The following is a 72089-nucleotide window of genomic DNA, read 5'->3' as shown; positions in this document are numbered from 1 at the left end:
TGAAAGCAGAAAACAGAGAATGGCCGATTTAACCCAGGGAAAGATTTCCCTTGGCTGTGCAACGGATTTTGCCATTTTGTCTACTGTAGAGTGATCTCAGAGTTGGTATGTTTAGTTATGGGGGTGTGGGGGCCCACGTCAGGAGGTAAAGCCCCCCACTTGGTTTGGGTGTAAGGTTATTTTTTTCCCCATGGCCAACTGACATGTTTTCCTGTGCCGTTCAACATTTTTGAGTTTGATATTACAAGTTCGATGTTTGGGTGTTTGATCACCTAAGCATTTGATCTTGTAATATAGAAGCATTCAGTGCCACCATTAGTACCATAAATTACTGATTGTCCCTCTGCTTGACAGCTGAAATATACAGATGATTAGCACTGTTATGAATAGTTCATATTTTCCAGTTGCAAAAGTGTGGATTGAAGCACAGCCTTAACAAATTAAGTTTTCATAGCTGGACTAACCAAAACATTGCAGAAGAAATTATCTTTATAGAGAGGAATGGTGGACTATAAACAAGGATACCAAAGCAGGAAAACTGTGTAGATTGCTTCATACTTTGAAGTGAGAGAAAAAAATGGAATGCAGTGTTTTGACAACATCTTGCTAGGTTCCATAATCTACAGAACACCATTTGGTTGGCTTTGTGGTTAAATTCAAGATGTGGGACAGTGGCCATTATGCTATGTAATTGCTGACCTTGTTGAATCTGGCACAAGAAAGACAACACAAGACTGAATCTACATTTAAGGTAATGACAATTGACAGATGATTAGCATTTTAAAAAAACGGCAAACAAAGCCAGGGAGGAGGAATGAAAGAAGGGAGCAGAGAGGATGGTCCAAAAAAAGGAAGGGACAAGCCAAATAAAATACAAAAAAGACTAAATATTAAGGAATGAAGTATTATGTTAGACCTGGATTACTTTCCGATAGCACAGGTAAGGGACAGCATCATTCATTTAATGTTTTCCTATCATTCTTTTATTTTTCTTTCATTATTGCAATGTTATGCTGACACATATGAATGAGCCCAAAGAGGTCAATATATGATATTCAGATTAGTGAGGTGACTACATCATTCAAAACAACATTAAATTATTGTTCATAGCAATGGTAAGTGTACTATGTGATAAAAAGATGTGAAAGGTAATATAACAGCAATATTAGTAGCATCTTGCACAGCTGTTAAAAACACTTAGCCAAATTAACATAGATACCAGAAATTTGTTCAAAAATCAGTGATGAAAACTGCAATAAAATAATTAAGATATAGGGGAGGGCAGTAATGGATCCAGAGAGTGGACAAATTACAGAAATAATTTCAATGTTATTGGTTTAAGTTGCAAAAAATAATTAAGACACAGATCATGGGGGATATCACCAAAAGTTAGGAACAGTAATACCTGATTCCCAGCCATGTGTTGTGCTGCAACTAATTAAAGATAAAAAGAAGACAAGTGCAATGCCAATCAAGTAGCAAACAGGATACATTACAATGGACTGGACTAAGAACCAGGGCAAGCAGCAAAAAACAGATGGAAACAAACTGTCAGACAATCCACTTTATTACTAAGTGCTTTCATCCCTTACATAACTTAGACACAGGACTTCATCAGAGCAAAATCGAATAATGAGGTAAGATGGCTATTTTGAAAACACCAATCACAGAGCATATGAAATGAATATTAAGCAAGTCAACTTACAACATGTTTGAATAATTAATTGAATAATTAATGAAAGTCATTAGCATAAGAACTGTTGCTAAGACATGTTAAAAGCTCAAATAAATATTATAATAATAATAATTCCAAAAAATAATCAAAATGAAACTTTAAAAAAATGCAGCACCTAAGAAATCTGTTTCAAATATTAAAAGATCTCATTTTTAAAACACTTTTTAAAGAAAGGTTATCATTCAACCCTGGTGGCTGGCTGGCATTTAACCTAATGTGCTAGCATAACTCTTTGTATTCTAGGATATTTTTGATGTCACCACCTCTAGGGTTTAGAATTACTCTGTCTATAATGGTAAAAAGAAATGTATTAAAACTGCACAAACTAATGAGTATCTATATAAAGCATTTATGGTTTTCCATTTTTTAATGTCTCTTATGTGCTCACATATTCTGTCTTTTAATTTTCTTTTAGTCTTACCAACATAAAATTATGTACAGGAGATACTGGTGGCTAAATACACTCCCCCCTGACTGTCACAATAGACACATCCAGGACAACTAATAGTTGGGCAGTAACTGTTTACACTGACATAAGATGCATCATTAGTTTGTACTTTAGTACAATGGAATGGACCATGGGAATTTTATTTTTATTTAACATTTGTTGACCAGGAAAGTCCAACTAAGACAGAGCCTATTTCCAGCAGAGGTGCAGGGAGAAATGCTCCAGATGCATGTCTTTGGAATATGTGAAGAAACCAGATTACCTGGAGGAAACCCATGTGAATGCAAGGAGGACATGCAGACTCCCCAGCTGAGAATGAAACCGGAGAACCTCTTTCTGTGAGGTGACAATGTTAATTGCTGCACCACTGCACTGAATGAAACTGGCTGTTGGGGCATGAAATGCAAAATCAGTGCCAGGGAATAAGGGGGTTCCATATGTTCAGCAGGTAGTCAATAGACTCAGAAAAATATAACCTGCCAAACATAAAAACACATGGGGGAGTACTTTTTCCATCACCTCCAAAATACCCTAAATTATATACATCGACTTCACAGTCACACTACATTGAGAGAAGTGCAGAAACCCAGTGCAAATGCACAGCTGTCTCATACAGTATAACTAATTGCAGATAGACAGATGACAACCTCTAATCCACCATAAAAAGTCACTCATCAGAATGTCCCACAGTGAAGTGTAAGTATTACAGGGAACAAGTCAGAGACTATACAGGAGTTTGAAAAGTACTAGCTGGATTTCATTGGTGTCTCCTCTAAGAATGTGGTGTGTGGCTCATGAGCAGACATAGTGTATATCAGGAGATTGCCTAATGGATGAGTTCAGTAGTGAAAATACTGTAGTCATTGTGCCAAATTGCAGTGGTGAAATGGGAACCGAATAATATTATAAAGCTTTTCATTTGCCAATCAGTCTATTTTGTCACCTCATATTTGAATACAACTTTTAGGTTATGATTGAAATTATGAGATTGCAGATAAAGGAGTCAGAAACTAGGCTTCTTTGCAGGCTACCTGGCCATAATCTTGTCAGTAAAGAAGGGTCTCACAGTACAATGACTGCTTTTTTTAAATGGGGTCACCTGTGATGGTTTTACTGGGAGTGGGAACTGCAGCAGACACAAGACATGTTGGAGGGACTGTATCTCTTAGTTTGCCTGAGAATGCCTGGGGAACCCAAAAAGTAAGCTGGGAGATGATGCTGGAGACTGAGAAGCCTGACCTGCCAAATTTCATCGGGGGTAAACAGTGCATGGATGGGAGATACTAAAATACAGAGAGTCTGAAAATATGTGGCAAGGAGGGGGACTAGAGTCCTATATATATATATATATATATATATATATATATATATATCTATATATATATATATATATATATATATATATATATATATATATATATATATATATATATATATATATATATATATATACTGACAGCTAGGGATGAGTTCTGAGACTGACTAGCCCTACATAAATGTACATTCATTTGTATATGTTGTTGTGTCTTTCAGCTTATCCCGTTTAGGGGTCGCCACAGCTGAACTAACGTTGCAAATAGAAAATCTCTTCTCTGACAAGGGGATTGGGCCACTGGGCTCTAATATTCAGGAGTGTATTCAGCAGTTTCTATCCTGTATTTATAGCTTTATTATTAGCCCAATATACTCAATGATAAAAAGAGGGATTGAAGCAAAAATCTGACAAGTAATGGCAGCATGTCCTATGGCAACTGTTGCAGTCAAAGGAAGCCATTAATTAATTATCATTTCAGTCAATCTGGTAAGCTGATTTTGGTTATGTAGCAAGGACCTGAAACACAAGTCCAAAATATGGCTAATCAGTATGTTGTACAAAGGACAATTTGATGAATTTGGTCTCATAAACTGTGATTGATACACTCTGTATTAAAATACTGCTGTATCAGTTAAGGCAGATATAGATACTCTGGCAGCCAAAAAAAAAAAAACATTTCTGTCATCTACCCTGACCTTCAGGTTTCAAAACCACAAAATGCCCATACAGCACTTTGAGACCACTAGAAAACAATTTAAGATTTGCCACAGATATTTGATGACAGAGAAAATATAAATAAAGAAATGTTCACCTAAAATGTGTCAAAAAGGTCTGAAAGAGATTAAAATGATTTGCTGTTTTGAGGCTAGTCTGCCAACATATCTGTTCCTCCTGCCTCCAGCTATCAGTAATAAATGGATCTATGACATACTAAAGCCCCACTAGACCTTTCTCAGTCACCATCACAAGTTATTTTCCATTTACTGAACTTTTCAAATAAATAAAGGACTTGAACATAATCAGAAAAAGGAAAATACTTTGTCTAACTGGCTGCCAGCACCAGATATATCAATATTCCTCCATGGTCTTTTTAGTGCAAAAAAGAAGGCATTTGCTTTAGTTAAACAGCTGAGTTTTAAAATGATTTACCCTCTAACTTGAAGTATCCTACTAAACTCACAATAAAATTAAAATCTTCATCTCACACATTTGAAACTCCTGAAACAGCACTCATATTCTTCCAAAACAGCCTAGGTCTTATAGTGAGCAGTGAGAAGGGTGGCCTTCTGCCTCCCCAAGACATATGCCTTTACAACATTAGCCACAAAGATGAAGAGATCCACTGCATCAAGAAAGTTCATGCAGTCTTACATTCTGTTGTGTTTGCAGCTAATTCATTCCAAATGCTCTGTGGACTGTTCACCTGCTGAGGTTCAGTATCTAAGACACCCTTCCTGACAAATATTCAGTGAGAGAACTAGTCCAAATGCCCACGGAAAACAGATTTCTCTCTCTGGAAGAACCTGAAGACCAAACCATCAACGATCATAGCTTTCAAATGTCCAGATTTTTACTCAGATTTTTGGACTGTTTCTAATAAAACTTGAGGTTTTCTGGCAAATCACAGAGGACTGAAATCATTAAATAATTACATACATTGGAGTTTCAGCCTTCATATCTTTTACAAAATGCATAATAACACAAATCATGTTATTCTAGCAACATTCTAAGTTTATAATTGCAATACTTAAGATCTGTCTCTATTTGTGGACCTTTGTCGTCCCATTAGTTCAGGCTTTGTCCAGATTTCTTCCGGTAAGATTTTGAGAGGTATGGTTGATATTGGCACAGATGACCTCTCTGACAGATTACCTGTCATCCACCCAATGGGCGGGGGCATCATACATAAACTATTCTCTGCAGCAGCATATGTAGGAACATAAAATGCATTCAGATCTCACAAAAAGTACTATCAGCTACTCTTCTCTCCAACATCATTGCTTCCATTTTTGACATGGGATATCCTTTTATAAGAAAGTTAAGCTTGACAACGTGCTGTCAAAACTGCGCCATGACTGTTGGATGTGAACTATGGCTGTTGAACTCAATCTTATTGTTTTTTCAACTTTATTGAGCATTACCCATGAACCTGTGAAATTTGGAAAAAAACAATAACATTATCTCTTATCAGTGTCTTTGATTAAATCATTTGGCAAATATCTGAGTGAGTGCTGCTGAAACCCCACAGCCTTCCTGAAGACACTGGAGGGTATAAATGTATCTCCAAACACCATCATATTGGGTGACTTCAACTACCCGAATATAGACTGGGAACATTACTCAAGCCCTAACTTTCTAGCCCAACGGTTCCTGGAGTTCATAAATACAAATACCATGGAACAGCTAGTCACTGTTCCCACGAGAGGAGAAAATATACTAGATCTCATTATCACAAACATGGGGACAAAATGCTCCACACCGGAAGTATATCCCTCATTGGTGAGATCTGATCATAAACTAATCTCACTGGAAATCCACATCCCGTCCCCACCCCAAACAAAAAAGACCACAGTGAAGAACTTCTCTAAAGCAAACTTCACACTACTCAAGACTGGTGTGGTATCCTTCAAGGCCCCTGAGACAGTGGAAACCACAACCCAAGCTGCGGAAGCCCTTACAAATGCCTTCTATGAACACCTCCAGGACTGCATGGATCAGGCAATCCCAAATAAAACCAAGACTCTTTCCACAAAGGGCAAACGTCCAGTCTGGTGGACCCCAGCCATTAACAAACTTTACAATAAGAGGAGAAAGCTATTACATGATAGAACAAAATCCATAAAAGGGAAGTCACCCCTGATCATTATTAGTAAAAAAATACGAGCACTCATAAGGTCAACTAAGGCCAATTTTGAGAGAAAAATTGCCATGGATTCAAAGGACAATCATAAGGCCTTTTTCAGCTATGTTAGGAACCTGGGTGGAAACTCCCAGATATGCTCAGAATTAGTCCAAAATGATACAAAAATCACTGAACCCACAGACATTGCCAACATACTGGCAGACAGGTTCAGTGCAAACTTCACCCCCTCTCCCCCCCTAAAAGAGAGATAACTATCCCAGCGGAGTGTAGCCTCCCAGACATCTCAAATGCACAGGTGAAAGCTGCTCTCTCTAAAGCTAAAAACACAGCATCAATGGGACCGGATGGTGTCCCCAGCTGTGTGCTACACGAGCTAAATGAGGAATTAAACCCGCACATAAGGCAGCTGTTTAATCTCAGCCTTACCACAGGATACGTGCCCAAGTAGTGGCGTATGGCAACTGTGGTCCCACTCCACAAAGGTGGTGCCTCTACGGACCCTGGTAATTACCGCCCCATAAGCTTAACAAGTCTAGTCTGCAAAGCTATGGAGAGGATCATAATGGAGCTCATAAACAAATATATAGGGGACTTGCAGACATTGGACCCGACCCAGTTTGGCTTCGTCAAAGGAAGATCATGCCTTTTGAACTTGGTGGACTTCTTCGAAACAGTCACCAAGGCCATTGATGAGAGAAAGGCAGTCCATACAGCCTACCTTGACCTTGCAAAGGCTTTCGACACAATACCCCACTCGGGTATTGTAGAAAAACTTACCAGCTTAAATGTAAACCCATATGTCACAAGATGGGTTGCAAACTGGCTTAAGGACAGAACCCACAGGGTTAGAGTTGCTGGCGCTATGTCAGACTCCAAGCCGGTCACAAGTGGTGTCCCACAGGGCTCGGTCCTTGGCCCCCTATTGTTCGGCATCTACTTCTCAGAAGTACAGGCCAACATGGGAGGACTTTGGCTGACAAAGTTTGCAGACGACTGCAAACTGGGCGCCATAGTGGAAAGTGCATCGGACACGGATATCCTTCAGAAGGGACTCACGGAAACAGATAGTTGGTGCCAGAGCCATGGCCTGAAGTTAAACGCCAAAAATGTATAGTCATACCCTTCGGGAAAAACAAGGTAACCCCAAGCTACCATATAGGTGGCAATCCACTAAGCACAGAAGAGGTTATCAGGGACCTGGGGACCCAGGTTGACAGTGGCCTTTCTTTTGACACTCACGTTGCTAAAGTGGTTAGAAAGACCTTCTACATTGCCCACCTGATCATGAAGGGATTCACATCCAGATCTAGTGAGGTCATTGTTCCCCTGTACTCTTCACTTATCAGACCAATGATCGAGTACAATGCCCCATTCAGGATGTATCTCGCCCGACATCTGCAGCAATTGGAGAGACCCCAAAAGTTTCTCACCAAAAGGATAAAGGGACTCCAAAATCTGTCATATGCTGCCAGATTGAAGAAACTCCAGCTCTATTCAGTCGCATACCGTCTGCTCAGAGGTGACATGTGCCTGACATACAAGGCCATGTCCAATCCAGAATTAATGGACATGCTCCACCTCAAAAAATCCAAATCCACCAAAGCCACTAGAGCAAGTGACTTAAACCTTAGCACGGATATAAATAGGACGTGCTGGAGGGATAGATTTATCACTCAGAGACTCCCTATGCTGTGGAATAGAGTCCCGGTCCATGTGAGGCAGAGCACCTCGCTGGCTCTGTTCAAGAGAAATCTTGACCTGTGGATGGGAGATCGTAGGTTTACCCCGGGAATCATCTCTGTGTCACTGCTGGACAGAGGCACAACAAACTAATGGGTACAGTATTTTTTCATATAAGGGGTGGCGTAAGCCACAAAAATTCGGGCTAGGCTTATAAATGCCTTGGGGCAGATAGCCTAGTATAAACCTATGAACCTATGAACCTATGAACTGTAAAGTAAATACAGCAGTTAGCTTGCTGATAGTTAAAATATTCATCAGCCCTTCTAGTTCACTACTGGCTGTACAGCTTTTCATGTACTACTTTAGAACGTCTCTCCATCTTTTCCTTCTTCGCTTCCTTCCTTCCTTCCTTCCCACTTTGTACACTTGATGCTTTCTTGCATTATGCTAAGTGCTAGAAAATTGAACTCTGATACTAAAAGACATGCTACTAACAAATTACCTAAAATAGCCTAGGAAACTGGCTAAGAGGTATTCCATATGTCTGCCATGTCATTGAGATAGTTTTATATTAAAATGTTTAACTCCAAAATTTAAAGAGGAGTAAAACTCATAATTTGCAATAGCATAGTTTGGAAGCTGGTTAATCAAAAAACAAGTAATCTCCGTGGTATCCCTGAAGTCTTAAAACAACCCACTAAACAAGTGTAGTGGGTCCAAAAACAAAACAGTGTAAGAAACTTCTCTGTGTGGATGATTTTCAGTCCATATATCTCTAGTTTATCAGTGTATATTAATCAGATCAGACAATAGTAGTAGAAGTAGCAAACTTAAACTCATCTTAAGTAAAAAAAAAAAAATAATAATAAAAATATATATAATTTACAGCGTTACTAAGTATTTGAAATTAATCCAAGCAAGGCAGGCAGGCAGTCTGTTTACAGTCAAAAATCTCTTTATTAAGTACACAGACAAGCGATCCAAGGAAAACAAAAATAGAGTATCCGATGAAGCTACTCGATTCATTGTGGCGAAAACGCTTGTCTTTCGTATAAAAATAAAACTTGCGTTAAGGATTCTTTTTGTGTTGGACTTTTGGACTTAAGGTTGCCTGTGTTTTTCGTATTTTCGTTTTTTTTCTTTGGTTCCAGTTTATATATATATATATATATATATATATATATATATATATATATATATATATATATACTTTTTATCAGGCATGGGAGTGGTTTATTGTGCTGTAAAATAAAGTGTTATCGGTAATGTTAAATTCACATCCCTTCCCCCATCAGTGTGACATTCGAGCTGGTCCTGCCCTACTTAGTAGCTGCTATAATAATATTATAACCCTTATGTACTTCAAATAAAATTTATAATTATGTGGTACCTCTTATTTAACCAGATTATTAAGTAGATTATAAAGTCTGTGATTTTATCCAAGATATTATACTACATGGCTGGAAATATATCAACCTTAGTTCATTTGGTAATCAAAAAAATATATAAATATATACATATACATTTTGCATGTAAAAATCAATCCATACCCTATTGTTAACAAAGATCGCTTTCGTCCTTCTAGACTTCTTCAGGTCTGTGTACAAAAACCCTAAAAACTATCTCTAAAAGTATATATAATTGTATAATTAGTTAATATTGTTATTATACATCATTTTGAATAAAATGGAAAAAAGAACCAGAAAAAAATAAAAATAAGAAAAAATGTATGCATGATGATGGAAACAAAATATACACTTAAATTACAACTGATTTAAAATTATATTTAAAACCAACTTCTAGAATAAAATAAAATAAAATACAATTAGTCATGTAAATAATGTGGCAGTTTCCTAAGTTCCAATGCACTTTTAATTGAACAGTAGTAGTTTAGTCCAGGTTTCCTAAAAGAGTTCAGCTTTAATTGCCACAAGTTCATGTTTCTCCAGAATATTCAGGATGTCTCCTTCAAGATCACCCATATCTATGCGATCCAGGATCTGGAACTTAAAACCTGTGTGTCTTTTATGAAGAGAAAGGTGTTTGGCTAGTGCATTATTTTTACATCCAGAATGGATTTCTGATATATGACATGAAATCCTACGCTTGAGTTTATTTACAGTCTTGCCCACATAGAATGCATCACATTCATTGCACTGTGCCCTATAGATTACTATTGTAGTGTTACAGTCACCCCCTGCACTGGTTTTAATGATTTTCTTTAAATAAGGTCAATAAAAACTATCACCTTGTTGTATAAATATACAAAATGTACAATTAGTTTCACATCTTTTAGTGCTTTTCTCATATGGTCTAGGTTTAAATTCAACAAAACTTCTAATGTTCCTGGCCTTCCTATAAACAAATGATGGGGCTTCACCTAAGATGTTAATCAGAAAAGGGTTTCCTGTGACAATGTCCCAGTTTTCTTCAATAACATTTTTGATACTGTGATAATCCAAAGTGTAGGCCAGGATGCTTTTTTTTTTTTTGCATTTTTTATTCTCTGTGGAATTACTTAACATTCTTCTACTGGGGAGGTTTAGTGAAGGTGCTTCAGTCATTTTCAGTTCTATAATGGGTTCCAGGATGTTTTTTAACATCTGACTTTCATAGCCTCTCACTAGAAAATCATTCTCTAAGTTGTTCAGGTTTTGCAAAAATGGTTCCATTTCTGTGGTAATTCTAGCTAATCTATAGCCTTGGGATTTCACTACATTATACTTGGTTTTTGTAGGATGTAGACTTTTACTGTGGAGTAATAAGTTAACCCTCACTGGTTTTCTGAATAGATCAGTGGTGATTCTGTTATTGCTGGTGTCCTTGGAAATCTGCATATCTGTGAAAGTGGTTGAAGTATAGCTATGGGAAGAGGTAAACTTCAGGAAGGGGGTTGTTTGATTGAGGTAAGTGATAAAATCTCCGAGCTGCAAGGTGTCACCTTCCCACACAATAAAGACATCGTCAATAAAATGTAAATAGCATGTGATATGCTGAATGTAGTCTGTGTTGTTTAACACAAAGTCCTCCTCCCATTTGCCCAGGGCTATGTTAGCTATGCTGGGAGCCATGGCAGCCCTCATTGCTATACCAGTTTTTTGTTTGTAGAGTTTGCCTTTGAAAGTAAAGAAATTGAAGTCCAGTACAAGATTAATGAGCTTGCTTAACTTTTGTAGTTGTGCCTGTGTACCCTGATCATGTTTCTTAAAAGACTCCATAGCTGCTGTTATACAGTAATTGTGAGGGAGCACTGTGTACAAGGGTTCCACATCAATAGTTAATAAAATACTGTCAGCTTCCACTGTAATGTTTTTTATTTTCCTCAAAAAAATCCATTGAATCTCTTATGTATGAGGTATTCTTTTCTGTTAGAGGTTTCAGCAAGTAATCAGGGTAAATGGCTGTGGCTTCAGTAAGGGAACATCCACTTGCTACCACTGGTCTATAAGGTGGGTCTTCTCTGGTCTTGTGTGGCTTTGGTATTCCAAAAAAAGTAAGGTAAATGTGGGCATGGGCTCCATAATTAATTATAAAGAATTTCAATAACAAGTTTTTCTCCCCATAATGTGGTGAGATTAGTTTTCCATAAATCATTTGCTCTTTTTATGTCATCCATGGTAAATAACTCATAAAAATCTGTTATCCTCCAGCATGTTCTCTCTATCTTTTGGTTGTAGCTAGTGGTATCAGTCACAAGTATACCTCCTCCCTTGTCTGCCTTCATTACACACCTGGATTTATCATTGCCTAGCTCAAGCAATGCTTTTCTTTCTCCCTGTGTTAAATTATAAAGTTTTTTTTCTAAGGAGGTTTTTTAAGCAGTTTCCTGATATCTATCTCACATTTCACTTCGAAAGCAGCTAGTGTTTGATGTAGTGGTGGACAATAGCTGCTAGGCCTTTTTATAGTTTCATCAATAGTCTTATTTTCAATGTCATTACTTTTGCCATGAAACTGTACCCTTAAGTTGAGCTTCCTCACAAACATTTTAAGGTCTATCAGTACCTGAGCAACATCACTCCTGCAGCTTGGTACAAAAGTAAGTCCTTTGGACAACACACTTTTTTCCTCTTCAGTCAGTGCTTTAACAGAGTGGTTCCAGATAAGTGGAGCACCTGTTATTATGGCACCTGTTATTGTTGTTATTGTACCTGTTATTGTGTCTGGTTCCTCCGTCTGAGCCTGTGACCTGGGTTGTAGTCAGGGTTCCAGTTGGGATTGCCCAGGTATTGTATTTCCCTCACCCCTGTCCACTGTTTCTTTCTCCTGCTCCCTGGGAGTTCGTAGATAGAGTATGAGACCTCTGGAATTCCTCCTCTGCTTTCTGGAATCTTAGTGGGTTGTAGTAGTATTCCTCACTGTGGCTGTGGTATGGGGGAACCTGGTAAGAGGGACAAGCTCTAGAACTCTGGTGGTGGTCATCGTTCATGTTCTGGTGCTGGTGCTGGCTTTGGTATTGGTGTGGTGGTTGATGTCTATGCTGTCGATATTGGTCTTCCTGAAGAAACTGGTCTCTGTGAAGGTGCTGCTGCTCCTGGTAGCTGGATTGTCTGTGGTCCCGGTTGTCCTGGTAGTCCTGTAATTCATCCTGTAGAACTCTCTGTTGGTTCTGGTTGCCGCTGTGGCTTATGTTTCTGTCCTGATCCTTCTGTGATGTCAAAGGCTTCTGTGAAGTGTTGATAGCCAGAGGGGATTGGGATTGTGGGGAAAGAGATGTTGAGGGGACAGTCTCCTGGTGGTCCTGTATTGTGCCCCTGTCTGGTTTTGTGCGAGGATCTCCCCTGGGTAAATCCCTTTGAGGTCTGCTGGCATGGTTATACTTTCTCTTATATCCCCTGTAATAACTAAAACCTTGTCTGTTATTGGTTCTCCTGTTGTTGTTGTTATTATTATTGTACCTCCTAGTAAGTTTCCCAGGATCATCTTTGTCCAGTTGATATTGTTTCATTTTATTAATCTTTCTTTCTTTAATGGACTGCTCATATCCTTTCACTCTTTCTTTAAGCAGACCAAATTTAGCATTTAGGTCATTGTGGTTCTCATTTTCCAATGTTGTTTTTAAAGATGTGATGTCAGATTTTGTAGCTTCCTGCACACTAAGGCTGTTCCTTACTAGCAGATGAATAGGTTTGTAGCTGGCATCCTCTAAAATATCGTCCCATTCCTTAGAAAGTGAATCATCCATACTTTTCCACATTGGTCTTTTGTTCAATCTAAGTCTCCAGGGTAGTCTCTTCTTATCTATGCTTTGCTGTAAATAAATGTGTTCGCAGTAGAGACCCTGCATATGTTTCAGTTGCTTTTCTAGTTTAGAAAAAGTCTCTGAATTCATATCTGGTTAAATAAGAGGTACCACATCATTATAAAATTTATTTAAAGTACATAAGGGCTATAATATTATTATGACAGCTACTAAGTAGGGCAGGACCAGCTCGAATATCACACTGATGGGGGAAGGGATATGAATTTAACATGTGTACCAATAACACTTTGATTTGATTCGCGGTGGTGCAGCGGTAGCATTGTTGCCTCACAGCAAGAGGTTCTCCCATTCGATTCTCGTGCATGTCCTCCCCACGGTTGGGTGGGCGTTCAAAAGACATGCATAAATGGGTGTGCCTTCATTGAAGTTTGAATGTTGAGCTGGCACCTCAGCGTTTGTGAAAACTACTGCCAATCATTAGCGGACCGGAGTTCCGCTGTGGCAACCCCTAACTGGGAAAAGCCGAAAGACAGCAACAACAACCAATAACACTTTGATTTACAGCACAATAAACCACTCCCATGCCTGAGAAAAAGTATATGTATATATATATTTAGAAAGCTTGTGAGGAAATTATTACTCTGTTTTTGTTTTACTTGGATCGCTTGTCTGTGTACTTAATAAAGGATTTTCGTCTGGAAACAGACTGCCTGCTTGCCTTGCTTGGATTACTTTCGAATACTTAGTAATGCTGTACAATTATATATATTTTTATTATTTTTTTTACTTAAGACGAGTTTAAGTTTGCTACTTCTATTACTATTGTCTGATCTGATTAATATACGGTAATAAACTGCAGATATATGGACTGAAAATCTTCCACACAGAGAAGTCCCTTACACTATTTTGAAGCTGGATAATCACAGATATCTGTGAGGAAGTATGGATTTTAGCCAAGTTTCCTATACCATGCAGTCTCATAAGAGTAGACAAAATGCATGGTATCTATATGGGTTCCCCTTAACTTTTTATGCCTTTTCCAGATGCTCAGTTATGGTATTTAGCTCCAAGCTTTGATATTATAAATGGCAAACATAAATACCACCTGAGATTCTGTAGGTATCCATTTATTTCATATACTTAGAATAACCAAAATCTCATGTAGTCATCCTTCAATCAGAATAAAGACTGAGATCAGTAAAACACTGACATGTCATACCTATCAGACCACATGTGGATGTTAACTAGTTCATTCCTCTCTAGGAGTAGCAAAACTGACTTTTTAGTTTTGGTCAATCTGTTAGTAATCATTCATGGCATGAAGATCTTACTTGTGCACTCCCTGACCAATAGCATGATGGTCGTTGGGCACAAGTGGGTATATGCCCTTCAGATTTAAATGATTCATAATTTAACCTCACCTTTTTAAAATCAAAATACTTGGGACATAAGTTTTCTAAGCAAGGCTAGCATTTTGGGGCAAACTGGCCTGTTGCTCGGACCCCTGCTTTCTTCATTTCTCCCAGTTACTAAAAAAATCTCAAAGGACAAAAAGCATGCTCCTTAATGAAGTATGAATTAGATAACCAAAAGAACACAGAAAACTGAATACTCTGAATCGTTTTTTTTTACCTGACAGAGTATACATTTATTTGAAAACACAGTGTTTTTGAAATTTGAATAAGTTGATCTGCCCCTCCAGCATGTTCCGTTGATTGTGGTAATGAGGTTGAGGTCTCTGTAGCGTGTGATGCGGTGGGATTGGGATTTCTTTAGATGTAGCATTTCTAACAGAGCTGTGTCAGGCATGGCATTGTAAGTCAAGCAGAGATTGCCTCTAAGTAGGCAATATGAGAAATAGAAATAGCTGGAGTTTTTTGAGTCTGTCCATATAGGACAACTGTTTAAGGCCTAGGATCCTCTTTGTGAGGTACTTTTGTGGCCTCTCCAGTTGTTGCAAGTATCTAGTGAGGTAAATGCCAAATGGAGTATTACACTCAATTATTGGCCTAATGAGGGAAGAGTAGAGGGAGACAATGACTTCTTTCTTCCTGGATGCAAAACCCTTAGTAATGAGATATGTCATATAGAAGGACTTTCTGACCACAGTGGCAATGTGGTGGTCAAAAGAGAGGTTGCTGTCAACCTGTGTTCCCAGATCTCTTACAATGCCTTCTGTGTTCAGTGGACTACCATTGATGTGGTAATTCATGGGAACCGGGTTTTTCCCAAAGGGGATGATGACACATTTTTTGGCATTGAGCTTAAGGCCTTGGTTCTGACACCAGTGATTGGTCTCAGTGAGGCCTTTCAGAAGAATGTCAACATCACTTGGGAAGTTAATAATAGCTCCCAACTTGCAATCGCCTGTTAACTTTGTCAGCCAGAGTCCTTTTGTGTTGATCTGGACTTCAGAGAAGTAGATACCAAACAGGAGAGGACACAGAACTGAACCCTGTGGGACTCGACTCATGACTGGCTGGCAGTCTGACTTGGAGTCAGCTACTTTCACACTTTGGGTTCTATCTTTGAGCCAGTTTGCAACCCAGCAAGTGATATAGGGGTTGTTGCCTAGCTTAGTGAGATTTTCTATGATTCCTGAGTTGGGAATTGTATCAATGGTCTTGGCCAGGTCAAGGTAGGCTGTATGAGCCACCTTGCCTTCATCCACTGCTCTGGTGACTGACTCAAAAGAAGTCAACCAGGTTGAGCAGGCATGATCTACCCTTCACAAAACCAAACTGTTTGGAATCCAGAGTTTGGAGATTCCCTATATCCTTTTTTATTAGGTCCATGATGATGTGCTCCATAGTTTTGCATATCAGACTCATCAGGCTAATGGGGCACTAGTTTCCAGGGTCTGTAGTCATTCCTCCTTTGTGGAGAGGGATGACTGTAGCAGTGCACCATTTGGGAGGGACAAAGCCTGAGGTGAGGTTGTGATTGAACAGGGCATACAGGTGAGGTGCCAGTTCACTCTGTAGTTCATGTAGAACACAGCCAGAGATATTGTCAAGTCCCATAGAAGGTGTATTCTTGGCCTTGGACAGTGCTGTTTTAACCTGTGCAGCAGTAATATTGGGTACCTGGCAATCTACTGGTATTGTGATTAGTCCTTTGGGATGGAGAGAGGGGTAAAGTTGGCACTGAATCTGTCGGCCAGCATATTGGAAATATCTGCTGGGAGGTACCATTGTGCAGAAGCTCAGAGCAAATCTGGGTATTGCCATGGTGATTCTTTACATAACTATAGAAGGCTTTGTGGTTGTCGTTAATATCTGCTGCAGTTCTGTTTTCATAGCTAGCTTTAGAGGATTTGATGAGGGATATCAACGTTTTGTTGAGGCTGATAATGGAGTTTTTCCAGTCTTGGGACTTGACCTTATTCTGCATCAGTTTCCTCCTTCTGTTGTAGAGTTTGTATATGGCAGGGGACCACCAGATTGGCTTTTTTTTTTTGGAGGAGAATGTCTTGGTTCTATTGGGTATGGCGAGATCCATGCATTTGTGTGCGTGTTCATACAGTGCAATGGTATATGATTCAGCAGTCATGCAACTATTATTCATTTGCATGGGTGCCGTGAAGTTAGCGATTTCTGTTTTTAGGAGCTCAAAGTTAGCTTTGGAGAAGTTTTTCATGGAGGTTACCTTTTCCAGGGAGGGGTTGGTTTCCAAGGAGATTAGTTTGTGGTCAGATTGAACCAGGGAGGAGTTGACTATTGGTGTAGAGCACCGGTCGCCCATGTTAGTAATGATCAGGTCAAAGATGTTGCTACCTTTAGTGGAGGTAAGAACAAGCTGGTCCAGGGCATTGGAATTAATGAATTCCAGGAAACATTGGGCAAGTGTATTGGTACATGAGTAGTTTTCCCAGTTAATGGAGGGGTAGTTGAAGTCACCCAGTATGAGAGTGTTAGGTTGGACACTAATAATCTCCAGGGTGCTTAGGAATGTGGAGTGTGAGTCTTTGGACATGATTGGGGACCTATAGAAGGCTACGACCTGAATTGTTGTCTTACCCAGGGTTAGCTGCACCTGAAGTATCTCTGATTCATTATGTTGGACTACAGTCTGGAGGTATGTGCACCCTTTATGAATATGGAAACAGCACCACCTTTGGAGCTTCGGTCCAAATTCTGTTGGCGAAAGGTGTGAAATGAGTTTTATCCTGGTAGTGCAGGGTTGCTTTCTGTTGCCTTGAATCATGTCTCTGTTACAGCACAAATGTCGATGTTCTCCATTTTAAGGAGTGCTTTGAGTGAGTGCATTTTGAGATTTAGACTTCTAGCACTGAGCAGCATCACCCTCAGATTGCATTTGTTTGTAGCTGCTACAGTGGTAATTTGGTCTTCAGAACTCCACCTAAAAAAGGACTATGGGGGTGGCATGAGCCTTGGACAGTATCTGGAAGCCTAGGAGTTACAGATGCAGGCCATCTCTGGCAAAGCATCAAGGTCTGTCAATCATGTTATCCCAGTCAGACAGATACTGGATCCCCTTAGGATGACACCAGAAACTTAGCCAATTGTTGAATTCAATCATTTTCTGCTTGTACTGTGGTATCATTCTGGATGATGGTGGAATGCTGCTCAGGGTTATGGTCATAACCCCGTGGGCTACATAATCCAAGAGCTCCTCCATGTCTCTTTTCATGTAGCCCAAGGAGGTACATCTCATGTCATTCACACCCACATGTACAATGACAGAGTCATATTTGTACCTGTTGTTGAGGGACCTGAGTACTTGCATTATGTGGTGGATCCTGGCACCTGACAGGCAGCTGACTGTTACTTTCTCCTTATTCAACCTAGTAAGTGGGACATCAGTGTGCCTCACTATTGAGTCACCTATGACTAGTGTGTTGGGCTTGCTGTTTTGCCTTAGGGACTTTGGTTGAGTGGCACACTGTTTAGGAGAGTTATGTGTGTAATGATTAGTGTTGTGTTGTGGTGGTTGAGTGCATTTCTGCCTTGGCAGTCTCTGTTTTTTAGGTAGATTTTTATTGAGAGCCTCCACGAATGTGGGTGTGTGGTTTGTGTTTTTATGTGAAGGTAGTGCTGGTGTGTGTTTTGGAGGGTTATGTGTTCCATGTGGTGTGAAGCAAGTGTTGACCTTCTCCTCTTGACCAGCTATTCCAGTCTTGGCTGGAGAGTGTGGCTTCCAATTTGGATATATAACTGCATGTTGGGAGGTAAGAAGAGATTGTTGTCTGTCTACATGAGGCTGTTGCTACATTGCTACATGATGCCCAAGTTCACCAGGTTAATAGAAGAAAGCACAGAGAACTGACCTTTAGACATGCCTGGAGGGGTGGGCATTAATAATAATTACTGGGACTGTTTTCTTGTAGAACGTTTAGTGCTAGTAGCACTTTTGTGTGCTACAATAATTGCTACAAGAAGTCTGATAAAGTGCCAGAGTAATAAGCTAGTAAAACAATTACTCTTGTGGCTTATGTGTGCATGTGTATGCGCTCGCATGTGTGTGTGTGTGTGTGTGTGTGTGTGTGTGTGTGTGTGTGTGTGTGTGTGTGTGTGTGTGTGTGTGTGTGTGTGTGTGTGCATGCGCACCTGTGTTTGTTTATAGTTATATATTACCCATAATGAGAATAATAGGGGCCATACCATAGATAATTTGAGGGGACCCATGCATGGCATAAAGCATTTAGGAGCTGCCTATGTTCATTAGTAGTATGGGGGCAATCCTGGGGTAAATTTTCTGTTTGCCTTCCATAGATCCAAACTGCATTTGAATATGGACAGGAATGAACTTTGCCTTATGTGCTGGAGGATTTCTCCCCGGGCCTCCGCTGAAAACAGGATCTGTGGAACCTAGTCAGACTTTCCCGGTCAACAAATGTTAAATAAATAAAAAAAAAATGTGGATGGACAGTTTGTTCCAAAGCAGTGACATCCTTTATGAGATATATCTATACTTCAAAACTATTCTGTTGATGTTGCACAAGAGATTTAGCTCCCTAGACCAAGTGTTTCTGATGTCATTTGACCTACTGACATGCAGTAAATCCATCAGCATTGGGTCAGATGATGCCTTGTATGACAGACACAGGTCACCTCAAAATTAAGGCAAGAAATTTATCAGAGAGCATTTACATCTTCACAGCTTCTGGTGGTCCCCTTTGTGTAAGAGGATAATGACCCAGGCTTATTATGGAACCCCACTCTCTCTATACCTCTTCTTCTGCCTAGAGCCCCACCAAATCTAAAACCAGCACTGATACTGCGGTCTCTAATTCTGACTCATTTTGTTTGAATCTATACTTTACAATTGAAATTCCCAATAGGTTGTCAGCTTAAACAAACCTCCCACAATCTGACTTACGGCTTGTCAGATAACTTAATGATTCATACTCTTCTTTGACAATAACAAGTGTACTTGTTAATTTAATTCAAACAACAATAGCTTTAATGTCCAACTTATTATATGCGATAGTCTGCTGCCCCTAAATACATTGATGACATATTTGTGTGGGAGATGAAGTTTCTATATCACTAAGAGCAATAGACACTGACCAGCATTACATCTCTCATGGCAGAGGAAGCTTGACAAACAAAATGGCAATGTTCAGAATGGCACATTGACTTACAAGATACCGTACTTCTCCCCTGCCCACCAAGCACAATGTGGAATGTATCACCTATGCTAATTAAGTGAAAGCCACAGAAACTACATCTTACCATGCAGATGGAACTGGTTCAGTGGGGTAGATGACTAAACTTAGTAGTGAATTTGATTGCATTATGTACTCTTTGTATACTTTATGGCACAGTGCTATTAAGATTAAATTCACTTAAATGCTTGATTTATGTTCTAATTTACTCTACTCTCCTGTCTTCTAACAGTTAATAAAGTTGCAACACATTGCACAATACTTCTGATCTTTATCACCTTGTTTATCAGCAGACTGCTGAAGTATAGTCTGACACCCACACATGCTTTCTATTTGCTAAGTGAAATCATTTATGTTATATTTGTTATCCTTATGAAACAGAAAATGACACAAAATATCACCGGAGAGAAAGAGAGAACACAAGAAAGAGAGAGAGACTGAGAGATTTCTGTTTCACATCATTAATGAAAGAAATGAAGCCCAGTACCTGGTAGCTGTTTGTGATATCAGATGATTAGTTTAATTATTTCTGCTTTAGCTGTTGAGTATAACCATCATTTTCCATTTATATGTGCTTTCTCTTACTCTGATCAAAGGAATTTTGATGCCTTTCCTCGAAATTATATTTCATGGACCCTAAATAATATTTTGATTATATTTAGCTTTGGTTACCTGGATGCTAGGGTCTTAGTTATTCTATATATAAGGCATATTGCACATACAAACACTCACACACACACACACACACACACACACACACACACACACACACACACACACACACGCACACACACACACACACACACACTCACACACACGTGCGAGCGTGCGCATACACAAATTCTCAGGCAACACTTTGCCCATCCCCATTGTTGGCCTGATCACTGACTTTGTAGACCATCGACAAAAAATAAAAAACTCAATGTTCAGATATGTTTAGTTTTAGGAATGTATCTATATTAATTTGCGATTGCGTCAGAAATAGAATTCCTATATATTTCTTTAGGGAAAAGCTTTTTTAGGCTATTGCATTTCTGCTTGACTCCACTGTTAGATTTACACTCACATAATGACAAACATTACCAGAAAATATAGTGAGAGTGTGTGTGTGTGTGTGTGTGTGTGTGTGTGTGTGTGTGTGTGTGTGTGTGTGTGTGTGTGTGTGTGTGTGTGTGTGTGTGTGTGTGTGTGTGTGTGTGTGTGTGTGTGTGTGTTTCTGGTATGCACATGTTTGTGTGTGTGTGTGTGTGTGTGTGTGTGTGTGTGTGTGTGTGTGTGTGTGTGTGTGTGTGTGTGTGTATGCATCTATGTAAGTTTTCTAGAAAATTTCGAGGCATTTTAGACAGCTGGAGCTGTACTCTTAGGTAACAACACTTATCTTAAATGGCCTTTTGAATAGTATATTTTTAACATTTAGTTCACCATAAATGCATAAGTGTGTTATTTATTTCAGGCTAACAAATTCAGATTGTATGTGAGTCATATCAACAATGTATTCTTATGAAGTCATAACCACACATGCCTCTATGAAAACTGATATTTCAATAATTGTAAATAAATAGCAGCAAACATGTTCTGACTCATGCCAATTGGCACCTATACACATGAATGCTGTCATGTCCTTAGCATTAGTGCAGTTCATTTACACAAACTGTTATATAAAAAGAAGCATCTGTATGTCTTGTCTGAAAATGTTTATAACATGGAAGCAATGCTGACATATTGGTCTTCATTGGTCGAGTCAAATTTGGGTTAAAATGGTTAGTGTTTTGGGACAGATCTTCTAAAAATGTGCAGTACTGAATGAGTTAATACCTTTTGAGGCAGTGAAGATGACACAGTCGTAGAAATAATGGATTGCTAAAATAACCCCTTAGTCTATAATTGTTCTTCTCTCTTTTTGGAATCATCGTGACAAATGACTTTTTCCTCAACACTTCTATGAGTTATGCAGTGTTTTCAGTTTCAGGTGGAATATTTGTTTAGAAGAATGATTGACCATTGTAATTTCAACCTGTAAAATAATCACATTGAAAAGATAATAAAACATCATATCAATTTTTCCATTTTCTATCTCCAGAAATGCATTTCCAACTCATAGATTATTATTTTGTTTTCTTAATTTAAACATAGTGATCATGGTGATCTTATTTAGAGATAACTCTTCTTTAGTAGAAACGGTCAATGTAATGATTTCCCAACTGCCTCCTACAACTACAGTATTTTAGTTTAATTCATATAGGGTTACTGTGGTGATACAGTGAATCCATTAGAGTCTGTAAATATTGTGAATATGTTCTGTGGGTGTACTCTATGCCATGATGCAGTGTATACAGAGCTGGCTGGCTGAGTGTTTGTGGCGAGTACACTGTTAATACTAGGTCTAGTGAGCTGCTTTTTTGTATAAAATAAAAGCTGCATGCTAATCGAAATGCTGGTGTATGCTGACGTTATTAGTAATGCAAGATAACATCTCTGGGTAGCCAGAGGTGCACATCATGACATGATATCATAACCAGGATGTTCTTCATAAATTACAAATCGAAATGTCATAACATTTACAAAGCCATGCCTATCAGCTGAATAATATCTGCAATCTCTGAAGGTCAGTGTGAGGTGTTTTACCACAAATGAATCTCTTTACCACATAGAGTGATTGATTTACTGATATTAAGCAATTTAGCCCAAGACTGCCAGTTTTTTGTTAAAGGTGATGACTTTAAACCAGCAGAGCTGTTCAACTTCAGCAGACCACTTTTTTTCTAACTGAAGACAAATGATTCAGATTGGCAAACTAGAGTGATGAATCATAGAAGAGGAGGCAATATACAGTTCATTTTCATTCTCAAAGTGGAAGAATGTTATATATGAGTTAGTCATGAGTAAACTCAATGAACAATTTGTACCAAAAAATGCAATTCTTGAAAGGGTATGTTTTCACAGATGTACACAAGCCAAAGTTAAATGCGCTGAAGCTTCTCTAAGGTGCTTGTATCAATTGGATAAAAATCATTGGTTTAATGGCATTAAAGGTGAGAAAATGAAGGACAGAACTGTTGCTGGGCTAACTGATGTGGAAGTGTCTCCAAAGTTAAAACATGAAGTAAACCTAAATTTAGAAAAGGCCATACAGGTAACCAGAGAGACACAATTAGTAAGGAAATAAAATGCTAATTTAAACATGGCAAATTATATATATAAGGTAAAAAAGAGACTGACAAATTAATGAGAAGCAGAATGAGTGTAAGCTTGGCAAATGCTTGAGATGTGACTGTTATCAAGCCGAGAACATTGTGCAGCATGAGGAAGAATGTATAAGAGATGTAAAAGACTGAGACATTTTACTGTTGTTTGTAAGTCAAAATTAATCATAGTTGTTGCTTCAGAGAGCAAAACTGAAAATAAATTATAAAGCATTTTCCAGTGTTCAGTCACTACTTTGATAGTGAAACAATGTCATGTAAAGCCTCCTATTCGTAGAACTCAAGTAAGTTTCAGAATTGATCTAGAGGTTGATGTTACCATGATATCATGTGCATTTGTAGTTGTATTGAAAGGGGCAAGTTTGAGTTCTGGGTTTATATGCTGGATGGTCCGTGTATAAAAATTTGCTCAGCAAAGATGTGGCATGTAAGATGTCTATATTTGCTGTCATAAAGTCAGTATTCTTGCATTTGGTGAGGTTGGTCTACTTAATTGTGAACAAGTAAAGATGGAATTAAAAACCAAAGGCTAATCTGTATGCCTCAGTTGCACCCAGGATGGTGCCATTTCCTATGCTGTCAGAAGTAGAGACTGAACTCAAAAGAATGCAAAGTACTGCCATAATATAAAGTGCGACTAAGCTGACTGAGTAGAATGATTCAGTGGCCTCTATAATTAACAAAAATGGCAGTGTATTAAAATGTGTTTATTTAAAAAAAAAGACTAATGATGCATTGAAGTAAGAAATGTTCATTATACTTACATTAGATGGTATAGCACCTAAACTAGTCAATGCTAAATTGTTTCCCATGTTTGATTCCTGTGGTGGGTTTTGTAAAATACCAGTAGAGCAAAAAAGTCAAAAGTCAATCTTCATTATTCCAATGGACGTTTTTTTTTTCAAGAGGTTTCCATTTAGCATAACTTTCCCATGTGAAATCCTTCAGCATAGAGTGATTGACTTCCACAATGGGCTTGATGGTGTTGCTGTTAGTATGGATCGCATCCTTGTATTTGGTTAAGATAAAGAGACACAGGATTCAAGGCTAAATACAGTGCTCCAAAGTATCAAAAATCTAAGGTTTAAGTTTAACCTGGGCATGTGCTGTTTGAAAACACTGAGCTCCATTACTTTGGTCACAGTACAGGTGTTAGTAGAATCAGACTAGATACCTGAAATGTCAGAACAAGATGAATTACAGCATCCATCAGGTATGACAGAGACAAGTCCTATGCAAGATTTACCTCTTGAAAAAGCATGTTCCTGATTTTTGACTGAAGTATCAGCCCACACTCTCAGAAGAGTAATAGAAGTTTTAACATCTTCAGTGCCAACATGTTATGATGTCACCTAATCAGCAAGAGTGAGTACTGATGCAAGTAATTATGGCCTCGGGGCACTGTTACTCCAAATGCCTGATCATCCATCAATTTGCTTATTTCTCTAGAATGCTAACCACTGATGAGCAGAGATATTCACACATTAAGAAAGAGTGTTGTGCAGGTGTGTAGGCATATGAGAAATTCTACAGATAATTAATAGTGCTCAAAAGTTTCCAACTTCAGACTTACCACAATCCATGAATTTCTGTACCAATCCAGATGACAAAGACTGTTAATGAGGCTGAGAAAGTTCAGTCCTAGTGAAATGCATGTGCTTAGAAAACAGCTAGTTGTAGCAGAGGTGTTATTCATAAATCCTGTATTTGACCAACTTTTATCAAATACTGAAGAAGATGTTACCACCTACGGGTAGAGCATAATGACACCCAGTCCTGTAGCTAACAAAACACTAGAAAAGCTACAGCAAGCTGCCCAGAATGACCATGAGTTACAGATATTTGATATGTTTCAGATAGAAGGCCAAATCTATCCAACAACAACCCCTTTCCCCCCTTTTTTACACATGGGATCGGGTGTCACATCAAGGTTTTCACTGGCGGGTGGTTAGCCCTGCCACAGTAGTTTCTCCATACCACACACACTCACACACACTTACACATCTATGGCCAATTTAGAGGTCCAGTCCACCTAGGTAAGGCCTTTAGAAACTGAAGCACCTGGAGGAAAAGCAAGCAAACACAGGAAAGACATGCAGACTCCACACAGAAGGCTTCCCAGCCAAGAACTGAACTGGAGAATCTTTTACTGTGAGGTGACAATGCTATCCACTGTGCCACTATGCTGACCTATAGAAGGCCAGATCTCTAGATATAAACAAAGCATTTCCTGCACAAGTACAACACAGAATACAACTATCACAGCATGATGACTTACTGCTGTATCAAGACAAAACAATGGTGTCCTCACTACAATGAGTTGACATGTTATGTTAAATACCCAGAGGGAATTAAGGTCTCAAAAAATTATGTGAAAGATCCAAAATTTCAGTATAATAGCCAAACGTTAACTGGAAAACACCCAGGGTTTTGAAAAAGTGTCATTACTATATTGTCTATAAGCTATCTCAAAGGAAAGAGCCATTAATACTGATACCTTTATGAAAACATACTTGGACTTTAGGCCCTGCATTTCAGCAGGTTTCGGCTTATTTGCACATTGTGCACTGCCACACAGTTGTGCGCAAAAGCCGAACAGTTAAATTCAAAACTTTTCCCTAAAACCCAGGCAGAAATATCCATCCACTGAGCTCCTCCATGATCAATTCTGAATAGCTACCCCTAGTGGCCACAGTCTGCAACCTAGTATTATGGACAGTTGGACTACCCTTGTCTCTTCTACCGCCCTTGTTGATTGAGTCTCTTGAGGTAATGCAGCAATTGCCTCATATACATAGACACCCCTCTAATACTAATGACGCACTTTAGTACAGGGTGCAACAGATGTATTTACACCAAGAATCTAGAATCTATGCTCTCTCTCACTCAAAACAGTAACACAGAGAAGGATGGCACCTCACCCACCACTATATATGCTCATAGTATCACTACTCATAGATATAGTATGCATCAAACCAGTAAATCCACATACAAGGAGGTTTTCTCGAAAAACCTTATTGAAACACTAGAGACCACCAAAACACAAGACTGCTACAGCTAACACAATCCCCATAGCACCCATGACACATAGCAACACCAGTGTCTCACACACCAAGCCAGTAAGGTCTAACACTCAAAAACCAAATGTTCTTGTCATTGGAGACTCAATAGTAAGACACACGGGTGTCCCACTCACCAGGTTGGACAAGGAGAAAGTCATGGTCAGATGCCTGTCTGGTGCCAGGATTTGTCAGATCACTCATGCACTCATGTCTCTTAGTAACAGGTACCGTTATGACTCTGTTATAGTTCATGTTGGTGTGAATGACATAAGATGCACTTCACTGGACTATAAGAAGAGAGACATGGTTGATCTCTCTGAGTATGTGTCGCAGGCAGGTATGTCCCTAGCCATGAGCAGCATACTACTCTCACCTAGAATGATGCCACAGTATAAACAGAAAATCATTGATTTCAATAACATGCTCAGTTTTTGGTGTCATTCAAAGAGGATCCAGATCCTGTCAGCCTGAGAAGCCATGGTCGACAAACCTCACTGCTTTGCCAGAAACGGTCTGCACCTGGTACCGCTAGACTTTTGGCTACTGGCAAAGGCTCTTGCCTCCTCCATGCTGCCTTTTTTAGGCAAGGTCTCAAAAACAAAATTACTGACATGAAATTAACCAATAAGAACAAAATAAGGATCATGCGACTAAAAGCTAGGAGCTTAAACCAAAAACTGCACTCCCTGGAAGCACTTCTATAACTAGAAGATGTAGATGCCTTTGCAGTAACAGAAACCTGGATAAAGGCCTCAAAGATTACCCCAGCCTTGCAAGGCTACAATGCCTTCCACAACTTTAGACCACAAAATGAATGTATGAAAGCCAAAGGTGGCAGTGTTTCAATCTATATTACAGCTAAATTCACCTCTCGTCTAGTTTGACTGGACAACTTCATTGAGTTACTCCAGGTCCAGGTTATAGTGGTTAAGACCCCCGTTCAAGTCATAGCCAGTTATAGATCCCCCTCCATGCATCACAACGCCCATGAAGCCTACTTGAGCAAACCAGAGACAATCCAAATTTTAGATAACACAATGGTTATGGGGGATTTCAATTATCCCACCATCAAATGGGAAACCTAAATTAGCCTTAACTCTCTAGTGGAAAAGTTCCTTGACTTTGTTAACTCAATTGCCCTAGAAGAAATATTGTGGATCTGGTCCTCACCAATATGTCAAACAGATGCACTGCTGCAACTGTCAGACCCTCATTAGTTAAAACTGACCGTAAATCAGTCACTTTTGAGCTGGCACTAACACCAGAACTCAAAAGGGTGAAATCAGACTAAAAAAATTCTCCAAGGCAAACTATACCCTCCTAGGTGGAGGTATAAATGCCTTACAAGCCCCACCCCAAGCTGCATGTGGTAACTACACTGAAGCTTTCACTAAAGCCCTGTACAATCACTTGCATAAGTGTATAAACTTGGCTGTATCAAAAAGAATCAAAGCCAGAGCCCCAAGTAAAAACAAGCTGCCATGGTGGTCATGCAGCAACAACAAACTTTACAGTAAATGCAAAAAGTTACTGTCCAAAAAAACAAAGGCAAGACCCCAACAATGGAAAAGCACCCTCCTAAGCCTCAACAGGCAAATAAGACAACTTGTCAAATCCTCCAAGGGCTACTTTGAGAGAAACCTAGCAAGTACAGCCAAGGATAACCATAACGCCTTTTACAGCTATGTATGTGACATAAAGGGTTGGACCCAAGCACATGCAAAACTAGTGGCTAATGGTATCACACACACACTGTCCCCACAGAGATAGCAAACCTGCTAGTGGGTAGGCTTCATGAAAATTTCACTCCTTATCCCATCCTAACTTACAGAAACCTTCCCCTAAACTCCCCCTACCCTACATATCTGAAGAGTAGGTCCTCAAAGCCTTGTCAAAGTCAAAAACACAGCCTCTATGGGACCAGACAGCATCCCAGGCTGTTTTCTAAACAGGCTAAAACATAAACAAGCATCACAACTAAGTACCCTTTTCAATCATAGCCTAACCACAGGCTTTGTTCCTGCAGAACGGGGAATAGCTACAGTTATTTCCCTTAGCAAAGGTGGCCTAGCAACAGACCCAGGGAATTACACAGCCATAAGTCTGACCAGCCTCATCTGTAATGCCATGGAATGCATCATTATGGACCTCATAAATAAAGACACAGGTGACCTCCAGACCCTAGATCGTATCCAATTTGGCTTCGTGAAGGGTAGATCCTGCCTGTTAAATCTGGTGGATTTCTTTGAAAATGTGACTAAGGCCATTGACGAGGGCAAATCTGTGCATACAGCATACATTGAACTGGCAAAGGCTTTTAACACAATCCCACATTCAGGCATTACAGATAAACTTATCAAATTGAACGTAAACCCTTTGTTGTAAGATGGATTACCAACTGGCTCACAAACCAGACAGACACTATCAAAGTGGATGACTCCACATCAGCCAGCAGACCTGTTACCAATGGGGTGCCACAGGGATCAGTGCTAAACCCTGCACTGTTTGGTATATACTTCTCAGACATTCAGGTCAAAACTAAGAGGTTGTGGCTGACCAAGTTTGCAAACTACTGCAAACTAGATGCACTCATTGAACCCCCAAATTATGTCAGTATACTTCAGGAGGGTCTCTCACAGACCAACGACTGATGCATTAGTCACAGATTCAAAATGAATGCAAAGAAATGCATAATCATTCCTTTCAGCACAATGTCCCTTCATGCTATCAAATCAACAACAATACCCTAAGTACCCATGAAGTGGTAAGGGGCCTGGGATCACAAGTTGAGTGTGACCTTAACTTTGACCACCATGTGTGTACTGTAGCAAGGAAAGCTTTCTACATAGCACACTTGATTAGTAAAGGCATTGCCACAAGAGCAAAAGAAGTTATAAACCCCACATACTTGGCAATTTTCCAGCCCATAATTGAGTATAACTCTCAATTTAGCATGTACCGTACTAAGCAGCTGCAGCAATTAGAGAGAGACCTCAGAGGTTTCTAACAAAGAAGATCAAGGGGCTACACCATGTGCCTTATGCAGACCGACTAAAGTCCCTGTCACTATACTCTGTATCCTATAGACTTCTTAGGGGAAACTTATGCCTGGCCTACAGAGAAATCCAAGACCCAAACCTAATACTTGCTGCATATCCATAAATCAAAGGAGACCCATTCCGGGGACCTAAATGTGGCTTGCAACTTAAATAGGACATGCTGGAGGGGCAGATATATCTCTCAGCGACTGCTGCATCTTTGGAGCAGGCTACAAATTCATGTGAACAGAGCACATCTATGACACTGTTCAAGAGGAACCTGGACAAGTGGATAGGATACTTTAAATTCTTACCAAGGATAGAGCCCACAGCCCTCCTTGGACAAGGGCAGTCATCACTAAATGCAGTCTTGGGTACTATCTAGCATTTCTATGGTATTACACTGAGATGAAATGGCTAGGCTTAAAATGACCTCTGGTTCAATAGCCTAGTAATCTCCTATGAGCCTGTGAAAAATGATAGCTGCTTAGTTGTGTGATTTTAAAGGAAACAGCTACCTCATAATTATTAGCTATTACTCATGTGATATAGAAATAATATGTCTAGCAAATACAGTGAGCCAGCAGTTAATAGGCAGATTCGAAATCATGTTCTCAAGATATGGAATACCTATTGAACTGGTTACAGGCAATGATACACAGTTTATGTTGACTGATTTCCAAATGTTTGTACACAACTATGGATTTACTCACATGCATCACTATTGTAAAATAAATGGGGATGCTGGATGAATGGTGCAAACTGGCATAAAGACATTAACACAACTTGATCCTCACAGAACTCTCAAGTAACATCAAGCTACCCTACATTATGTTACAGAAGAAATCCCTAAACAGTTAGTACTTTGAATACAAAGAATGATTGACATGCCAAAATTAATGTCAAAATAGTAACCTAAAACTATTCCGTACAGAGCTGTCAAGCAAAATAAATAAGTTAAAGCTTTGTGTAAAAAGTTCTACAATAAACTGTTTTTTACATCTACTACTTGTAGCCTCTACGCAGTAAAACATGTGTTCTTATGTTTAATGTTAGTCCAATATGTGTTCGGCAGTTGACCCTGTTTTATTCTTATTAACGATGATACCTTCTTTGGAATATAGCCCACAGTATTATTCTATGTGCAACAGGCAACTGAAGTATTATCGGGTCTTTACATGTTTTCTAATTACTACACTACTGATAAATGAGTGTTTTTATTGACTGGTCCTAATCTAGGGTTGCAGATCCATCTACATAACTGTATGGTAGTTAAACCTATTCTCTGTTCTGCCGTCATAATTAGATATGTTATTTCAATGGTAACTATTTGTATGTAATTTAACACATATCCAACTGTTAGCTGCACTGCGAGTTGAATGTAAATGAGTCGGTAAAGGAATGCAATCTGTGAATGACTTCAATACTGCTATTTGGAATTGCTTCTTGTATTAGACATGTTTCTCAATGATGTTTATACATAACTGCTTTATTGTTATACTTACCTGCTTTATTCTTATCTATCCTCCATTCTTTTAGAATCCCCCCATCCTGGAAACCACTCAAACTTTGTCCAGACTAAAGTCGGTACTGCTTTCAGCATGACCATTTCTCACAGTGACCTGGCTTGCTACCACCTCAACTGGGTGACCCTCCCTAGCTCAAAGGAAGACCTGCACTGTATGTCCAGTTCCTTATTATTTGAGTATTACTCTGTATAGTTTCTTTATGTCATCTGTCTCCCCAGGAAGCACACCACAAAGGAATCTCCACTCTCTCCTTTTTCTATGCTCCTGCCTATCTCACTCCCTTCCCCAATTCTTGCACCTTTACTGTACCATACCTGATAGTAGCTCTCTTTCCCTTAGCTGTTACTCTGTCTCACCACGTCATTATTGTATATAAATATCCCCTACTATCTACTTCTTTGTTCCATGTCTCTTCTACTCTAATGCATCTTCCCTCTTCTACTTAGCCCACACCTCTTCATTCCAGTTACATTTAGCTTCTGTCTCCTTCTCTCTGGACCATATTATTGCACTTTTCTACCGACACTATACTTAACTCACACTCTGTCAGCTTGTTATACACTGATCTCCTTACCTCTAGGTGATAAAAACAGTGGAGATAGGTTTTATTGTGGTCTGTTACAGGCTTTCAAAAGGCTGGCTCAATCTAGGTCCTTTCACCCTCCGCTGCACTCCAGGCTCACTCCGCTCCCCTACCCTGCCCCCAAATTCCACCCACCTCCACTAAATCTACATTTATAGACATAACACCACTCTATCTCCACACTGAGTCAATCAAACTGCACTCCACCCACTACTCCTCAAACTATTTCCCTCCCACCCTCTAGTTATATTCCTCCCTCCTCTATTGGTAATCTCTCACCTGCATTCTACAGTTTTAACTTCTGTCAATCTCCAAGCAGTACCCTCCCGCTAAACCATATCACTTATACACACTAAACTACAATGACTAATTATACCTTACCTACAAATCCACTACTGGTAATATTTTCCCCTTCTCTCTCTATCTTCTACTCCACCTTACTTGCTTCCCTGAATTCTCCTCTTCCTCTCCTTACCACATAACCTCTACACTCCACAAAAAAGAATTCTCCTACCCAGCCCACAATTCTTCACACTTATATCCCTCCAGTGATTTCCTCCTCTCTCTTATCTCTAACTTAGGCTCCACCCCTTTCAACCTCACCACCCTTTCTCTTCTCCTCTCAACTCCTGCACTGGAGAACCTAAAGGAATACTATCCCTGCTTCTTAAACTAATCTCCATTCTCCTTTCTGGAGACATACATCCTAATCCTGGACCCCCTGCCAATCACCAAACATACCCTAGTTCCACACCCTTTCCCTCTTTACACAAATCTCTCCTCTTACCATTAATGTGCAAAGCCTTTGCAATAAACTACCAATTTTTATGCTTGGCTAGCCCATAATCACCCTGATATACTATCAATCTCTGAAACATGGCTTAAGCCACACCTAAAAGATTATAAAATAACACCCACAAACTACAGAATCTTAAGAAATGACAGACCTCAAAATAAAGGAGGCAGAGTAGCACTACTTTTTTCTTCCTGTCTAACTTTAAAACCCTATACCAACTGCATACCTCAATTCGCTCTAGCTGAAATAACCATAGCCCTTTTAAAAATCAACAATCACAAAAACCTAGTCATAGCTTCCCTATACATCCAACCAGGAAACAACATCCCCATTCTTGAAAACATTCTCTCCTGGTTCTCATCTAATACAAAAAAGTGAAACCATCATCCTAGGAGACGTTAATATCAATTAGTCTTCTATTCACTCTTTGTCTACCTCCCAAAATATTAACCTATAAAATTTCTGCCAATTAATCAATTCTCCTACCAGATCCAGTAAAGATAACTCCTCCTCAGGTGCTATTCTTTACTGGATATTAGTTACCCAACCTAATAATATCTCTGATAATGGCATCTTGCCTGATTCCCTCAGCGATCATCTTCCTGCCTTCATATGTCGCTCACCTTCCTCCCTTCACCTACAATATAATTATATATCAGCCCGTACCCTCAAACATTTTAACCCTCAATCCTTATCAGACACCCTAAAACAAATGAACTGGACCCCTCTGAAAACTCTCCCTCTTTACAACGCCATTACTTACTTTAATACTACATTCACCAACCTACTAAATAGCTTTGCTCGTCCCAGAACTAAAAGAGTCCAAACCAAAACCACCCCTTGGCTCACAAAAGAAACTTTAAATCTCATGCATACCCACAGTAAGTTATGTAAACTCTACCACAAACACAAAACTCCTAATGCCCTTATTCAGTACAAACAGCTCCATAACGAAGTTAAAAAATAAATCACTTCTGACCACAAATCTTACGACTCTAAGCTTCAAAATAACCACATATCCAACCCCAAGAAGTTCGGGAGTAGCATCTATGCCCTCCTTACTCCCGGCCAAAAGGGCAACCCTTGTCCTGACCCAAGGCCTCCAGACACTGTCATAGCCTCTAAACGTAACTCCTTCTTCATAGACTCAATAGCCAAGCTCACCACATCTTTCACTAACAACCCTTTCACCTCATCTAGACCCCAATTCTGTAACACCTCTCCATCAGACTACAATAGCAACCACCCTCCTCCCTTCACACTCAAATCTGTTCCTGTCAAAACTATAAAAAAATTCCTCCTTAAATTAAAACTATGTTCAAATGCCTCAGACAACTTACACCCTAACTTCCTCAAGTTATGTGCAGACAGCATAGCTCTGCCCATATGTATTCTAATTAATCAATCCATTCAGGAATCCTACATACCCCTCCTCTTGAAAAAAAGCCTTTATCATTCTTTTATACAAAGGGGGCAGCAACACTGATATCTCCAAACATCCGCCCCATAGCTATCCTCTCTCCCATCTCTAAAATTCTTGAAAAATGTATACATCTCCAACTATTACCCTACCTACTAGACAGTCACCTACTGTCCCCAGCACAACATGTCTTTAGACCCAACCATAGCACCACCACTGCCCTCCTTTCCTTCCTTAATAATATTAACCATGCGTGTGACTCCAGTAATATCGTATCGACCTTCCTCCTCGGTCTGTCCAAGACCTTTGATACCATTTCCCATAGCCCTCTCTTGTCCAAGCTCTATCAACTTTACCTTTCCTCCTCCTCTATTAACTGGTTTTCCAGTTATATCTCAAACAGGGAACAGGCCATCAAGTGGAAAAACTGTACCTCCTCCTACCTCAACACTCAGACAGGTGTCACCCAAGGGTCTATAATAGGTTCTTTACTATTCAACATCTTCATTAACAACTTTCAACAATATATCCCGCACACTAAACTTGTGCAATATGCCAACTATTCCACCATTATCTCCTCCACTGAATCTCTTCCCAGACTTACACATATAACCCAGGCCACCTCTCATAGCACTGAGACATGGATGTTAAATAATCAGCTAGCTTTCAGTGCATCTAAAACCAAACTTATGATCTTCACCCCATCCAAAAACATCAAAACAGACAAGAATTATTTTTCCAGTGTAAGCCAAAACTTAACTCCTATCAAAATAATTCTCCACACTAAGCTTCTAGGCTTCTTTATTGACAGACATCTAAAGTTTGACATTCAGCTTCAAACTAACATCAAGAAAACTCATCAGAAGCTTTGAATGCTTTATCACCTTTTATCACCTATCGCTACATTACCTCTACAACTAAGCTTACCCTCTCTACCACCTACCTTCTTCCCTCTTTCATGCACGGGGCCTCCCTCCTTACTAATCTTCAAACCATCCTAAAGTCCAAACTGACAGCCTGTTATAATAAAATCTCCAAGTTTGCCACCATCTCAAAATCCTCCTTACACCACTGCATTTCCTTACGGTCCTTGAACTGGCTGGAACTACCAAACTACATCCAGCTCTCCACTGCCCATAAACTTATTCTCAATCCATCCCAATGCCCTTCCCTCACCTCTATACTAACTTTGCATCTCCCTCACTGATCTCTCAGGTCTAGTAACCAAAATCTCCTTGAAATACATAAACCTCAACATTCTCCTGGACAGTTTCTACTCTCTTTTTCTCTAGCACGAAAATGGAATGCACTTACCATACACATCTGAACCACTCAGAATCATTCCACTTTTAAGGCCTTACTCCAATTGTACCTCACTTCTACTTGGGAATGCTCCTGCTCTCATCCCTCCTAACTCCCACCAACCTTGTCCAATTTCAGTCAACCTTTCTCTCTCAAAATTCTAAACATCTCCAACCTTGTTCTTTTCCTTCACCTCTCTCCTACAATAACTAACTCCCTTTCCCACATTAATAGCATAGCCTCAGACATTCCACCCATTCAGAATGGCCTTCATTTCCTGTTGGTGTTGGATCTGGCATCAGGGCACACCATATAAATCTCTTTGCTACTTCCACCGCTGCACCTCTAGCCCTTCTTCAATCCTTTAAGCTGTACATAATTTGTATTGCACAATACTATGTATTAACTCTTGCTATTTTTTTGCCATTGTATGAATTTTTGAATTAATAGTATTGTATTGTTTTGTAAATCCAGCTGATTATTTTTGAATGTATGTACTCGGAGCTTTTCTCCCTTGTCCTCCATTGAAAAAGGGCTCTTCTGGCTCAATGGACTTTCCAGGTTAACAAACTGCAAATAAAACATAATAAATAAATAAATACTTATCCAGCAACCAGGGCAGCAGTTACTCTTTAAGTTAGATGATAGAAGTGAGACACAACAGGTGTTAAAGTGCAGAAAACTAATGAACTGAGGTCCTACACACTAACTCAATGAAACTGGAAGTATATTTAAGTAGTTCCTGATGAGCCTCGAGCAGTGCTCCAAAAAACAAATCTGATGTGTCTGAGCAGAGAATAACCAGGTCCAGATCATAAAACAGCATTCCTCCTCCTGCAAAACTGCAATCTCAACCTAATATCAGAGATAAATTGTGGAAGTTCAAAGTTCCCAGTGTGTCATGACAGACACTGTGTTACCCAGCTGGGTATGAGTGCTCCAGATTCTGTCAATACTGTTACGCCAAATGACTTTAAAGTGAATTGTTCAAATTTTGGAAGCAAGTGTAAGTAACAAACCTTAAGAGTTCAGTATCACCTCCATATACTACACAATATCAAGTTGTTTACTTTCTGGTGCAAAAAAAATTGTTATTTTTGCATTTTATTTTGTTGGTAAAGATGGCACCCTGATTTTTTTTTTCAGAGCTGAGAATTCCTGTCAGGACATCATAAAAGATAGAACCCACAATACGTCACAGTCTAACTTAATGTATAGGCTACTACATTTCCATGCTAAATGCATCAGTAGTAGTTTTTTACTTCCTAGAAAGGCAAGCTGTCAAATAGTTCAGATGGGTAGAACACCTCTCATTGAAAATGAACATGTGATAACATAGTAGTGAAACTACTCTATAAGTAAGAAGCTTCTCTTCTGAAGAAATAAAATGTTTTGTTTACCCATAGTGCTTTGCAGTTGTTTGTGCATTACTGCCCAATACCTATTATGACATCATTTTGTGGGTCTAGTTATTAAGAAAAACTAAGTCAACCATGAAACACACATACACGCAGACAACTACACACACACACATGTGCGCGCGCACACAAACACACACACACACACACACACACACACACACACACACACACACACACACACACACACACACGCACATTTCATTGCTTCCAAAATCACTTGCAACTTGAAAATTTCACAATAAAAACAATAATATCAGAAAGATGGAACATAGAAAAGAAGATCAGTAAAGCAGAAGTTAAAAAAATAGAATTTGAAGTTATGGAGTGCCTGTGAAGTGAAGAATTTTATGTAGAAGGTCTAACACAGGTTACATCACAGCAGGATGGAGTGAGTCCCCAAAGCAGGGAAAAACAGGAAGATCAGGAAACATATGAAGAAGAAATATGGACATGGGAAAGAAAAAGAGATTTAATATGGTGTGATATTTATGCAGAGAAAGCAAAACTAACCAATTCAAAAAAAGCAGCACCAAAAGATATTTGAAGAGAAATACAGACAAAGGAATCTGGACATGGAAAACTTTACAATACAAAAAATATGAAGACAAAGAGGAAAAGTAGAAAAGGCGATTAGTAATGGAGAAGTTAAAGAAATAGAAACTGAGATTATGTAGTACCTGCAAAGTGAAGGAGTAGTGAAGTGTAGAAAATCTAATTCAGAAAGCACCACAATAGGATAGAGTAATGGATATCCAAATTAAGGGAAAACCAGTGGAACAGGAAGCAATTGGTCAGGTGCCATATAAAGATAATTTGGAACCTTCCACAGGAAACCAGTGTAAACATTTACTTGAAGCTAAACAGCAAGGAAAGGAACAGGAAACTGTGGAAACTCTAATGCAGTCAATGTTGAGGAGTGATATGCCAGTGAGTTCCCATATGATAGCGCAATGGATGGCACAGGATGAAACTGATGAGACTGTGTCACAGGAAGATGCTATAGAACCTTCTACAGAATGCCTACAGGAACTGGAAAACAAGGGATGTGCCCTCAGTTTGGAAGAAAATGAGCTAAGACAATTGCTTGATTTAATAGACATGGACAGATATATCAAGATCAGTGAGAGAAATAGACTGCAGAAGGTTAATAAACCCCAAAAGTCAGAAGTCTGATAAAACAAATGGACACAGTAATTAGGGCTGTTCATAGAGATCCATGTGATATATCAGAAGTAAACAGGATATATTACTGTGCAGCTAGATTAATAACTGATAAAATCTACCACAAGAACACTGGGTAGTGCGAGAAAGGAAGGGGAGAAATAGAATACCATCATGGAAATAATGAACAGAGAAAATTATAAAGCAGTCAAGACAAGAAGTGTCACTGTTACAAGATTATAGAAGAGGGAATAGATCAGCAAAAATACTAAGAAACATTGATGTGATAAAAGCAATGCAAGTATTAGAACAGACCAGAATCTATCAGGCACTATCACAAGTAACAAACAAAATATTTCAACACAGATGAAAAAACTTAGAAGATATGAAGATAAATATAAAGGAAAAGTGCAAAATAAGCAATTTATTGATGATGCAAAAAGGTTTTGTAGAGAACTGGGAAGTAAGGTGAAAGGAATTGAAAGACTGCCAAAAAAAGAAGAGACACATTTTGGAGAAGTATCTATGAAGATCCTGTGGAACATAACAAATATGCTAAACTGATAGAAGAAGTAAAAGAAAGAATAAGAAGTTTAAAGGTACAAGATAAGAAATGGAATGAAGTAACAGCTAGACAGACTGAAAGAGAGTTAAGAAAAGCCACTAAATGGAAAATCCCAGGCCAAGATGCAGTACCTAACTTCTGGTTAAAAGTATTAACATCTTTACACGAAAATTTAACTATGGGTAAGAACTATTTATATGCACACCCAGAACAGATGCCAACCTGACTAACAACTGAAAAAACAATGCTCCTACTTAAGAGTGAACCTGCAAACTACCCTAAAAATTATAGACCGATAACTTGCCTTCCGACAAAGTATAAACTATACATGGAAGTTGATGCCGACAGAGTTTATAATCATTTAAAAAAAAAACTCAGTTATGGCAGAAGAACAAAAGGGCAATAAAATAAATTCATATGGAGCAAAGGATCCCTTGTTGTTAAATAAAGTCATATTGGAGAACTGTAAAAATGGGAAGAATCTAAGTATGGCATGGATGGACTACAAAACAGCCTTTGATAGTGTCCCTCATTCATGGATAAAAGAGTGCTTAAAAATGTATAAGACACACTCCATACCAATCAACTACATTACAGTCACCATAAAACGTACTTCTCACCTTCTCTATGTCGATGATTTAAAACTGTATAGCTCATCAGATGAGGAACTAAAAGCACAACTGCAAGTTGTCAAAACATTTTCAGATGATATAAGAATGTTATTTGGTCTTGATAAATGTGCAAAAGCAACCTTTAAAGCAGGAAAACTGCAGCACCAGGAAAACATCAGTTTGGGACAATAATGTGATATAAAAGAACTTGAGCAAGATGGAATGTATACATATTTCAGAACTGATGAAGAATCAACAATAAAACACGAACAAATGTGAATAAAACTTAGTAAAGAATACTTCAGAAGACTTAAATTAATCCTGAAAACAGCACTGACATCTAGGAACAAAATCCAAGCTATAAACCAATTTGCTCTTAACTTGACAGTTTTGGAGTGATTGACTGGCCCCAAATGATGGATAGATTACACAGAAAAACAAGAAGGATGCTTCATGTTCACCAAATGATTTATAAAAATCAGTGCATACAAAGATTATATATTCCCCGTTCCAAAGGAGGGATGGGCCTCCTTGAAATTGATTATATGCATAGATCTGTATTCGTGGAACTCTACACATATCTGTTGACCTCACAAGACCCAAACGTAGTGAAAGTTTTGAAACATGAGACGAATAAATCTAAGATGACTCTTCTGCTTAATCTATCAGAAGCTTATCGGCGTCAAGCAGGAATGGAAATCAAATCAGAAGTAGATAAAATTCAGGCAGCAACTGAATGAGCCAAAAAACAAAAGAAAGTATATAGGGTGAAGGGTCAGATGAGAAGGTAAGAAATGTGGAAAAAGCATAAATATAGTTGTAAGTATAGAAAACTTCTGGAAGAACTGCATGTTGATCAGGAATGAACACTGGAATGGTTAAGGAGAGGCAAATTCAAACCAAGAGATGAAAGTTTAATATTGACGGCCCAAGATAGTGGTCTGCATACACATTGGTTTATAAAGTCCATTGAACATGTGGGAAAAACAGACAAATTTAGGTTTTGTAAAACCAAATTGAAAATAGTTGCACACCTCATTGCTGATTGCGACATACTAATGGCAGAAAGACTGTATACTGAATGGCATAACAATGTGCTAAGACTGTTGGACTGGGGATTGTGCAAACATTATGGTACTTGAAGTGACCAGAAAACACTGGAAACATGAGCCAAAAAGCATTATAGAAAATGAAGAAGTCTACATCACATGGGATCATTCATTACCAACAGCTGAAAAGATAATTGCTAGAAAACCAGATATAGTGGTCCAAGAAAGACAAGAGTACCATTGATCATTGAAATCGCCATACCCAGTGACTACAGTATCTTGTGTCCAGATAGACACAAATTTATAAAATATCAGGATCTGTAGGCATTAATGAGAGCAATGTGATACTCAGACAGTTCCAATAGTAGTAGGAGCAATGGGTCTTATAAAAAAGAATTTACAATTGTATTTAAATATGTTACCAATCCATGTAACCCCATAAGAACTGCAGAAGGAGTCATTACTGGGCACATTGTGGGTGCTGCAAAGAGCACTTGTGGCTGACATCAAAGATTGAAACAATACTCATTTCATGAACTTTAATCATACTTTGACTTAGGAATGCAGTCCATTCCCGTCATGGTATTAGAAACCCAAAAGACTTGGAAAAGTTAAAAAAACAGAATAATATAAATGCAAATCTTGTTTTTCCTTATAGCAGTTGTCATACTTTTCACTTAATTATTCTACCTCCAATAAGTTCTTAATGGTATCTTCATTTTCCATTTTCTTTATCTTCTCGTCTTCTTCTTTACTGTTGACAACTACCGGTACTTGTCTGAGAGTTTATATCAATAGCATAGCATCAGGATTTGTGTGCGTGTGATATTGTTCTGACAAGCATCCTAAGTTTAAGAACAAATCAGTACACTCATGCAGGATATCTTAGTTATGGTGATGCACAGAATCACAAATATGTTTATGCCTTTGTGAAAGTGCACATGCACTGTTTGGTTTCACACTGTGAATATGTTTTATCATTTTTGATCTCATAAGTCAAACTATCCTTTATCTTAAAAGAATTCATCTTTTTAAGTATAGGTATTTAAGAAAGAATCTTGAATTTTTATTTTTAAATTCACATTGGCAGTCTCTAACCTAGTGGCGTCACATGAAGGCCAGAACAGTTTAATAATGTTTACACTGTTCTCTTCCCACATTTTCAGATGTTTGTTTTCTTGTAAGATGAAAATCTCTGCACACTCTACACCACTGTCTAGTTTAAATATGGATGACTTACCCATAGGCCACTTTGTCCGTGAGCTGGATCCAGGGGAGCATCCTCACATTGCTTCAACCTTAAAGCCAAGTACCGCAGCTCCAGGGCAATTTTCATCAGTGGCTCAAATGACCTCCCTCAAGGGCATGGGGCTCACCAGGCAGCTACCTTGCAGCTTTTCCCCCAGTGTTTTCCCACCATTTATGCTCAGTGGTTTCATCATGCTGGTTGGTTTCAGTTAACCAGTGGCCATGGCAAGAGTTATTTCAGTTGTGAGGCAGGGCATAAACAGTGATAGAAGCAGGTCTGATGTAGCTTAGTTTATACATCCAGACCTTTAAAGCTTAGTTGTATTAAGCTTGGTTATACCAAATGGCTCAGTGGTAATGGTTTATTGACTGTTTTATGTTATGGTTATATGAGAACATACTGTGGCATCTTAAGGTTGTCTATTGTATTCAATAAATGGTTGAAATGTTTTTTAATGTGTTGTTATTGACTCAGCTTGCAGGACAATATACTTTAACCTCCAACTGTCATTCTCCTTTGCCAGCAGTCTGTCATACTTTCTGTCTTAATGCTTGTGAAATATTTTTGACTTCACTTTATCAGCCACTTTCATTTCAACAGTAGCAATGAGCAGCTCATTTTAAGCATCTGTTCAACATGGAAATATTTTGAACAAACTTGTTTTTGCTTTTACACATCTTTACAAAATGCCATTTTCTATCATGAATGTTGTATGCCTGACTGAATGCTGGTTATGTCTTCTTGTTCTTGTCCACACTTACCACAATCTTGAATTAAAATGGTGTAAACATTTCACTATCCTCCCTCACAAAACCTTTTTGTTAAAATGCATTGCCATGATACTTTCATTTTCAGATACAGCACTGTTACTATTAATTCTGACTGCATTTTTTCTATTGCATGCATTTTACCTGACTTAAATTTTATTTTTATGAACATTATTTTCATCAGAGAGTGCTTTAAAAGTGTACAGCAATAATTTCAGTTGTTGTGTACAAATTTGCAGTTTTGATAATGTCATGTCTGTTTTCCAAAAGGCTTTCCGATTGCCTCATCAGCTTTATGCAACAAGTTATTCTTCCTCTTACAAATGAATCAGACAACTTATCATATTCATAATCTGTTTGTGTTCTTCATTGCAGTAATACCGGCATCCATAGTGTCTGTAGAATCTGGAGCATTTAAGAACACATTCGAGTAAGTGGCAAATTATTTTGGGATCACAATACTTGCTAAATCTTTTCCTGAGTGTGGCTGTCTTATATTTTTCTTCATCAAAAAAGATAAAAAAGTTAAATAACTTTGTCATTTATTCCCTGTCATGAAGTAATGTTGTACATTCTACAGTTTCAGGTGCCACAACTACTCCATTCACAGTGAAAAATAAATCAAATTTGTGGATGAAGAGCTTCTAGTTTTCATCCAATTGCATTTCATACTCACACAAACCTTTTGCATATAAATACAGGATTATTTAGCTTATTGCATTACTAGGTTATATGTTGCCAAACATTGTAATAGTCCACATGTATCTAAGTGTTTTAACATCATATATAACGTTAGGACAGTAGGCTAGTAAATTACAGAAATTGCAACTCAACAGTACCCCAATTAGTCCTGTTTGACAAGTGTCAGTCTTTTAATTAATCCCTCTGACATTAATGTTGAAAGTCTTCTACCTCTAACTCATCAATCTCAAGTTTTCGTTAATATTTATTAGTATGTTTACTCTGAATTTTGTATTTTCTGCTAAAGATTACTGATCACAAATTACTCTTAGTCATTTTATCTTTGTTAATTAGTTATCTAAACCTGTTCTAACTGGTAGCAAGAGTTGTTATAATCCTTACACTACTGGCTATTCTTTGAACTGCTGCCATGTCCATACAATGTCCTATACAAGTCCATCTTTGCAGCAGTATATTAGTTTGCTATTGAGCTATGCTTATGTTTGTGGTTTGCAGCCATTATACTTTGATGTAGGAAATAAATGATTATAACATGTTCCTCATATAACTTTAATTTACAGAAATTACAGTATATGGCAATTAACTTTATAACCACGTTTTGTTACTTATTGTATTTGGATGCTTTTACTGTATGAGTTTTAAATTAATGCATCAGTTTATGAGGTTTTCTACTGCAATATCAATTTAGGTCTGTACCCTTTTTAGCATGATGTCTATGCACAAATGTATTGTTTTAAATTAAAATTTTGACTTTTTTTGACGCAGTAGAAAGGAAATGAGGTTAGAATATTGCTTACATCTTTCCAAATGCATATGCCATCAACAATAAAATAGTTTTGTCAAGTAACTAAAACATAATTGCAAATAATCTAATGTGCAGATCCTCTCAGAAGATTCACTTTAGACAGTAATTAACATTTTATTTTATGTGCACAGTATCCCCCGGATTTACTAGTCTTCCGTACAAGACTAGCTTAGTCCTGCATGGAAGTGGCTGTTTAGGAGCAGGATGGCAGTGCACCATGCATATTAATGAGGGCACGCTGCCTGAGCTTCTAATTTTACATGGAGCATGTAAGGGTGCAAGGAATGTAGTCTGAGAGCAGAGCTCTCAGAATATACATGCCCTCACAATGAAGAACAGCAGAAAGGCCAAAGAAATGAGTGAGACTGCTCATAGGTGTCTGTATATCCCCAGCAACATTCCCCCACATGTACAACAGCAATAGTAGATACAAATAAAATGAACAAACCGTTTTTATTAAGAAACCGATTAAAGCTAACCATAGATGTGTGTGTATGTGTGTGTGTGTGTGTGTGTGTGTGTGTGTGTGTGTGTGTGTGTGTGTGTGTGTGTGTGTGTGTGTGTGTGTGTGTGCCCATCGCTTAGGTATGGTTAATGCAGCTTAAATGGCTGAAGAAAATAACAAGGAAGATATATGCAAATGAAACAGTACAGCAATAGTGTAGTGGGTAGAGCATTTGCCTTATGAGCAGGCATTCCCGGTTCAAGTCCCACTGCAGCATTCTCCATGTGAAATCAGTTTATGAACATTATTTGTCTGCATAACATATAATTGTGAACTGGAGTACTGCATTAAATGCAGATGTGAGGTGTCAGTGTCATAATGTTGCAAAGTCCCCAGATAAGTACATGTGCCCCATATAGATGTACACAGGAATCATGGATACAAATGGAAGGTAAAATGTGTAATGAATGACAACTCCATACAGCTTCCAAATCCCCCACCTTCCCAAGAACCATTAGATATTACTGTCTAAATCAGTGCACTTTTAAGTGGGAGTAAGCACTGGTAAGCAAGTCTAAGCACCAATAAGCAGTAGTAAGCATATTTAAGCACTAGTAGATGAGTTTAAGCCAGTTTGTGTGGGGGGTAAGCAATACACACACAAGTTAAGCAATATTAAAGCTAACTCTGTAAGTATATTTAACCAGAGGTTAGCAGTGCTTACCCTCATGCAAACCATGAGCAAACCCACTTACAACTGCTCAAAAGTGCCTTAATCACTCTGTATCCAACAACCCTTGTTCTGCCCATCAACAAAATAACATTGCAGGTTTTGAACCCAGAACCCCATAAACTATAGTCACAGTAGTTAACCACCAAGCCATCACAGCAGTACAAAAGAATGAGGTATCACCAAACAAGTCCTCACTATAGTAAAAGCAAACAGAACCTGTAAAAGGCATCAGTATATAGTCATATGTTCCATAACCCACTACATAACATAAATATGTGAACTGGAGTACAGCACTAGGCCCAGATGTGAGCTGTAATTGTAATAAAGTGTTGAAGTCACCAATAAAACACAAGGACCCCATACAGTGTACATACACATGAATCATGGATACCATGCATATATATAAGATGTAATGAATAATAAATCAATGCCAAAAAGAAAATATAATGCAAAGTCTAATGTAAGCAATGCTATGCATTGCACAGGCCAGCTTAGGAAGTTTAAGCAATGTGTAGGCCAGCTAACTCAATGTTCCCAGTGGCATACCCCTTTAAACAATGCCAACCTTAGGTAAGCAGGTTTGCCCATAGCCTAGCCTTTTCAAAACTGGCCAATCACGGAAAAGTGCAGGAAATCAGCCCTACTTAAATGCAACAGGTGAGAATACATCTCATAACTGGTTGTAGCTTCCCCTTGCAGGCACAATAGCAGTAAGGGGAGAAGGTGTGCTCTTTCATGCACAGTACTGGTACATCCAGGATTCCAGAGTCATGGCACGACTCATTATCAAAGACCATGAGCAGAGACTGCTGCAGGGCCAGTACAGTGTTACCAATATAAGGCAGAAGCCTGGGACCGTCTCGCCTGTGACCTCACCAATGCCACTGGCATACCTCGATCTGGTGAGCAGGTCAGGCATCACTATGTTGACCTGAAGCGATGTAAGGGGTACCTCTTGGAGCAGTGGATCCAAGAGGCTAGAATGGCAAGGGCTGTCCCAGCTGTGTGTAAGTATCACTCCACTATGTGTGTAATAATTGCCAGCTCACGTATATCATGGATAGGTATGGCTAAATATTTCTCTTATATCCTCCACAGCTGCAAGTGAGTGGGCCGCAAATCAGGATGCCCATGGAAGTTGCCTGGAGAGGTTGCGACGTGAGGCAAGTAAGTACTACTCTTGCATGTACTGTCATAGGAAATAAATCTAAAAGTATTAGTAAATGAATTGCCTGTATAAAACCTGTATTGTATAAGGCAAGTACTGCATACAATGGAGAATGTGGCAGGAAGAGTCTCATATATATTGTATGTAAATAAAAGTGTAATAGCCTTTCAATAAAGGTCTAACTGCTGGACTGCATGTCTATACTTTGGTATCATATGGTAATGTAGATTTGCAATCAGGTAATAGTACTGTTGTATTAAGCACTGTTACCCACACTGTGCACCATAAATAGAATGTGTAGGAATCCCTGTATATGACTGGTGTAATCCCCAGAGGCCATTTAGTACAACTGAGAGACACATAGACAGACAACAGGGACAAGGCAAACAACTAAACCCAAATAGCACATGCAACTGAGACGGGAACTGATGTATTTTTAGCACACACACAGTCATGGTTGACTTCTGAGAGTGGTAGTAGTCTGCATGCAGAACCATACCCCAAAACTGTACATATATGTCCAGAATATCCAGTAAAGTGGCCCACATCTGTTGCATGTCAACCTGTCCCCCTGGGAAATCAGTGGGATGAGCCCTGATGTATAAGCAACAAACAGGAAATACAACTGATTGATACACATCTAAGAGAACAAAGCTGCCACACTAGCAACTCCCCACAATCTGAGAGTAAGAAGCCACGTATGTCCCATTTACACCCCCATGTTGTTGAGCTGTGGCCAGAATGTGTACAGTAACAGAGTGAGATATATGTGCAGAATAGTAATGTGGAACCTGGTACTGTGTGTGGCAACATTCAGGTACTGCTAACAAACATTTCTCCCACAGGTCTGTGAGATATCAACACTGTGCCCAGAAATACAAGAATGATACCCTGTACTGGTACTGTTTACTTTGGTATTGTATGCCATTGTGACTGATGCAGTTGTTTTGAATAATAAGTTATTACTCATCACTATCACCCACACTGTCCTACAGAATATAACTGTCTAGGAAATCCTGTAAAAGAATGTTGTAATACAAGGTAAGAATTTAAAACCACAGGAGAATTATAAGACAGAAAGCAGATAGGAGATATACAGCATTATCTATATAACACACAACTCTGATGGACAGTGTTTAGGTTGTAGCAGACACAGCCATGGTCTGAATCCTGGGAGTGGAAGTAGGCTGCATACAGAATCATACCCCAGAACTGTACAGATAAGACCAGCATGTCCAGTATATGGTACCATATCTGCTGCCTGTACCCCTGGGAAGTCTCTGGCATGATTCCAGATGTTTAGGCAGCAAACAGGGAACACAACTGTTTGTCACACATCTATGAGAACAAAGCTGTCACTCCAGCAACTCCCTAAACTGTTATGAGAGTAATAAGCCAAGTATATCCTACCTACACCCCCATGTTATCATGCTGTGACCAGAGTGTGTACAGTCAGGGCCGGTGTTAGCATTTTGGGGGCCCCCAGCAAATGTCAAGATGGGGGCCCCCTAGGCACTTCCAGTATAAGTATCATCCTAACAATGCCATCCATCCTAAGCAACCTTTTATTGCATGCTGCAAACTTTTAGGAGTAGTATCCACAGACAGACCTGCAGCTACAAGCTTTTACATTACAACAGGTCTATGTATCACACTTTCACTATGTTGAGCTGTCTAACAAAGAGGCAGTTAGAGTTACTGGCACTTAGTTGCAACAGTGATACATTGCAACAAGTCTATGTACAGGTCTGGACTTAAAGTGAAATGATGACTGGACCTACATTTCAACACCACCCACCATCACCCCCCCACACACACACACACACACACACACACACACACACACAGTCATCTCCTCTGAGTCCTTCTCCTTTTGGGCTCCCCATACCATCCATGTTACTTTTTTCTTCCTTTTTTCACATTTTGCCTTACTCTAAGCTTTTTCAAGAAGGCATAACTTTCTATATGCTTTGAAGTGCATTTTACACAACATTTTCATCCAATAATAGCTTGAACAGAAATTATGATTAAGGAAAGAAATTCACTGTTGTGGTTCAGCTTTAGTTTTCCTTGCATCCTTTCAAGACACCTTTCCTGAACAAGACAGACCAGTAATAACCATTTAGGAAATAAATCAAGTCAGGGCCCAAGAAGCCACAGGTTTACAGATGGTCTGGGATGCATTTTAGAGCATTTTCTCAACATTTTACTCCAATGGTGGCCTAAATAAAAATTATGAAGAAAAAAAGAATTTCAGTCTTATTTTTTTCTTTCAAGGAAGACATAATTTGTGCCCAAGGCTTAATTTTCAAAGCTGACAAAATTGTAGCTTACAGTAAACTAACAAGCCAGTAGTTGTGAGAATATTTAAGTCTTATCTGGAAATACCGCCTACCTCCCTAACCCTCTAAAAAGACAGAAACTGCCTATGCATCCCTCTGGTGTTAGACTGGGATGAAAGCAGAGATTTAAATTGCCTTTGTCATATATTTCAAGTGACTGATGATATACATATACATAGAATGTTCTTCACCCCAGTCAAAGGCAGCCACATGTATATGTGCCTAGTACGTGATTGTGAGAATGATTTCAGTAATATTCAAATTTGTTGCTCCTAAACAGTACTCCTCTCTTACACAAGCTATAGTAACCTTCTTTGTACACCTCTGAGGTCTGTGAGAAACACTGCCCTCAGCTCAAACACAAGCTATAATGACTTTATGTGCTCACCTCTAAGGTTTGAATGTGATGAAAATTAAAGATGTAATATCCACACAATCTCTAGTCCCTCATAACCCAGAGCAGCTTTATGTACACACACACACATTTGAGCAGGGCTGGTTTTAGAATGGGTGTGGTTGTAAACAGAGGCTATTATTAGCTTTATCCTAAAAGGGTCATATCTCAGTACCATTCAGGTTAAACAGCGTATTCAGAAAATTGATATATTTTTCTCCAGCAAGCAACAGCTTTGGTGGGGGCCCCCACAGAGTCAAGGATGATAAAGGGAGTCCCCATTATCCATTTGGACAGTCTGGTGAGTGGGGGCAACCAGACTCCAAGAATATCTAAGTGTCTGAATGTTCTGTGATATATGTTGTCTTACTTTTGAAATATAATTACTTGTTAGGTACATTTTTTACTGATACACAGAAGAATAATGTCTGTGTCCTGGCATTATTGGGTGCATGCACAGATAACAATCAGTGATGTTTTTTACACACACACACACACACACACACACACACACACACACACACACACACACACACAAATATGCATAAGCCACAGCAGTACTAGTTATGTACTTATTTCAGCAAACAGCAATGCCTTGTGCAACATTGGTACTGCCACACCAGATTAGTCACTGCTGTTTAGCAGTCGTCAAACAGCAGAAGCAGTAAGATTTATTTCATCGAGGAGTAATGCATACTTGTCACTGTCCCTACTTTCACAGACCTTCCCTGATTTTGCTCATACTTTTGCTTTATCCTTTGTAAAAAGTCTGATTTGGTGGAAAATCATTCAGGATTACAAACAGTCAATTAATCCAGACATCTGAGTTTTATACTTATTGTCCAAAAATAGATGTTGATGCAAAATATGTTATTCTAGTAACTTTTTAAGTGAATTAGAGTAATATTTAAACATATTTCTGATTCTGAGCATTTATTCTATTATTAATTGACAAACAGTCAATTAATCCAGACATCTGAGTTTTATACTTATTGTCCAAAAATAGATGTTGATGCAAAATATGTTATTCTAGTAACTTTTAAGTGAATTAGAGTAATATTTAAACATATTTCTGATTCTGAGCATTTATTCTATTATTTTGGGATTGTACTGAATTTTTAAGCAAAGAAATTGAGTTATAATATCTGGTGTTCTGGTATTAGTTATAAAACTACCTGAAAGAGAAACTATCCCTGATGATCGGAAGCATTAGCTCTTCTTAAAATCCAAAGTTTGCATGGAGGTAAGTCACTCTGGGCTGCTGATCCCTCTAGTGCTTATATTGTTCATGTTCATTATCATCTTCATCCTAACAGGGTCATATCACAGCCCTGTTCATGTTAAAGAGCATAATTAGGATATTAATGCAGTTTTCATTCCTCATTTTTCCCCAACCAGCAGCAGCTTTTGTGAGGCCCCCCACACAGACAAAGAGGATTAAGGTGGCCCCCTGAAGCCATGGTTTTGCAGGGACCAAAAGCAGGCTATGTAGTTATTTTTAGTGGAGAAAATGTCCAAAAGCAGGGTTTAACTAAGCCAGGAGCACTATGTCAGTAGTAAAATATTTAATGGCATTCTGATGCTTGTTACTTGACAAAACACCATTACTACAACTAGAAATATATTTGAATTTTAAGGGAGATATAAATAAGAGTTATTACCCTCATAGTTTATTAAGTATGCAAGACTGCTGCACTAGCCTTTGTTGGTTTTACAGATGTGACAAAATATCAGGATAAGATGACTTGCTGTTATTGGGGGCCCCCAGGGAACAGGGGGCCCCCAGCGACCGCAGGGTTCGCTGGTGCCTAAAACCGGCTATGTGTACAGTAACAGAGTGAGAAGTATGTGCATAATACTAATGCGGAATCTGGAACTTTTGTGTGCCAACATTCAGGTAGTGCTAACAAACATTGCTCCCACAAGTATGTCGAATATGAACACTGTGCCAAGAAATAAAAACCTTCATACCCTGTACTGGTGCTGTTTACACTGGTATTGAATGGAATTGTGAGTGTGCAGTTGCTGTGAATAATAAAGTATCACTTATCACTGTCACCCACACTGTGCTACATAATATAACTGTGTAGCAAAGCATGTATATGTGTATGGTAAGTCACTAAAGATCGAAGAGGGCAATAGTCAAGATATGTCCCGGTACACCTGCGTGTGGTCAAGACATGGTCAGAGTCTGTACAGAAAGAGATGGACAGCTTTGTGCATAACATCAACCCGGAATCTGGGAGTATGTGTAGAAACTGTTAGTTAGTGCTAACAAACATTTCCTCCACAGGTATACCAGGTAAGAGGTGTATACCGCAGCTAAAACCAGTTCATGTATAAAGATGATGACAGCCATATCACTGTCCAAACTAAGGCTATAGGGTAATGTAGTAATACTGGCAAGATACAGATAGCACTGACTAGGAAAGTAATGTGGACTACAGGTTTATACTAGTTGTTAATTGACACCCCCCCTCCAACATATCTCCAACAATAAACTACATACCCGCGTCAACTGGTATGTAATGACTCCACTGTTCTGATTATGTCCTATTGGTTGAGAAATATCTAAATTTGTTTCCATGCATGTGCTATATTGAATTATTCCAACACTGGAGGCATGGTGCCATCAATATACCTGCATAGTGTTGTTAGTATCACTGTGGTCCCATATATGCATGTGTTCCATTTGCTATGCACCTGTTCTGTATCTGGTGCCTGGGTTAATGGGAATATCTATGCATGCTGTTATACCTAACCCTGGAATGTGTTGACTGTTACTAACCCACATATGATGATAAAATCTAAACACTATAGCATGTTTGGGAAGGCCGGTCCCAGCAGACCTACCTGTCCCACCTCATCTGGCTGTGGCAGCAGGCACCAGGATGTCTGGGGCCCAACCCAGGGCCTCCTCATCCATTGGCCCTGCACCACCTTCAAGTCAAACCACCTTAGGGCATGGAGCTCAACCCCCGAGTGGGCATGGACAGGAACCTGTCACCCATCACCAGGTCCGGGTCGTGGTGTGTAGCGAGCTCAACCAGCAGTTTGGTGATCAGCTACACCAGCTCGAGGGCCATGTGTCATGACTAGAGGGTCAGCCTGGCTCTTAAACTCAGCCCCCAGCACAGCCACATGTGGGGCTGTGAAGGTGCAGTGGTGACTGTCCATGGGTGGGGACCTCAGTCCCACTGTTTCCACTAGGGTGCTCATAGTCTTCCGATTTCCCAACACCCCTCCCCATCAAGGTGTTTACCCCCGCATGTGTCATATACTACCCCAGTATGCCCAGTATGCATCTCGCATCCCCAGATATACCTACTATCCCTCTCCAACATCCAACTCTCACCTGAAAAAAAAAGGGCAATCTGACCTCAAAAAAAAAAAAATCTTTCTCCATACATAGCTGTCCATTTTGCACACGTGTCCACTGGACACATGTAATCTGGTCTAACTGGCATCACAACTTATTGTTGTCCTCACCCATCTCACAGGGGTTTGAGTGTCCAAATCTACCTTTAAATTCCGTATATATGAACAGCTGTTGCTGTAGAAGAAATGGGCAGCTATGGACCTTCCCTACACCCTTCCTGCATATCCCTAGCTATTTTCCCACTTTGTGCCCCTTTTTCACCACTTTACCATCAACCCTTTTTTCTCTTCTTTTAAAGAAATTAGCATGGGAGTAAGTGGGAGTAAACACTTTTAAGCAGTTGTAAGCGGATTTAAGCCTGTTTGTACGAGGGTAAGCAATGCCTACACAGGTTAAGCAATTTAGAAGCTGAGTATAAGAAACTGTAACTGAAAGTTAGCACTGCTTAACTCCACACAAACCTGCTTACAACTGCTTAAAAGTGCCTTAATCACTCTGTGTCCAACAGCCCTTGTTCTGCCTAGCAACAAAATACACAGCCTCTGCAAGGCTTGAAGCCAGCAGCCTGCACACCATAGCCAAAGTGATTTACCACTAAGCCACATCAGATATACATAACCTTGATGTTTTCACAAACATATCATCCAGCCAAGTCATTTAACACTACAGGGAATGTATTCCAACATGTAGATGTATGTGTGTGTGTGTGTGTGTGTGTGTATTTATTAATATCTAAATAGATATAACATATCTATATATGTAGATATAGATATATAGAGAAATATATACCTATATATATATATATATATATATATATATATATATATATACAGCAAGTTATATATATGTAAGCAGATATATATATATCTATATAAGTATATATGGACATACATCTGTAGATAACAGTGGGAGGATGGCATAATGGTTAAGGTGTTTACCTTACAGAGACAAGGTGCAGGGTTTGATTCTCACATGGGGTAATTGGTTAGGCTTGAAATGGCCCACAAGGGTAGTTAGCCTAGTACTAACCTATGAACCTATATATACGTCCACATGCACCGTTAATGGGGTTGAGAGGCCCCAAACAACATATGTCTTGTATGAATAGGTATCCCCCCAACAGCCAAATATGTCTGCCCTGCAATACACTAACAACTGTTGCAGATCCCATAACCAGGACCTGACATGACATGGACACAAGATGTTAACAGTGCTGCATCCCACCTGTATGATGTCAGGCTGGTATCAGTAACATATCATGCAGTACAGTCTGGCTCCCATAGGGAATGTACAATGTGGAAGCAATCAACATCCCTAGGATACATATACACAGACACATATATATGCAGATACACACACATATATATATATATATATATATATATATATATATATATATATATATATATATATATATATATATATATATATATATATATATATATATATATATATATATATATATATATATACACACACACACACACACACACACACACACACACACACATATATATATATATATATATATATATATATATATATATATATATATATGCAACTACACATACACACACAGAGATATGTATAGTAAGATACATATGTAGAAGGTACACACAATATGGAACAGCCACCTTACCAACTGGACACTGTATAAGCCACCAATACAAATGCCAATCGTTGCCTGCAACATACCCATAGAGAGGTCAAAGGATATAACACCACACACAGGTTTACATACATGGAAAGCTTTATTTGTGTACTATTACAGTTGTATATGCCATGCCATATAGCTGTTTAGACACTGACATCCATATAAACAGAGTAATGCAACTGAGAAACAGTTATACTAATACAGTAGTCTGGAAATGTTTACAAATGTTGCTGTTCAGGGCGAGGCCTTCAGATAGTACAATAGTAAAGACAGACTGTGCCACAGGATACCAAACAATTAATAGTAAGTAATGCAGATGTATACTTCAGCAGCCTCTATCTACACTCTGTACACAATCCCAAATGGGTAAAGACCTCAGGTGACACAATGGGATATAACTGTTACATAACAAGGTATAACTGACACTATCACAAGCATACTGACAAACAGTCTGTATGGCAGGAGGCAGTAGGCCTGTATTTACCCAAGCAGGATTGTATGGTAATGTACACACAGATACCTTAATGCAGCTTACCTCTGATACCCCCACATGTTGTAACAGCCTAGGTTAGTTATAGTGCATCCCCCTTAGACTTAATAATACAGGGCCATATACCACTGTTACATACACTGGCCTCTGGAGTGCATAAGGGCACACATGTATTGTGTAGGTGAAGCCCACACATATATAACCCCACCGTATGTGCGGGGGACACAACAGCAGTGGACTGATGGCAGGAATGGCAGCATGACATACTCACAGTCCACTACCGAACAAACCTTGACAGCATGTCATATGTGCAAAGCCTGGTATGTAGGTGGAGGGCAGAGGCTGGAGCACAGTCCCATATGTGGAAAACTGTTGTCATACACTAAGTAAGTCACTGGTGTTACAGGATGGTCTGCAACATACCCTTAGTCAGGAATATGAAGTTAGAAACAGAAATGGATGTAGCCATGTACTGATAGCACTCAACACACACACTGCCAGTGAAATATCTGACACAAGACCTGTGTGATGGACAGACAAAATATGATAGGTACAACTCTGGCTAGGCACAGTTGAGAGCTATGCAGATAGTCTGCATTCCATGTTAAAGTAGTATGTGCACACAAACCCTGCAACACCAGTGCTATACAATGCATGCAACAACTCTACTCACACTCTGTCTGAATTTCTGGAACCTTCTACAAATATGTAGCTGGCCTGAGTGTGCAGGTTCTCCTGCAAGAGGTAATGCTACCTGCTGTCTGTAACAGTGATGCCCACACACAGGAAGGATGTCCATACACACAGGAAAGGTAAAGGGACCATGCCCACATGACGTAGAGATTTATAGTAGGTGGTTGCTATGACAGTGGTAATTGGAAGTACTACACAGCAAGCTGCATGCGGGTAGCAAGTGGAAAACACTGATTGGTGCAGAGGCCATCACCTGATCATGTGCATCACCTACAAAATTCATGCTGCAATCTATTCAAAGCAGCTCAACCCATTTACTGGAGAGAGACACTGAGAGAGAGAGAGAGGGAGAGAAAGTGGAAGTGGAAATGAAAGCCAAAGCCACAGCAAAAAAATATCTATCTATATCTATCTATCTATATATATATATATATATATATATATATATATATATATATATATATATATATATATATATTTACATCCAGAAAATTATCCAGGACAGACATCATTCCCACAACAGGTATGTGAAGTATATATGTATGTAAATAAATGTAGTACTTGGTCCATAATAATGGGATAGATGATGCTGAACGATTTATATGTGCCATCAGGTGGTGTTGTAATGATGTTCAACTGAACAATTGCTATGGACAGTAGTGGCTGCCCTATGGCTAGTGGGCCATAGCCATCAATTGTGCAGATCAGCACTGACTGACAAGATGGAAGCCATTGTAGTGTGTTTTGTATAATAGGAAGTATGTATATTATGTGGCCAATAGCTGGTGGTGGAAGTAATGCCATTATGATGGACATGTGAGATCCACAGCCCTCCCCTTGGGATACTCAGGTTAATCTGTAATTAGCATGCAGGAATGCCATAGGTGTGTAATAGGGTTACCTGTAATCTGGTCCTGCATATAACCCCCCCCCAATGTCAGGCTGTGTCCATATGTGGCACCTGTCTGTGTTGTACCAAGGCAGAACAGTGCAGCTGTACAGGAAGGTGTTGTGAGGTTTTGGACCTGATGTGTGACCGTACCCTACATATAGGTATGCATGTGTGTACATATGTACACATATATAATATATAAACATATATATATATATATATATATATATATATATATATATATATATATATACACATGTATATCCACAAATATACAAATACCCATGTGTAGACATATATATGAGCACATATAAATACACATATATCTACACATATATAGATATATACCTATATGCACGTCTACATATATACAAACACACACACAAACTTATATGTATGTAAATACATGTCCCCTATATTACTACCATGGTGCTGCATGTTATGTGTGAGAAAATAGCACACATAGCAATATACACAGATATCTACAGCTTGCAGTGTGTGCAACATGGAGGGGTATGTCACATGCACACCCCTTGTTGGGACCACATTGCCCTTGTCTGTGAAGTATGGAATGGGAATATGGGGAGATATGGCAGGTATAGTTGTGGAGGTGGTTAGGGTTGGTAGATATAGAGGGCAGTCTACAGGGGTGGTATGTAACACATGGTGGGTAAACACCCTGGATGGTGTGTGTGGTCTGCGATGTGGATGCCCCATGGACCCTAATATGGACACAATGGGAACAAGCTTCCCGCCCACTGCTATTCACAACAGCAGTCCAAGTCCAGAACATGCCTGGCCTGGAGGCTGAGCAGGAGGTGCATGTCAGCCCTGTGAATGTGTACTGGGTGCCTCAGAGTGATGCAGCACATCCCACATGTGTCTGTGGAGCCTGTTATGGAATAGACCCTGGACCTTACCTCAGGAGGCAGGAACATGTCTGTGTGTACCCCCAGGGTGGGGGAGACAATATCCGCTGGGCTGGTTCCACCTGACGGTATTGCTGGACTAGTAGATGAGGAGGCCCCAGGGTGGGACACACATGTGATTTGGCCAGATAACATGAGTAGATGGGTTGGAGATGTGGGTCAGCTGAGCAATAGTACATATACATCCTATTGTGTCACTATTATAGAACATATGTTGGTAGTAATAGTCTACACAATCTTGGAACATGTCCAACAGCATGCATAGATATCCCCAATAACACAGAATGTCAGATGTGCAGCAATCACAAAGCAGCCATACCACATGCATATATGGAACCATAGTGGCCCTGACAATGGCATGCAGGTGAATAGTCTGTAACAGGCCAGCAATGATAGTGTCCACACAGGAAACATGGCTACAAACGCATAGCAGAAAGTGTGGTACAATACAATATCTGTCCCACTGGTAGGTAAGCTGTAGCCATACCTAATGGGTTGTGTGTACATTTTTTTGTCACTGATATGGTGGGGGGGGGGTGACAGAGATGTGTATTAAGAACTGTGGTAACCTTGTTGTATGAGTTACTCAGATCTGTTCCCACCTTTTTGTCTTTCAGCCAAAATGTCACATGCAAGTCTGCCAACATATTCAGCTGCCCGAAAATGAAGTGCTGATCACGTATTTAATCCAGCACTACCCTTTGCTGTTTGGCCAGGCCACCCATAACCAGCAGGAGTGGACCGCCCTGTGGAATGACCTACTCCACAGGGTCAATGATGTCGGACTGCGCAACCACAGTTATGAGCAGTTCCGGCATCATTGTACTGACCTGCTTCGCAATGTCCGTTGGCGTACTGCTGAATTCTGGGGGATCACCTCACCACAGGGGGGGCCATACCATCTATCCCCCCCTGACAAGTGTGGAGGAGCTCCTGGCCAGCCTAGTGGAACATGCCCATCCAGCCAGCCACCAACCGCTAGACACCTTTGTAGAGATGGGTGCCACCCACACACCGGCCAAGGAGCATGCAGGTAAGGCCACAGGGCACATCAGTAGACCACTGTTGCATATACTTCTGCATCGGTACAGGTAGAGCATGCATATCTGACATGTCATAGGTATATTGTGTTGCTGCATGGTAGTGATAAACAGATGTCCATATGTGGTAGTATTGTGGAAACATGCCATTGATGTATTGTAATACTTCACCCACCTTGTAGCACTGCCACAGGTGTGGCCACAGACATTGCATCTCTCACCCTCTTATGTAGGGCCCTCCGGGATACCACCAAGGCAGCAGCCTGTAGCTGGTGAGTATGGTTTATGCAGATGCTTGCCAACACCCAGGCATGTAACGACAATGGTATATTCCATGCACACATCTAACACAACTACCCAGAATGCATGCTGTACATGTGCATGTATTGTTGCTGTGAAATGCATGGCATCACAGGGGTGACCATGGTGGGGTATTAAAAGGGTATGTCAGATACCTGCATGATAACTAACATCCTTTCTGTGCAGAATGTGTCCACAGGGAGTAACATAATGGTGGGAGACATGGCCTACAGTAGGGACATGTTTGGAACAACACCCATATACAGTGCAACATCAATGTATATACCTGTAGGACAATGGCAACTGCTGCAGAGATACACTATGGCATAAGGCATTATAGTAGTCCACGTTATCAGCTGGGACTAGGCTGTAACATGTGGTGTTCAGTGTATGGGACACTGCAATTGACACACATGTTTAGGGCTTACTTGTCATGAATCTTCAAAATGGCTGAAGGAGTGGGGGTGTCAGTATGACACACCAGTGCACTGCAGCAGGAATCCTAAGGATGGTAAGAATGGCAGTATCTGCACATAGTCAGGTGCAGGACCTGTGTCAGATGTAACCCTACTCCCACAGCAATAGTGACTGCAGTGTGTGAACACCAAGGGATGTGCACATGAGTAGACCTTGCAATCATGCAGAGTAGGGGGGCATATGTAGGGCAGACCGAACAAACACTGGCAATCGCAGATGGCCCACACTGGTTTACCCCTGCCATGAGTAGTGACTGCTGTAGTACACACAACAAGAGGTCAAACCGTCATAGCACACATATGCCCACACGGAGTGTATGCATCATGGTCAGCATCCACACACCTAACACATTCCGTAGACACTGCATGTGAAAGTACAGGACATATGTCACATATTGGGCACATGTACTGTTAAGATATGCAGTGATGTGGTCCCAATGCAGATCACTGATGGGTGCGTCATATCAGGAAAGGTGTGTACACACCCATAGCCATGGCATGCTCTGATGGTTGTTAGTGTAAGAGTATTGTATTGGTCATACATGGTCTGCTGATGTTGAGAGCTGTAAATCAGCCATTTACAAACTAATGACATCTGTTCACATATCATCCCAGGTATGTGTTGCTGGAAAACATAGGAGCTGTGAGCATTAAAGCTGACATAACCAACACAGTAGTATACATTCCGCAATGGGTTGTACACCAGTGAGGTGTGGTGCACAGTACATGGCAGGGTGCAAAACAGGTGTACAGAAATACCATGTTCATGGGTGCAGTGGTATCTGGTATCCAGGGGAAGGGGCTTCACCTAGTGACACAGCACATGCATCACACACATGTATATCTTTGCCAGCATGGATTGATTATAGCTACACTGCATGCTGTCGGGTACCATATGTTCTGCATCTTGACAGATGGGTAATAGGAGGACTGTGTGTACTATTGTTGTGCACCCTTACCTGTATATGTGTGTGTGTGTGTGTGTGTGTGTGTGTGTGTGTGTGTGTGTGTGTGTGTGTGTGTGTGTGTGTGTGTGTGTGTGTGTGCATCCTGGTGGTTAGGTAGTTTGTCTGTAGGGTCACTCTGGTGAAGTGGAGGGTGGTTGATGCATGTAGGATGTGTGTGTGTGCATGTGTGTGCTTATGTGGGTGGCCATGTATGCACATGTGAGATTGTGGGGTGTTCATACAGCAGTACCTCCCTTTGGGACCGTGCAATACATGGACATGGACTGCCACATTACCCATCAGGAATACCTGTCATGTGTGTAATCACAGGACAGCTGATAGTATAATATGGTCTGCAGCATGGAACAGGCATCAAGAGGGAAGGTTGACACCAGGTACACTCTTAATATCGCATTCAGCAGGTAGTTCACCTACAACTCACATATGCAGCACTACAGATGCATTGGGAAATGCTAGTCAACACCAGGGAGTGTCTCCAAATATTACAGTTGTCGCATGACAGGCTGAATGAGTAGCATATCTGGCATGTACTGAGCATTACCTACACATGCCACATCAGTGCGTGATATTATGGATAGAACATAGTAGCCCACGCATATAGGGGTCATGCTTATGATGTCTGGACATACAGAGGGTGCATACTAAATGACAGCAGTGAGGCCATGTAAAACCACTACACACAGGTCAGGCAGGTAATGTAGTAACAGGTCTTGTGGTGTGACTGTCTGGGTAGGCATTTAGTGAACTGGTATGTTAAGAAGTGGTATCAATGTGTGTATGTTAACAAGTGTGATGTAGGATGGGATACCACATGGACATATACGCGGGACTGTCTGTAAAGCCATGGACAGATAGGTACTACGGGCATGTGTGTGTGTGTGTGTGTGGGTGTGTGTGTGTGTGTGTGTGTGTGTGTGTGTGTGTGTGTGTGTGTGTGTGTGTGTGTGTGTGTGTGTGTGTGTGTGTATGTGTATGGTTAGGAAATGCAGTAAAGGTTTTAAAGTGCATTTATTGTTTTCCCCCACAGGTGGAGAGGTGGGTCAGGGTCCCTTATGCATGCAATCTGATGGTGGTGTCCATACAGACACTGAAAATGATGATAGTACTGTTGGGGCACAGGTGGGGTTGTCAGGGGCCGACTCTGCTCCAAAATTTGACATCCCCCTTTTAGCCATCCCAACCCAGAACACAGTTTCAGTGCCTATACATACCTCGTCACCAGTGGCCATAGTGGAGGGACAGCTGGTGTTTGGTGGCAGTGCACAGGAAAGTGTGGTAACTATGCCTACTGTGTCCGGTTGCAGCAGGCAAAGCTGGAGGTCTGGCAGAGCACCACATAGGCAGATGTCCCAGGGTGGTCGTAGTAGGGCCACTGGTCATCATGCCCCTGGCAGATGTGCCACAACTGGTACCATCAGGCACATGTTTCAGGCTGTCATGGCAGTGCAGGCACATATGAAACATTACACCAGACAGGGCCTGAGGCTGCAGAGGGCTGCTCTCACATCTGCAAGTGACAACTTTCGTGAACTGTCTGGTGCCATCCGTGCTTATACCGAGCTCATGGATAGATGGTCTGGTGAGATGATGGCCCTCATTGCCCATGGAACCCCTGGCAGGCACAGTCCACATGTCTGTGGCTGGAAGAAGTGAACTGCACACCTTGCCAGGTATGGTCTGCAGCTGCCCATAAACAACTGTGTAGGGCAGCCACATGGCAGAACTGTGTGCATGCATACCCACACACGATACAAACACACCTAGGGCAACCCCATACCTACACACACCACAGCACCATGTCCAGCTCAATGCAGTACACCCCTCACCCACACACCTGGTGTCAAATGTATGGCCCACCCTCAGCCTCTGGCAAACCAACATCACACCCTGTGCATATGATGATACCTGTGCCACATCCCTGTCATCCATACCATCAATGCAGGGACAGGCTAATATGGTTCTGATGCACATGGGGATTGTACTACAGTGTACCACAGTACTGCAGTGTAACATGTTGTAAGGAGTATAGTGTAATGCATATATGGCAGGTAGTGTAGCCATCCAGCAATGATGCATTATAGCTGTTAGTAACACTGGTTGGTTGTGGTCCCATAATGTTATCCATTTGTGTTGTAGGTGTACATGTGTCAGCACAAGGATGCCCTGTGCATATGATGATACCTGTGCCACATCCCTGTCGTCCATACCATCAATGCAGGAACAGGCTAATATGGTTCTGATGCACATTGTGACTGTACTACAGTGTACCACAGTACTGCAGTGTAACATGTAAGGAGTAAAGTGTAATGCATATATGGCAGGTAGTGTAGCTGTCCAACAATGATGCATTATAGCTGTTAGTAACACTGGTTGGTTGCGGTCTTCATAATGTTATCCATTTGTGTTGTAGGTGTACATGTTTCAGCATGAGGATGGTCTGCTTTCATATTCCACAATGGGATATGGCACTGTGGTGACACCATGGCTGTGACATATCTGGGGTACAGTTGAACACATGTCACAGGTTTCTAAAACAGTTATTGCATGTGCCACATGGACAGGTGTCCCGCTGAGGTGTGTATACCCTGCAACCTGATGTAAACCCATCCACATACACGCACACTGTTACTTGGCAACACTGGGACTAGACTCCGACCTAGCTATGTAGTGATACTAAAGTGTGTGGCTAACATTGCACAGACCACACAGCATTTAGGGTGAGGTGTGTCCCAGGTTACATGTTACATGCAGAATATCTCCAGACATGTACAGTATACTAATGGGGATGTAATGGGTGTATATGGACAATACGTAGTGTGACATACCTTCATATATACATTAACAGACACATAACAGGCAGACACACATCTGAGATACCAGGATCTATTGCTGCTAACTAACTTGACCATGTGTCCATTGTGTTACAGGTAGGCTGCACACAGCACATGCATAACTAGCCCGGATTGTTGTATCGGTTACCTGTATGGTTGATGGTGACAGTGGTAACCATAATGTGGAACATGGGACATATACTGGGTGTACCTTGGTGTAATGACAGTGTACACAGCACCCACATCTCCAAATGGATATTGTCCTCCCTGCAACCCATGATGGGACTATGCCATACCCACCATCACACATTGGCTGTGACTGCAATACAACACATAGTATACCCCAACAGTTGTACTACAGAGATATGCATCTAATGCACATGCCACACTTGTAGTAAGGTGTTGCATTGTCATGCCTCACCTATGGGCAGCAACAATACTATCTGTACTACTGTGTGGCAATGGGTATTGTAATAGGAGTATGTGGCCTCAGAATGCTGTACCCTACAGATATATGGACATGCACAACTACACACATATGCCAGAACACAATGGGTATCCCATGCATATCAACCCTCTCGTGTAGCCGGTATGGGGGGCTTAACAGGGTGCATGTATTGTCCTGTACAGAAGCAGCCACAACTGACTATGGCAATGGGTGTTGCGTTGGTTGTGAAGACCCTCATGGAATTCCTAAGTACAGGTGTGCTAACACACAGACACTGCTATACACAGTCATACACTCATACACCTGAGTCACTGCAGGGGTGCATCGCCATGTACCTTGCTATTGTCCAAGGAGAGATGGGTAGTGTTGATGTTGTGTGTACAGTGGTATCCTGCCACCTGCCAGGTGGCAGTAGGCAATCTATTGACAGTCACTACTGTGGTGACCCTCAGGGTGAGAATGACATGCATCAGCCAATCCTCCAGGTGGCTCCTGCACATGGCCACTGGGGTGATCAAGTTGACATGTATACAACATGCATTACAACACATGGTTAGTGTCTGTGATGGAGACCTGTACCCAAGCATGTTCTGTTGACTGTGGTTGTGTAGTGGTGGTACCCATGGCATGTGGTGCATGCAGGGTGACAGCTAACGTATGTGCCAGTTCTTAGAAAGCTAGGCAAACATGTCAGTGTCAAACAAACTTAGGTTGCTTGTACATATCCCAGCTGGATACTGACCATCTGTACATCTGCACAGGGACTGACAGTCATCAGCTTGGCAAGTAGTTATGCAGTAGGATGAGTGTGTTGACAGATAGATGTTTGACAGCAATATGTATGCAATAACTACATGTCAGAAGCCCTCACTAACATGTGCTGTACAGACAATAGTCTACAGTTACATTCCACATGCTGGATCATTACCCAGTAAGGGGTATATACTGTGACACAGCTCACACACTAGGGATACAACAGGGAGTCCTCAGTGTCCAGCTATGTCTGCAGGTGTGCCTGTTGTCAGTACTACATTTAGCACTCTGCTTTTGCCTGGGTAAGCACTGTCAACAGCAGTACTGCCATGATACACTACATGCCAGTGTGATAGCACATACCTTGCCCTAATACCCCTGTATGTCACACATTCACATGGATAACAGTGCTGTACAGGCCACAGATATGTCTGTGTCCTACACATGAGACTCACACCCCTTGCTACTGTAATGACAGCACGTAGGTGCATCTATTGTACATGGCATTACATACACTTATTACAGATGTCAGTACCCTGCTATGTTATCAGACTGGGTAGTGTGACCTGGTTACCAGGCCTAAACCATGCTTAGCAAGTATCAACATTGCTGCAATATAAACGCTGAGCTGATTTGCGCACTGGTAAGCGATGCCTACACTGTGTAAGTGCCCGTACATTTACCCATAGCTTAGCACCACTTAGCTTCACGCAAACCCATGTAAACCTGCTTAAAGCTGCTCAAAACTGCCTTAACCGCTCTGTATCTGACAGCCCTTGTTCTGCACAGCAACAAAATGAACAACCCTTGCAGGTCCTGAACCCAGGACTCTGTACACTACAGTCACAACACCTAACCACTATGCCATGACCACTGTGAAGACAGCTATTGTTTTACCAATATAGCTGTCAATACGCATATTGTGTAATATTGAAAAATTGCCTTTACTTCATAAACTGTGTAGTCCTTGTTATTGATATGAATGTTGCATCACATATGTTGTTTTATCATAATATACACATAGCAGATACATATGGTGAAATCCATCTGGGAGGGTATACACAACCGTGAGGTTTACACATGATAGGAATATGGTTATATACATATAATAGGTCTATATATGTCCACATGTACATACACATGTATGCTCATACATATGTCTGATATGTCTGAATACACATCTGTATAGTGCAAAATATATATGGCCATGTGTACATCTCTTCGTACATATATATATATATATATATATATATATATATATATATATATATATATATATATATATATCATATATGTATATACATATATCATATATGTATATATACATATATGTATATATAGATATACGTATATGTATATATAGATATATGTATATATAGCTATATATGTATGCACATCCTATGTGTACAGATATGCCTAGTTATGTTGGTATATATGTAGATATCTATAACTATATGCACATGCATATATATGCTGATATACATACTACTGTCAACAGATATGTAGATATCCATACGTATATATGTATATGCACTTCTATCTGTATATGTGTAGACATATAATGCTCTGTATATGTATAGATCTGAGTGTTTATATGTATATCTATGTACATACATATCCATCTATGTATGTCAATATGTATATGTGCATATATCTACATAGATATTTGGATAATTATATATGCATATATTTTCACCATATGTCCTGAACATGGGGTCTAGCCCTACCTCAGCCCCTGTAGTTCCAACTTCGTAGTGCAAGGGGATGTCAGGTATGTATAATAGCAGGTGTATTTGTGGACTATTGCTACTGTAATAGGGATTGTCTTCACAGACATGGGGTGTGTGTGGGAGGTCACATCTGCTTTTAACTTGTGCTCCATTGGCTACTGACAGACATTCTAAGAATATCATAGTACAGCACCACTGCCAGCAGGTAATGCTCCTGTGGACTACAGCAGAAATATTGGCCAATATATGTGGACAGTCTGACACACTCTGGACAGTCCAGAGGTATACACAGAATTCCTTAGTGCAAGACATGTGGACCAAGCCTGACAATGTGGATGTTAACAGCCATGTAGATGGGTATAACACATAACTACTGGTATACATTCGCCGACATAGGTTATGCATTCACATACCCCTGTCTGTCCTGACACATAATAACCGTGAGTACAGAGGTGCCATGGCCACATACTACCCACTAGATGTTGACATACATCTGTACACCATCCCACTGCTCTGTCTGACATACATAACTGTTATGATGGCTGGGCAGCAGTACATCTGGCAAGTATCTGGACATGACATCTCACTGGGTAAGTACACTAAGCTGCTAGGCATGTAACAAAGCACTGAGCAGACTACAGGCAGACTGGATCAACACTGGTTTACATTTCCTATGAAGAAATGCACATGTACCTGCATATATTGCAGGCTCTACAGGCATGTCACAGCACAGAGTAACATACACCTGTGTGAAAGTGCATAACCACAACCAATGTGAACACAGCCAGAGCCACATATGGTAAGCTAGCATAATATTACAATATATGGACTAGCTCTTCAACACCATCCTCATATGTGCCACTCACACACTAACCCTACATACACTGGGCCACCACACAGTGTGGTCCGATGCCTGTCTGTGGTTTGGGACGTGTATGTATGGCCCTACAAACATGTAAGCCAATAGGGTAACATACAGTAGAGCAGCATGTAACATCAGATAGAGCAGGACCAAGAACAATGACATCTACCACAGTCTGTACACAGGCCAAGGTACATACTAACAATACACACACTGCCGACAATCACCATAACTACACAGACCTTAGTATTGTACACACAACCACAGAATGTCCAGGTTATGTCATCAAATACAACCCCTACTATATATAACATGTGTAGCAGTCTGATATCTCACTGGCTTGTTATCAGATATGATGTCACTAATTATGGTGTACAGCACATATGCACCTCTTACTGCATGACATATGTACAAAGGTTGACAGAGTTGTGGCTGGAGGCACATACACAGGGCCAATATTGACATGTTGCTGTGATAACCTCATATATTTACTCTTGTAACAGGGTTTGTTGCAACATATGTCCTATGAGGGATATGAAGTCAGTAACTCTCACGGCTGTCACCATCTACAGACTGCAGTCCTCACACTACCTTCTGCAGTTCACAGACAGGTGCTCTGTAGGTAACACATGAAACAAAAGGCACCACACACTATCCAGTCTGCAGATGACCCTACAGATGGGAGTTTCCTCATAAACATAGCACTGACATGGCAGGAATTAAAACATGCAGGACAGCCATATCCATACTCACCCTGTTAAACCAACATTACTCCAAATGCAGTATAGCAGCACTTACAGTCTGTAGTCAGGTCAGGCACATCCTCTTCCTGTGTGTTGGCTTGTTTCCACAGTGTATGTTGTTATAGGTAAATCCCCAATCCATTTGAGATGCTGTTTGCCAAACAACAGATCGAGTTAATGCTTACAGTGAAGGAAAAGGCCTAACACCAACATGATGGTCCTAGATATTGGAGTGTGTTTCCATGCAATTGGCTGTGGGAATATTGCCACAGCTGTTCCATGTGCAATCAGCTAGAGGAGGGCTGCAATTCATGCAGAGGCCATCAGCTGATCATGAGCATCACTTAAAATACACATGCTGCTGCCTACGCAAAGCAGGTGTAAGTCTCCACATCCACCAGAGAGGGAATGAGAGAGGCAGACAGAGGCAAAGAAAAGTCAGGGAGTGGTGGGAGAGCAAAACATAAGCATGTTTGTGTCACACACCTACCAGTACAGGCTATCAAACCCCTGATGACTATGTAGTGCCATCACATGTTTATGCAGTTATTGGATGCGCCACATAGGTTACATTTGAGGAGTGTCATCAGCAACAGGGATATGGAAGCTATACGGTAGGTGTCAGCATCCACACAGCCACACTATCATAGGGATGCACACACACTGACACACTTGGCAAGGCCAAGAATACAACTCAACACTAGTGAGATTGCCACAGCACAGTACTATGAAGGTATCACATGAACCACAGGGGTCATACAAAGGTTATATGGGCAAAGGGTATGTGGAGGTGTCTGACATCATACAGCATGCTTCAGTATGCCAATAGGGGTTATAGTGAGTGTGAATGTGGTCATACGCATCATACAACATACACACAGACACAGGGTGCCAGTACTGACATGCATGGGTGCATTGTTTTATGAGTGTGTAGTGGTTGATAGTGCCAGAAGGCTAGGTGATGGGTATACCTTGGCATCAGCTCACATGACAATGGTCTGCATTGTGGCTCAGCGGTGTAGTGCCTGGATTTGCCCACACAGGTGGGTATTGTATTCACCATCCAGTCACCTGGGTGACTATTGCATGTGGCCAATGCTGTGTATTGCTTGCCATGTATGTGTTCCTTAGTCCATGACATGGATGGTGTCTGGGATGTGCACACCTCCCACATGCATGTACAGTGACATGTGTAACTGTACCTGGGGTGTCTGGCCCATGTTGTGCACACAGATTATCACCAGATTTTTATCATCAGATGTTGCTGTCTTGGCCTCATGTGGCAGGTACTGTTAATGGACAGCAGATTGACCCTGCACCTACATTGATAGCATGATCTGGTATTCCCTGGTGTCAGTGGCATATGTCCATACAGGGCATGTTTTTCAGGCATTGTATGTCCTTTGTGGGTCGCATTTGATGGCACCACAGGTGTTGCAGGTGTCCAGTGGGTAACATGGGGAAGGTGCACTGTCAGCATATAAGTGCCTATTGGACTGATGGACAGGGTACCATGCCCTCTGTAGCCCACTGCAAGCACACCATGGTTACTATCAGTTGGCAATATGCAGGGTACTAAAAACATAGCAGCTGTTGCCTAGGCAAGTGTGTGTGTGTGTGTGTGTGTGTGTGTGTGTGTGTGTGTGTGTGTGTGTGTGTGTGTGTATGAGACATGGGTTAAGACTGTTCTCTGGGTAATATAAGTGTTGCTAACTTTGTTTGCCTGGCCTTGATGTCACATGTAGGGGTGTGGATTTGTACCCCAGCCTCTTAGCTATTTCACATCTGTTATCCCTGTATGGTGGACATTGTGATATATACTAGGGCCACCATATAAGAAATTAGGAAAACCTGCTCCAGATTGAGTCCAGTTGTTACACACTCACAACCACCTCCACACAAGATACGAATGACAAACACAGACAAACCCACACACACCTGTCATGTCTGGGATTAGATCTCCTACCTAACTAGTTTATTACACTACATTATTACACAGTTATAGAACGTGCCACAGGGATTACTGCAGTACTTCTTCCCCAAAGGTATATTTCACAGTGAATGACATCAGCAGGATTGCCAAAGTAGGGCATATGAATTGTAGCAAGTGTGACTAGCCTAAAATGCATTGCTCCCTACACAGATATAGAAACACACACAAAAATATCCACAACTGCTATGTGTAGGAAGAGAACCCCTAACAAAGTTTTATATCACACTTCAGCATGAAGCTATTATAGGACACACCACAGGGATTACTGGAGTACTTCTTCCACAAAGGTGCATTTCACAGTGAATAACATCAGCAGGATTGCCAAAGTTGGGAATTTGAATTGTAGTGAGTGTGACTAGCCTAAAATGCATTGCTCACTTCACAGACATAGAAACACACACACACACACACACACACACACACACACACACACACACACACACACACACACACACACACACACACACACACACTTGCCATATCTGGGATTAGAGCTCCTACCTAACTAGTTTATCACACTAAAGCAGTACGCAGTTATAGGATGCACCATGGAGATTACTGGGCTGCAGCTTTCCAAAAGGTGTATTTCACAGTGAATGACATCAGCAGCCTTGATAAAGTAGGGCATACACACACACACACACACACACACACACACACACACACACACACACACACTTGCCATATCTGGAATTAGAGCTCCTACCTAACTAGTTTATCACACTAAAGCAGCACCATGGAGATTACTGGGCTGCAGCTTTCTGAAAGGTGTATTTCACAGTGAATGACATCAGCAGCCTTGCCAAAGTAGGACATTTGAATTGTATTGAGTGTGACTAGCCTAAAGAGCATTGCTGTCTACACAGACAGAGACACATACAGTTGCCATGTGTGGGATTAGACCTCCTACCTAACAGTAGTACGCAGTTATAGGACATGCCATGGAGATTACTGGGCTACACCATTCCCAAGGGTGTATTTCAAAGTGGATGACTTTAGCAGGCTTGTCATACTAGGGCTATGGGGGGGCAGTGTGTGTGCATGGGCCATAACCCATTCATCTAGAGGTTGAGACACCACATGCGGGCACACGCAGGGTTATATTCCACATGTACGTGTATACAGCTGCTAGATGACTACTTCCTTGTACAGTCATGTTGCACAGCTAGCACTTGCACCACATAGCCTGTCATTCTGATGGATACCGGTGGCTAATGTCTACAGTGAGTGACATTTACACCTCATGTGGTTGCAGCCATTTGGCTGTGTGCTGGGTGGGAGAGGCCTCATAATGAATGGCTCCTTATCACAGTCACTCTCTTCCACACATCTATGTATGCCTACTTTTGGCTTATTATAGTGTGTTGTCCTTGGATATGTGTCTGTGTTCCTAACCACTGTGTGTGCAAGGCATGACTGGTGCATACTGAGGAGTGTAGGCACTAACATCTGCAAATGCCAGATATGTACGGTCTACTTTTGTTTGCAGACATGGGCTTAATTTGTTTGTGTGTGAGCATGCCCAGTATGACCTTTCAGTATGTTGTTGTTTGACATTGCCTTCATTTCTCTAAATGTGTGAGCATGCCCAGTATGGCCTTCAGTACTGAATGTGTGGATCGATTCCAGGTAGTTTGTACTCCAGTGCAGACCATTTTGTTGTACACCTACAGGTAGCAAACTGTTTCTGCAGGGTATCCCTCGATCATCTGGCAATATGGGGACAAACTGTGCAGGGAATGGTGTGTACTGTAGGTGATTGTGTCTGTGCTGCTTCAGCTGCATGGTGCTGCTGTTAGCAGAGATATTCAGACATGTGTACTGTTATACACTGTGATGTTTTCTGTCTTCATAGACTGTCAGGTGGACATTCTTGCTCACAATGATGTCTTAGGGGACAAGGGTGACTCCAGCTGTGTCCGATATTGTGAGCAGACATCTACATATTCATGGTAAGTTATGCCATTCTGGAGGGGGAGCTGCAGGCACTTGCTGCTGGGTCTGTGTATCCCATTCAGCACCTTGGTACAGTGCTGACAGAGGTTCCCATACTTGTACACCCATCGACAAGACAGTATGGCCTTATCATGCTGTGGCAATGACTCACAGCTGTACAGATTCACACAGGTTAACCAGAGCCAGGGGCCATGAGTCAGGATATTACCCCTATTGTGGTGTACAGGCAGGTGTGTAGCCACCCATTTATGTGTTTGCAGCCAGGGATAGTATGTGCACAAAGCTTGGTGTCGGACCATGCACATACCATGTTGCTCATGCTCCCATCCCCCCTCTGTTATTCCAACCTCTTCCATACATTATGGATACATTATCTGATACTTTCCCTAAGGGTATCACCCCATCACAGGTGTGTGTTAGTGTTGGTCCACAGTTCATGCAGTGGGACATGGTGGACATATCACTGTGGTTTGTCCACATGGCCTTGCATATGGCTTATGTTATGTTGTTATGTTGTTATTTAGGTGTCCATGACATAACATGCATCGACAGTACGTGTGAAACACAGGCCTTTGGCATAGGCTTGTGGGCCATTAGGTGTTGCTGCGGGCAAGGTCTTACAGTCTCAGACCACCATAAAGTATATTCCCTGGGGTGACAGGGTAGGTGTAATAGGTGTTCATGCCAATACCTTCCATGAGTCTTGATCAGGTGGTTTGGATGTTAGCAGGGTGCTACCTACAGCTAGGGACACACCTGTATGGGACACTTGCACTGCATGCTGTATTCTTCCACTATTGCCATATACAGGTGGGGTCATATTGTACCCATTCCCCACAGCAGGGATATGACCAGCGAGGTACCTATGGGTGGTGTTTGCATGAGTTGAGTGAATGTGTGCTATGGACACTACTTGCATCTAACACACAGATATGCATGGGGCATTCCAGTTCTGCTGGCATGTGCAGGTACATCAGCTGTTTCCCAATACATCAGTCTTACCTCCTTTGTGATCTGCTAAATGAAAACAGCCAAACAAACTGATGAAGTTAAAAACCACGAAGGAAGCTTACTGCAGATGTGATAAAATAATCCAATGGACAAGCGGTAGCTGTAAAACATTATCGTTTTACAGCTACCGCTTGTCCATTGGATTATTTTATCACATCGGCAGTAAGCTTCCTTCGTGGTTTTTAACTCCTTTGTGATCTGCACATGTTCGGGCAGACATCACCAGTATCCCTTACTACATGAGCAGTTAATCTGATGCATACCTGTATGTACAATTCCAAGTGTGTCTCCATTTCACAGTAACACAATATATACTGTATGTCTGGGGTACTTTCCGCTGTGTACTGCTTGTATATCTAGCCCAACGGCCATGCCATGTCAGTCTTTCAGATGGTGACACATATTACCACCATACATTTACAATGTGTTATACTGGTGGGAATTGTCTTTGGCACTGCAGTTGTGAGGGCTTGTCCCTGTCATCAGCAGTAGTGGGCAATGGCCACCAGGTCTTACCTCATCATGCATACATACTGACCACTCTCACACAATATGAAATGCACACCAACCAAACACACACATACCTGGATATTGTGCAAATGCTACAACCTATCCTGCTACCTTGGCCACCTCTGGGCATCTATGCTCCACTGGTATTATACCTACTCATACATGTTGCTACATTTCTACACAGGACTGGGGGGGGGGCATACCTGAC

This window comes from Protopterus annectens, chromosome 1.part0 (assembly GCF_019279795.1).
Source record: "Protopterus annectens isolate FY-2018-M chromosome 1.part0, PAN1.0, whole genome shotgun sequence".
Classification (NCBI taxonomy): Eukaryota; Metazoa; Chordata; order Ceratodontiformes; family Protopteridae; genus Protopterus; species Protopterus annectens.
The sequence above is the reverse complement of the archived record's forward strand: the minus strand, read 5'-3'. Positions refer to the sequence as shown.